Source organism: Delphinus delphis, chromosome X (genome assembly GCF_949987515.2).
Source record: "Delphinus delphis chromosome X, mDelDel1.2, whole genome shotgun sequence".
Taxonomy (NCBI): domain Eukaryota; kingdom Metazoa; phylum Chordata; class Mammalia; order Artiodactyla; family Delphinidae; genus Delphinus; species Delphinus delphis.
The window spans coordinates 39617221-39689309 of record NC_082704.1 but is presented as its reverse complement, the minus strand read 5'-3'; the positions used below and the strand labels follow the sequence as shown (position 1 = coordinate 39689309).

General features: G+C 38.3%; 1 pseudogene; it reads left to right on the top strand.

Moving 5' to 3' along the window:
* The first annotated feature begins 46137 nt into the window (after positions 1 to 46137).
* On the top strand, positions 46138 to 49591 carry LOC132418113 (AFG1-like ATPase pseudogene; annotated as a pseudogene).
* Positions 49592 to 72089: the final 22498 nt, after the last annotated feature.

Here is a 72089-nt window from a genome sequence, read left to right as displayed (position 1 = left end):
TATCTCTCACCTGGCTTGGGAAGTGCAGAGAGTTGAGATCCTCACCCTTACCTCCTCACCTCCAGTGCACTCAGGAAGAACCCAGCCTTGCTGCAGGATCACTATCTTCCAGTCCATACCCACCCTGATACTCCCTCACTTATGCCAGGGTCCAAGGAACATTCTCTGCTGACAATTCTGAGTAACCTTATATTAGGCATGCAAACAAGGAAGTCTGTGGAACACCTTAAATGTTATTCAAAATTATCTGTATGGGGGGGTGATTATATATTCACATTTTTGTGGGAAGAAAGGCTATAATTTTTAGAAGATTCTCAAAAGAGGCTGTGGTTCTTTGCCCCTAAAAAAGGTTAAAAGTGTCTATATATGCTGTCTCACTAACTCTAGTCATTTATTCTCACCTTAGACCTGCTTCTTTTCCCTTTGTTTTCTGCCTTAGTATCCACCCATTGGCCAACTCAGAACCAGGCCATCATCCTTGAATCCTTCTTCATTGTCTCTCATATTCAATTAATAACCAAATTGGGCTAAGACTCTATTTATGTCTTTTAATAACAGCATCATGGAGCTATAATCCACATATCATACAATATCCATTTAAAGTGTACACTTCAATGATGTTTACTTTATTCACAGATATGTACAACCATCACCACAGTCAATTTTAGAACATTTTCATCACCTCAAAAAAAAATTCAGAAAGTACTCTTTAACTATCACTCTCCTATCCTCCCATCCTCTCCAGGTCAAAGCAACCATACAAAGCAAACGTACTTTCTATCTCTGTAGATTTCCCCATTCTGAACATTTCATATAAATGAAACCATATATAATATGTGTTCTTTTGGGGCTCACTTCTTGATTTAGCATAATGTTTTCATACTTCATAACAATAATATAATTAATCATTTGAGGAACTGCCAAAATGTTTTCCACAGTGTTGACCCTTTTACATACCTACCAACACTGTATGAGAGTTCTGAATTTGCCACATCCTCACCATTTGTTATCATATGAAATTTTGATTCTACTCATATTAGTGGGCATGAATTGTTGACTGAAAAACAGTTCACAACATGATAACTGTCAGTTCAGTTTGATTTGGGGACTTACTGAGGACTGTAGCCTGGGAGACAGCCTCTCAGATAGCTCTGAGGAACTGCTCCAAAGAGGTCAGGGGAGAGGTCAGTGTATATATACATAGTTTTGGTGAAGGGAGTATGTGCAATCAAGCACACATCTCAGTAGAAGGTTGCTGCTAGTCATGGGAAGGTTTCTGCTACTCACGAGGACCAGATGTCTCTGTTAATGATTTTAAGTGCTTTTCTAGGTATGAGAAGATGCAAAAAATTGGGTTCATAAAATTTTCTTCTGAAAATATTTGATTATCTGATGGATTTGAAGGCCTGTTCTGCCAGTTTTCCCAGAGCACAGAGTGCCTCATTCGTGATCTCTGCCCTGATCTCCTTTCAGGGTGTGTTAAAGGTCTGTAACTTCAGTGGCTAAGTTACTTCATTCTTATAGAACCAGGTGGCAATTGCCATATTTTTGTAGTCAGGGCCCCCCCAATGCTCCCTCCCCCGCTCCATGGTCATAAAATTGACCATGTTTTGGGAGGCATTTCATGACCATTTTGTCCCACAGTACTGGGAATGTTCATTCCTAGGTCAGGCTAAGATTTCATTGATAGACCATTCAATGTGGTATTACTGGACTAGGCCCCGTTAACAGTAGCCAAAAGTCTTTGGATCATCTGACTTACTAGTCTGCTATGGTCCAAGAAATGATTCCCTCTTATTGCTTCCTCCCATATCTAGAGTTACACTATTACAATCAATTGATCTTATAGAACTATGTATTTGGTCAACCGTTTCAAGTCACCTAGTCATCATTTTATCAGAGGCACAGTCATACATTTGGTAATATAAGAAGCAACAATCTTGTAAAATGGGCAGAATACAAGTAATATAGATAGTAGCATTAGTAAGGTCATAAGCAAGAATTTAAGCCAAGAACTTCCATTAGGTGCATCCCAGTATATCCCCAGGTCATCTGATTTAGTCTGTTCTGTACCAATCCTTGTCTTTAAGGGAAATGATATATTGGCATTGTTCATAAGGCACCCAGCCCAATTTCCTAGTGTTATGAGACTGATTATCCTTAGTATGGTTTAATTGTTCCCAACACAAGGGAGATCTTTAAACTTAAACGACTGTGGTCTGGTGTTAACCATATAAATCAATCCCATAACAGGGAGCTTATATTCTTTGACTGAAATTTAGCTCTTTGCTCTGATTGAGCTTAAGTGACTTTAAAAGAAAATTCATATTTATTATTATGGTCAGAGCAAGTAGATTGATTGTCCAAGTGAGGGACTCCCATCTAGTAATATCAATAGTAGCCTGAACAAAACTGTAACTTCTTTCTTCTAGAATACATTTCCTAAGGGCCATCCAATTAGAGCCTTGGAAAGGAGAAATCCACCAAGGTAACCCAGAAGTACTGAATGTAGGTAATTGAACATAAACCCAACAATTGGATTGGTTTCTTTTTCTTTTTTTTTGAAACTTACATATGATTGAACCCAAGAAAGAAATACATTTGGTTCATAAGCAAAAGTGTGAGCAGTTATCAAAGTAATTGGTATACAGACCTGGTCTGGCATCTTGGGTCAGCTGGCTACTTCAGATGTCATCTTCTTCTCACTTTGGTCTCTTAGTTTCTCCTCTGTTTGAGTGTTGTTTTAAGGTGAGTTTGAGGTCAACAGCCTTCCCTATAGACCAGTCCAGTGCAAGGACCTTTTCTAAGTGGAAAATATGAATCCAAGAGTTAATTCCCTTCAGTTTTGCTGTACATGAGCTAGTTAAGAGCACATAAAGTTCTTTCAATCTAGGTTGGAGTTAGTCCTTTAAATGATGTCTTTTCCAGTATGCATAACCTGCTGGTTGCAGGTCATGGAGCAGCTGATCTCCATCTCCATCTTGCTTCAGAAACAAGCTTAGACTATTTGCAGTAACCAAAATATGGAAGCAACCTAAATGTCTAGGCAGATGAATGGATAAAGAAGATGTGGGGTGTGTGTGTGTGTGTGTGTGTGTGTGTGTGTGTGTGTGTGTATACACACACACAATGGAATAGACTCAGCCATAAAAAAGAATGAAATAATGCCATTTGCAGCAACATGGATGGACTTGGATATAATCATACTAAGTGAAGTAAGTCAGACAGAGAAAGACAAATATCATATGATATCACTTATATGTGAAATCTAAAAACATGATACAAATGAACTTACTTATAAAACAGAAATCGACTCACAGACATAGAAAACAAACTTACGGTTACCAATGGGGCAGGGGGGCAGGGATAAATTAGGAATTTGGGATTAATAGATACACACTACTATATATAAAATAGATAAACAACAAGGACCTACTGTATAGCATAGGGAACTATAGTCAATATTTTGTAATAACCTACAATGGAAAAGAATCTGAAAAATAATATATATATATATAATGTATATATTATATATATATAAAAAACTGAATCACTTTGCTGTACACCTGAAACATTGTAAATCAACTGTACTTCAATTAAAAATGTATAAATAGAAAAAAGAAACAAGCTTAGAATGTCCTTTTAATAATTCAATTAAATTTTACAATAATGTAACATAGTAATGAGGAATAATGAGTGAGTAATAAGGAAGTGAGTCTTAGACAAACAACATTAGAATTTAATATCCACAAAGGTATACTGCTGAAACAAATTTTTTCTTTCTAAATTTACCCGCATTTCCACCAAATATAGCCAAATTAAGACGAATTTGTTTGCAAATAATTCTGGTTTCAATACACTTGGCCTGACTACTTACATAAGTGTAGTTGATCATACAGGCTCTTTTAAAACTGGCTTTCCATCAGATTCTGCCTGCAATATCTATAGATTTGGGCGAATTCCTCTCTTCCTGAGATTCCCAAAATATCTTGAGATTCTGCTTTACTTACCTGATAAGGCAGCTGGGAACCTAAGAGTTTCCTATCTATGGAGGGATCAGGTAGAGAGAAAAGATAAATTTTTAAATTCTGCTTACAAAAGAATAATTTACCAAACTGCTCTAAGTCATAATTAGCTTGAGGGGAAGTGTTTCTTAATATCTGGAAAACACAGATTAAAAGCCATTAACATTTTAGACAGAAACCATAAAAATTATAACAATATTCATAATTCAGTGTTATGTAACTAATCCTTGATCTCTTGTTAACAGTTTTATAAAGCCATCAGGGTTTCCATTCCTTAATGTTTTATCCAGTTCAGCGGTATGATCTGAAAGTTATCAGAAACCTGTACTTGTCAAAAAGTCCTTTCTATGAATCTTCCTGAAGATGAAGTATTTTTGCAAAGACATCAAAGTAAACCTAAAACTGTCTATGAATGAAAAAAGACTTAAGAAGGCATGGTTAAAGAACTGATTACAATGCAATTGACAAAGAAACTCAGTTACTGTTGTGACATACAACATTTTAAAATAATAACTAGATTATGACCAATAACATTTTATCAGGCCGTATTTAATTTTTAGAAATTCCATATAATTTCTAGAATATTTAAAATAACGTTTACCCATACCATACAACATCGAAAGGTTTCTTACTCAGTGCTTGACAGTGCTTCCCATGTAATTCAACATATCAAATGAACCTAATTAGTTTAATATCTCTCTTTGGGATGTTTCATGGGCCCTTTGAAGCCCTTCCAAAGTTAGTAAGAGGTCCAAGGAACTTCACTGGAATTTGAGTTGGAAGTTTGTCAAAAAATATCAAAAGGCCTTCAAACACGTGGTCAAATAGGATCATATGTCACTGTGAAACAATACTTACTCACTTAACCAAAGTGACAGTAAAATATTTCAAAGGCAAATACAGAAAGTTGTAGCAGGTTACCAGTTAAAGGTAAAGAAACTTTACAATCTGTTATCAAAAGCAGATCAATAGTTAAAGAAAACTGTGCCCTGTTAACAGAGACAGAAACCAAATTCAGGTTTGAACCACTTTTCCTTTACTATTAGAACTCAATTAAATTTATTCTAATCTTAGTCAGTTCTGACCACACATAGAATACCATTATAAATATTTTTTTTCTTTCCCAGGAACCTTCTACAAATTTCTATGTCCATATTAATTTGACCCTTATTTTCTTTCTTATTTAGAAATAACCAGCATTGAGACAAAATTGCTTTCTTTCCCTTAACAAAATGCAATTTCAGGGGTTTCCCTGATGGCGCAGTGGTTGAGAGTCCACCTGCCGATGCAGGGCACACGGGTTCGTGCCCCGGTCCGGGAGGATCTCACATGCCGCGGAGCAGCTGGACCTGTGAGCCATGGCTGCTGAGCCTGCGCATCCGGAGCCTGTGCTCCACAACGGGAGAGGCCACAACAGTGAGAGGCCCACGTACCGCAAAAAAAAAAAAAAAATGCAATTTCATTCCTCATACCTTCTTTTTTTTAGATTTATTTTATTTATTTATTTGTTTGTTTATTTATTTATTTTTGGCTATGTTGGGTCTTTATTGCTGCATGCGAGCTTTCTCTAGTTGTGGCGAGCAGGGGCTACCCTTCATTTTGGTATGCGGGCTTCTCATTGTGATGGCTTCTCTTGTTGCAGAGCATGGTCTCTAGGCATGTGGGCTTCAGTAGTTGTGGCATGTGGGCTTCAGCAGTTGTGGCTCGCAGGTTCTAGAGTGTAGGCTCCGTAGTTGTGGCGCGTGGGCTTAGTTACTCTGCAGCATGTGAGATCTTCCCAGACCAGGGCTCGATCCTGTGTCCCCTGCATTTACAGGTGGATTCTTAACCACTGCACCACCAGGGAAGCCCCTCATACTTTCTTATACTGAAAACACACATCGTACTTTCCTTGTATACTGAAATGTTTCCCTTATTATTTCTAGTAGCTTTAATTACAGATTTAAATTAGAATTCTCAATTCTTAAAAACCCTAATTTCTAGTAAAAAGTAAGAAGTAAGCAGTTGTGAACTGTCTTTTACATTAGCATTCTGTAGATTGGCAAACTTATAAATACCAATAATAATTTCTAAAATTATGTGCTTTCTTATAGAAAATGTCCTAGCATGACAACAAACATATTTATTAATAGTCTTAAATATCTTCAGTTTCTGTGTAAAAGGAAGCCAATATTCAGTAATTAATGTTTCAGTATATTACTTTATTTGGGAATGGCTTTTAGTTATTCAATAAAATTTCACCATTTAACTTAATTTAGCAAAACTCTAAAGTTTCAAGTTACCAAAGTATGGAGAGATTATTTTAAAGTAGATATTCTTAAAATATAATTATTCCTGGGGCAGAGGGGAAGATGGCAGAACAGTAAAACGCGATCACCTTCCTCCCCACAGATACACCAGAAATACATCTATACGTGGAGCAACTCCTACAGAACACCTACCGAATGCTGGCAGAAGACCTCAGACCTCCCAAAAGGCAAGAAACTCCCCATGTACCTGGATAGGGCAAAAGAAAAAAAGAAAAAACAGAGACAAAAGAATAGGGACAGCACCTGCACCAGTGGGAGGGAGCTGTGAAGAAGGAAAGGTTTCCACACACTAGGAAGCCCCTTCGCGGGCAGAGACTGCGGGAGGCAGAGGGGGGAGCTTCCGAGCCGTGGAGGAGAGCACAGCAACAGGGGTGCGGAAGGCAAAGCAGGGAGATTCCTGCACAGAGGATCGGTGCCGACCAGCACTCACCAGCTTGAGAGGCTTGTCTGCTCACCCGCCGGGGCGCACGGGGCTGCGAGCTGAGGCTCAGGCTTTGGTCGGAGCGCAGGGAGAGGACTGGGGTTGGCTGCGTGCACACAGCCTGAAGGGGTTAGTGCACCACGACTAGCCGGGAGGGAGTCCGGGAAAAGGTCTGGAGCTGCCAAAGAGGCAAGAGACTTTTTCTTCCCTCTTTGTTTCCTGGTACGCGAGGAGAGGGGATTGAGAGCGCTGCTTAAAGGAACTCCAGAGACGGGCGCGAGCCGCGGCTAAAAGCGTGGACCCCAGAGACGGACGGGAGATGCTAAGGCTGCTGCTGCCGCCACCAAGGGGCCTGTGTGCGAGCACAGGTCACTATCCACACCCCTCTTCCAGGGAGCCTGTGCAGCCCGCCACTGCCAGGTTCCCGGGATCCAGGGACAACTTCCCCGGGAGAACGCACGGTGGGCCTCAGGCAGGTGCAACATCACGCCGGCCTCTGCCACCACAGGCTCGCCCCGCACTCTGCACCACTCCCTCCCCCGCGGCCTGAGTGAGCCAGAGCCCCCGAATCAGCGGATCCTTTAACCCTGTCCTGTCTGAGCAAAAAACAGACGCCTTCCAGCGACCTACATGCAGAGGCGGGGCCAAATCCAAAGCTGAGCCCCTGGGAGCTATGAGAACAAAGAAGAGAAAGGGAACTCTCTCCCAGCAGCCTCAGAAGCAGCGGATTAAAGCTCCACAATCAACTTGATGTACCCTGCATCTGTGGAATATGTGAATAGACAATGAATCATCCAAAACTGAGGAGGTGGTCTCTGAGAGCAAGATTTATGAATTTTTCCCCTTTTCCTCTTTTTGTGAGTGTGTATGTGTATGCTTCTGTGTGAGATTTTGTCTGTATAGCTTTGCTTCCACCATTTGTCCTAGGGTTCTATCCATCTGTTTTTTTTGTTTTGTTTTGTTTTTAATTTTTTTAATAATTAATTTTAAAAACTTTATTATACTTTACCTTCTTTCTTTCTTTCTTTCTTCCTTCCTTCCTTCCTTCCTTCCTTCCTTCCTTTCTTTCTTTCTTTCTTTCTTCTTTCTTTCTTTCTTTCTTTCTTTCTTTCTTTCCTTCCTTCCCTCCTTTAGATAACGAATCATCCCAAATTCAGGAGGTGGAATTTGAGAGCAAGATTTATGATTTTTTCCCCTTTACCTCTTTTTGTGAGGGTGTATGTGTATGCTTCTGTGTAAGATTTTGTCTGTATATTTTGACTTCCACCATTTGTCCTAAGGTTCTATCCATCCCTTTTTTTTTCTAAATAATTATTCTTTAATTTAATAGCTTTATTATACTTTATTTTAATTTACTGTATCTTCTTTCTTTCTTTCTTTTTCCTTCCATCCCTCCTTCCTTCCTTCCTTCCTCCCTCCCTCCCTCCCTGCCTCCTTTCTTTCCTTCTTTCCCTTTTTTCTTCTTTCTTTCTTCCTTCCTTCCTTCCCTGCTTTCTTTCTTTCTTTCCTTCTTTCTTTCTTTCTTTCTTTCTTTCTTTCTTTCTTTCTACTTTTTCTCCCTTTTATTCTGAGCCGTGTGGATGAAAGGTTCTTGGTGCTGCAGCCAGGCATCAGTGCTGTGCCTCTGAGGTGGGAGAGCCTAATTCAGAACACTGGTCAACAACAGACCTCCCAGCTACACATAATATCAAACGGTGAAAATCTCCCAGATATCTCCATCTCAACACCAGCACCCAGCTTCACTCAAAGACCAGCAAGCCACAGTGCTGGACACCCTATGCCAAACAACTAGCAAAACAGGAGCACAACCCCACCCATTAGCAGAGAGGCTGCCTAAAATCATAATAAGGCCACAGACACCCCAAAACACACCACCAGATGTGGACCTGCCCACTAGAGAGACAAGATCCAGCCTCATCCACCAGAACACAGGCACTAGTCCCCTCCACCAGGAAGCCTACACAACCCACTGAACCAACCTTAGCCACTGGGGAGAGACAGCAAAAACAATGGGAACTACAAACCTGCAGCCTGAAAAAAGGAGACCCCAAACACAGGAAGATAAGTAAAATGAGAAGACAGAAAAACACACAGCAGGTGAAGGAGCAAGATAAAAACCCACCACACCTAGCAAATGAAGAGGAAATAGGCAGTCTACCTGAAAAAGAATTCAGAAAAATGATAGTAAAGATGATACAAAATCTTGGAAATAGGACAGACAAAATGCAAGAAACCATTAACAAGGACCTAGAAGAACTAAAGATGAAACAAACAATGATGAACAACACAATAAATGAAATGAAAAATACTCTAGATGGGATCAATAGCAGAATAACTGAGGCAGAAGAACGGATAAGTGACCTGGAAGATAAAATAGTGGAAATAACTACTGCAGAGCAGAGTAAAGAAAAAACAATGAAAAATCTGAGGACAGTCTCAGAGACCTCTGGGACAACATTAAACGCCCCAATATTCGAATTCTAGGGTTTCCAGAAGAAGAAGAGAAAAAGAAAGGGACTGAGAAAATATTTGAAGAGATTATAGTTGAAAACTTCCCTAATATGGGAAAGGAAATAGTTAATCAAGTCCAGGAAGCACAGAGAGTCCCATACAGGATAAATACAAGGAGAAATACGCCAAGACACATATTAATCAAACTGTCAAAAATTAAATACAAAGAAAGCATATTAAAAGCAGCAAGGGAAAAACAACAAATAACACATAAGGGAATCCCCATAAGGCTAACAGCTGATCTTTCAGCAGAAACTCTGCAATCCAGAAGGGAGTGGCAGGACATACTGAAAGTGATGAAGGAGAAAAACCTGCAACCAAGACTACTCTACCCAGCAAGGATCTCATTCAGATTCGATGGAGAAATTAAAACCGTTACAGACAAGCAAAAGCTGAGAGAGTTCAGCACCACAAAACCAGCTTTACAACAAATGCTAAAGGAACTTCTCTAGGCAAGAAACACAAGAGAAGGAAAAGACCTATAATAACGAACCCAAAACAATTTAGAAAATGGGAATAGGAATATACATATCGATAATTACCTTAAATGTAAATGGACTAAATGCTCCCACCAAAAGACACAGATTGGCTGAATGGATACAAAAACAAGACCCATATATATGCTGTCTACAAGAGACCCACTTCAGACCTAGAGACACATACAGACTGAAAGTAAGGGAATGGAAAAAGATATTCCATGCAAATGGAAACCAAAAGAAAGCTGGAGTAGCAATTCTCATATCAGGCAAAATAGACTTTAAAATAAAGACTATTACAAGAGACAAAGAAGGACACTACATAATGATCAAGGGATCGATCCAAGAAGAAGATATAGCAATTGTAAATATTTATGCACCCAACATAGGAGCACCTCAGTACATAAGGCAAATACTAACAGCCATAAAAGGGGAAATCAACAGTAACACATTCATACTAGGGGACTTTAACAACCCACTTTCACCAATGGACAGATCATCCAAAATGAAAATAAATAAGGAAACACAAGCTTTAAATGATACATTAAACAAGATGGACTTAATTGATATTTATAGGACACTCCATCCAAAAACAACAGAATACACATTTTTCTCAAGTGCTCATGGAACATTCTCCAGGATAGATCATATCTTGGGTCACAAAACAAGCCTTGGTAAATTTAAGAAAATTGAAATTGTATCAAGTAACTTTTCTGACCACAACACCATGAGACTAGATATCAATTACAGGAAAAGATCTGTAAAAAATACAAACACATGGAGGCTAAACAATACACTACTTAATAATGAAGTGATCACTGAAGAAATCAAAGAGGAAATCAAAAAATACCTAGAAACAAATGACAATGGAGACACGACGACCCAAAACCTATGGGATGCAGCAAAAGCAGTTTTAAGAGGGAAGTTTATAGCAATACAAGCCCACCTTAAGAAACAGGAAACATCTTGAATAAACAACCTAAACTTGCACATAAAGCATTTAGAGGAAGAAGAACAAAAAACCCCCAAAGTTAGCAGAAGGAAAGAAATCATAAAGATCAAACCAGAAATAAATGAAAAAGAAATGAAGGAAACAATAGCAAAGATCAATAAAACTAAAAGCTGGTTCTTTGAGAAGATAAACAAAATAGATAAACCATTAGCCAGACTCATCAAGAAAAAAAGGGAGGAGACTCAAATCAATAGAATTAGAAATGAAAAAGGAGAAGTAACAAATGACACTGCAGAAGTAAAAAAGATCATGAGAGATTACTACAAGCAACGCTATGCCAATAAAATGGACAACCTGGAAGAAATGGACAAATTTTTAGAAATGCACAACCTGCCCAGACTGAGTCAGGAAGAAATAGAAAATATGAACAGACCAATCACAAGCACTGATTTTGAAACTGATTAAAAATCTTCCAACAAACAAAAGCCAGGACCAGATGGCTTCACAGGCGAATTCTATCAAACATTTAGAGAAAGAGCTAACACCTATGCTTCTCAAACTCTTCCAAAATATAGCAGAGGGAGGAACACTCCCAAATTCCTTCTACGCAGCCACCATGGTCTTGATACCAAAACCATACAAGGATGTCACAAAGAAAGAAAACTACAGGCCAATATCACTGATGAACAAACATGCAAAAATCCTCAACAAAATACTAGCAAACAGAATCCAACAACACATTAAAAGGATCATACACCATGATCAAGTGGCGTGTATTCAAGGAACACAAGGTTTCTTCAGTATACGCAAATCTATCAATGTGATAAACCATATTAACAAATTGAAGGAGAAAAACCATATGATCATCTCAATAGATACAGAGAAAGCTTTTGACAAAATTCAACACCCATTTATGGTAAAAACCCTGCAGAAAGTAGGCATAGAGGGAACTTTCCTCAACATAATAAAGGTCATATATGACAAGCCCACAGCCAACATCATCCTCAATGGTGAAAAACTGAAAGCATTTGCACTAAGATCAGGAACAAGACAAGGTTGCCCACTCTCACCACTCTTGTTCAACATAGTTTTGGAAGTTTTAGCCAGAGCAATCAGAGAAGAAAAGGAAATAAGAGGAATCCAAATTGGAAAAGAAGAAGCAAAGCTGTCACTGTTTGCAGATGACATGATACTGTACGTAGAGAATCCTAAAGATGCTACCAGAAAACTACTAGAGCTAATCAATGAATTTGGTAAAGTGGCAGGATACATATTTAATGCACAGAAATCTCTGGCATTCCTATACAGTAATGATGAAAAATCTGAAAGTGAAATCAAGAAAACACTCCCATTTACCATTGCAACAAAAAGAATAAAATATCTAGGAATAAACCTACCTAAGGAGACAAAAGACCTGTATGCAGAAAATTATAAGACACTGATGAAAGAAATTAAAGATGATACAAATAGATGGAGAGATATACCATGTTCTTGGATTGGAAGAATCAACATTCTGAAAATGACTCTACTACCTAAAGCAATCTATAGAATCAATGCAATCCCTATCAAACTACCACTGGCATTTTTCACAGAACTAGAACAAAAAATTTCACAATTTGTATGGAAACACAAAAGACCCCGAATAGCCAAAGCAGTCTTGAGAACGAAAAGTGGAGCTGGAGGAATCAGGCTTCCTGACTTCAGACTATACTACAAAGCTACAGTAATCAAGACAGTATGGTACTGGCACAAAAACAGAAAGATAGATCAATGGAACAGGATAGAAAGCCCAGAGATAAGCCCACGCACATATGGTCACCTTATCTTTGATAAAGGAGACAGGAATGTACAGTGCAGAAAGGACAGCCTCTTCAGTAAGTGGTGCTGGGAAAACTGGACAGGTACATGTAAAAGTAGGAGATTAGATCACTCCCTTACACCATACACAAAAATAAGTTCAAAATGGATTAAAGACCTAAATGTAAGGGCAGACACTATAAAACTCTTAGAGGAAAACATAGGCAGAACACTCTATGACATAAATCACAGCAAGATCCTTTTTGACCCACTTCCTAGAGAAATGGAAATAAAAACAAATAAACAAATGGGACCTAATGAAACTTCAAAGCTTTTGCACAGCAAAGGAAACCATAAACAAGACCAAAAGACAACCCTCAGAATGGGAGAAAATATTGGCAAATGAAGCAACTGACAAAGGATTAATTTCCAAAATTTACAAGCAGCTCATGCAGCTCAATAACAAAAAAAGAAACAACCCAATCCAAAAATGGGCAGAAAACCTAAATAGACATTTCTCCAAAGAAGATATACAGACTGCCAACAAGCACATGAAAGAATGCTCAACATCATTAATCATTAGATAAATGCAAATCAAAACTACAATGAGATATCATCTCACACCAGTCAGAATGGCCATTATCAAAAAATCTAGAAACAATAAATGCTGGAGAGGGTGTGGAGAAAAGGGAACACTCTGGCACTGCTGGTGGGAATGTGAATTGGTTCAGCCACTATGGAGAACAGTATGGAGGTTCCTTAAAAAACTACAAATAGAACTACTATATGACCCAGCAATCCCACTACTGGGCATATACCCTGAGAAAACCAAAATTGAAAAAGAATCATGTACCAAAATGTTCATGCAGCTCTATTTACAATAGCTGGAGATGGAAACAACCTAAGTGTCCATCATTGGATGAATGGATAAAGAAGATGTGGCACATATATACAATGGAATATTACTCAGCCATAAAAAGAAATGAAATTGAGCTATTTGTAATGAGGTGGATAGACCTAGAGTCTGTCATACAGAGTGAAGTAAGTCAGAAAGAAAAAGACAAATACCGTATGCTAACACATATATATGGAATTTAAGGAAAAAAATGTCATGAAGATCCTAGGGGTAAGACAGGAATAAAGACACAGACCTACTGGAGAACGGACTTGAGGATATGGAGAGGGGGAAGGGTGAGCTGTGACAAAGTGAGAGAGAGGCATGGACATATATACACTACGAAACGTAAGGTAGATAGCTAGTGGGAAACAGCCGCATACCACAGGGATATCAGCTCAGCCGCATACCACAGGGATATCAGCTCGGTGCTTTGTGACGGCCTGGAGGGGTGGGATAGGGAGGATGGGAGGGAGGGAGACGAAAGAGGGAAGAGATATGGGCACATATGTATAACTGATTCACTTTGTTATAAAGCAGAAACTAACACACCATTGTAAAGCAATTATACCCCAATAAAGATGTTAAAAACCCCCCCACAAAATAAAGACTTATAAGACTGTAAGTAAATAAATAAAGACTTTATTTACTAGTAAGTAAATAAAGACTAGCCAACCCTGAATTCTGACCCTCAGTTCATCATGGGTAGATTTGGGTAACTCTACGTACCTCATAGGGTTATTGTGAAGATTAAATAAAATTATGTGAACAGAAAAAACAAAAAACAAAAACAAAAAACATAATTATTCCTAAAACGTTTACCTAAAAGTGCTTTCATTTACATTTAATTTATTTATAAAAATTTTGTCATACCAAGTTATTTTTCTTGCTGACAAATTTGCAACAGATATAATAAGATCTTATTTGATGTCTAGTAAACCGAGGTACAATTAAAGTATTATACTTAACGTTGATGACTCTAAAGGCAAATCTGTATTAATTAAACCAACTAACTTAAACTAGCTTTAATATCAAATATTAACTTAATACTGAGTTTTTCCTCGTTCACGTGAACCTGAAATTTATTTGGGTTGGTTTCTTTTATATTTCTGAGAGTTTATATAAGCACTTAATTTTCTCTAAGCCAATTAAATAGAGCTCATTTACAAATTAATTTTGATAATACCATCCATAAGTAAAGATATACTTATGCACACATAGACATATAGACAGGCAAAACCAGAGATCTCAGCTTCATTTTAAAACTTAGTCATGAATCAAGTATTACAATATAAAACTCACTAGTTTACAGTAGGAATAAATTTTTAAATTAAATCCTAAAATTCTTCCCCCCCCCCCACCGCTTTTCTTCCCTCAGGCTCAGGAATTAGAGATGGTCTAGATAAGATAGTGCTCCTGAGAGCCCTGATAGAACATTTACATCTCAAGGCACAGGGAGAGAAAAGCAAGTTCTCCTAGAAGGATTTGTTCCATTAGGGTCAGAATTCTATAAAGGTGTTTGTTTTATCAAGCTGGCTTTCTCAAACTTAACTGTGTATGCGATAAATGACCCCCATGTTGGCCATTTTCAGGGCATGATTTCCTTTAATTCCAAATTAAGTAAGTACTTGTAATTAAGTTTTGTACTTACATAAACCTGGTTGGGGTGTTAGTTGGAAGCTGGCTTTCTGATGCCCCTCATTTCTCTGCTTGAGAGACTCTGTTTCCCATTTTAAAGTTGAATTTGTTGAGAATAAAATTTACTAATGAAATTGTTTAGTGGTCCCATGTGCTGCTTGTGAGCTTAACTCCTCTGAGTGTCACCCTAGAGTCATTTCAGCTCTGTTACATGTCTCCGTTTCTCCCTCCAGCAGTCTAAAACCACCATGGGTGCTTGGATCACTAAATGGCCAGTTCTTATATCTGATCACTGGACGAGCAAGTCTTTTAATTAATGAGAGGATTTCCCTATGGGACCACTGCATGGTATGAGGACTCTGCCTCCACCACTCCCATAAATTTCTCAGTTGCCTGAGAAAGCTGTAACTGACCAGGAGGAGTCTTGTCCCTCTTCTTCGGAACAAAGCTCTCATGTAATATCTTCATTTTAATCCTGACAAATTCTGTTAAGGTAGCTGAATTGAGGAAAGATGTCAGGTCATCCTCCTATCTAAACACTCATCTCAGACTGCTCAGTGTCTTTCAACTGAGCAAATCCCAGTATCTTGCAACTGGGGTGCCAAGTACATGTTGTACACCACCAAATAAAACTCAGGATCATCAACCAGCAATTGGGAGATCCAAGAACCAGAAGACACCCAAATTAGTCTGGACTCTGAGCAGGTAAATGGACACAAAAGGCCTTACTGGTACCAAGGCTCCAGATCCTCGTAGAATTCATGTGAAGGAGAGAAGTCTGCTCTGGGTCCCTTTGTTGGTCACCAAAACTGTCCACTGAAAAAAATGCACAATGTGAGAGCTGTGAGTTCAGTTTTATTTGGGGATTTAGGATTATAGCCTGGGAGACAGCCTCTCAGATAACTCTGAGGAACTGCTCCAAAGAGAGGTCAGTGTGTGTGTGTGTGTGTGTGTGTGTGTGCGTGTGCGTGTGTGTGTGTGGGGGGGGGTGTGTATTTATTTATTTATTTATATTTATATATAATTTCAGTGAAGGGAGTATGTGCAATCAAACACACATTTCAGTAGAAAGTATCTGCTGCTCATGAGGAGGTTGCTGCTATTCACAAGGAGCAGATGCTTCTAATAATGATTTTAGTGATTTTCTAGGTATGAGAAGATGCAAGAAATTGGATTCATAAAATTTTCTCTTGAAAATAGCTATCTGAAAGCTTGTTCTACCAGTTTGCCCAGAGCACAGAGTGCCTCGTTCCTTATCTCCACCTTGAACACCTTTCAGGATATGTTAAAGGTCAGTGACTGCAGTGGCTTAGTGACTTCATTCTTATAAAACCAGTTGGTGACTGACATGTTTTTGTTATTGAAAGTGATATCTCATGATGGTTCTGATTTGCATTTCTCAGATAACAAATGATGTTGAGCATCTTTTCATGTTATAATTCTGCTCTTATTCCAATCTCTGGGTCTTTCCCCATATATCCAAGCAATTCTTCAATACCAGTTGGGTGTCCTACAGTTCAACTCAATTCTGACACTATCTATGTAGAGATAGTATCAGATTCCACAGGTTAAGGATTCAGTCCCACTAGGCTGACCTCCTCTTCAGATGCCAACCTCAATTCTAGGTTGTTACCTGTGCTTCTGACCGACTCTCTATAACTGAGAGGTTCCCAGAACCCTTTCCTTAGGTTCAATTAATTTGATAGAAGGCTCACAGAACTCAGGAAACCAGTTTACTCATTAGATTACCAGTTTATTACAAATGATATTAAGGGATACAAATTAACAGTCAAATGGAGACATACATAAGTCCATGTCCCCAAAAAGATCTTCTGTCTCTGTGGAGTTTGCAACCTGGCATGGTGACACATACAAAACCAGTATGATAATAATTTGGGGTCAAAAATTCAGTTTTTTATTCTTCTACAGAATTTAAAAGACAAAAGCATAAAAACTAATAATAAATCTATGTTAATGGGTACACAATAAAAAAGAAGTAATTCGTGACATCAGTAATGTAAATTGGGGGAGACAGAGTTGGAAAGTTGTAGAATTTTGTATGCAATTGAAGTTAAGTTGGTATTGGTTTAAAATAGATTGTTAAACTTTGGATGTTTTATGTAATCTTAATGATAACCACAGAGCATATCTACAGAATATACAAAAAAAAGGAAATTAGAAGGGAATCAAAATGTGTCACTACAAAAATAATCAACTAAACATAAAGGAAGGCAATCATGGAGAAAATGAGGGACCAAAAAACTATGAGACACACAGAAAACAATTAACAAAATGGCAACAGAAGTTCTTCCCTATCAATAATTGTTTTAAATGTAAATAGATCAATCTCCACAATCAAATGACATATATGGGTAGAATGGATTTAAAAAACATGATCCAAAAATATGCTGTCTACAAGAGATTCACTTTAAATATAAAGAAGTATATAGGTTGTCTTTCTGACTGAAACCATAATGAATGTATTTGTATGTAAATATCTGGGTGTACCTGATTGTCTCCTTGGGATAAATTCTTTTTTAAAATTTTTATTTTATATCAGAGCATAGTTGACTAACAATGTACTGTTAGTTTCAGGGGTACAGCAAAATAATTCAGTTATACATATACATGTATCTATTCTTTTTCAAATTCTTTTCCCATTTAGGTTGTTACAGAATATTGAGCAGGGTTCCCTATGCTATAAAGTAGGTCCTTGTTAGTCAGAAAGACAAAAAACTGGAAACAACATAAATGTTCACTATGAGGGGGCTGGTTAAATGATAGTGCATCTAGACAAGGGCTGCCATACAGTTATGAAAATTATTGTTTTAGAAGAATATTTAATGACACAGGAAAATGCTTTACATTGTATGTTAAGTGAAAAAATCAGGATGCAAAGCTGAATATACATTATGAAGCCAGTTTAACAAAAAGTAAAGTCTTTCTTTTTATCTAAAACAAACACCAAAATGTTCATGGTTTTAGAGAAAAAGATGTATATAAGTTGAAAGTGAAAGGATGGTAAAAGATATTCTGTGCAAATATTAACCAAAAGAGAAGAGAAGTGGCTATACTAATATCAGATAAAATAGTTTTAATTCTAAAACTATTACAAGAGGCAAAGAATGATTTATATCATGATAAAACTGTCACCAACATAATATAAACACATATAGGCCAAACATGACTGCTCCTAAATATATGAAGCAAACATTGATAGCATTGAGCAGATAAATAAACAGTATTCCAATACTAGTAAGAGCTTTCAATGCCCCATTCTCATTAATTGATAGACTAACCAGACAGAAGATCAGTAAGGAAATTGAGGACATGAAAAACACTATAGACTAATTGGACCTATCAGACATATACAGAACACTCCATCCAACAGCAGGAGAATACCTGTTTTTTTCAAGTGCTCATGGAATATTATCCCGGATAGACTATGTTAGGTCACAAAGAAAATCTTAATAAACTTTAAAGAAATCATACAAAGTATCATTTCTGATCACAATGGAATGAAAATAGAAATCAATAGATGGAAAACTGGAAATCAAGTAACATTCTTAAATAACTAATAAGTCAAAGAAAATATTGCAAGGGAAATTGGAAAATATCTTGAGACAAATGAAAAGGAAAACTTAACATATTAAAACTTAGAGGTTACAATGAAAGCAGTGCTAAGAAGGAAATTTGTAGTTGTAAACACATTTTAAAAAGATTTTGAATCAACAAACTAAATTTATACCTTAAAGAACTTTGCACCTTAAAGAAAAAGGAAAACAAACTAAACACAAAACTATCAGAAGGAAGGAAATAATAATTAGAGAAGAGATAAATAAGAGATAGAGAGTAGAAAAACAGTAGAGAAAATTCACAAAAGCAAGAGTTGGTTCTTTGAAAATATTTTAAAAATAACAAAACTTTGGCTAGGCTGGCCCCCCCAAAGAGAGAAAACTCAAATAGCTAAAACAAGAAAAGAAAGAAAAGACATTACCATCAATTTTAAAGAAGCAAAAAGGATTATAGAAGACTACTATGAATAATTGTACCATCAAATTGGATAACCTAGATGAAATGAACAAATTGCTAGGAACACACAACCTATCAAAATGGAATCATAAACAGAAAATCTGAACTGATCTATAACTTGTAAGGAGACTGAATTACTAAAAACCTACCAACAAGAGAAAGCCTAGGTATAGATGACTTCACTGGTGGATCCAACCAAAAATTTAAAGAAAAATTAATACAAATTCTTCTCAAATTTTTCCAAAATTTGGAGAGAAGGAAACACTTCCCGACTTATTCTATAAGACTAGCATTACCCTGATTTCAAAGCCAGAGAAAGATATTAAAAGAAAACTACAGAACAATATCTCTTATGAACATTGATGCAAAAATCCTCAACAAAATACTAGCAAAGCAAATTCAATAGGATATCAAAATAATTTTATACCACGATCAAGTGGGATTTGTTCCTGGAATGAAAGAGTTGTTCAAAATAAAAAAGTCAAGCAATGTAATGTACCACATTAACAGAATGAAAGGAGAAAGAAAAAGATCATCTCAATTGATTTAGAAAAATTATTTGACAAAACTCAACATCCTTTCATGATAAAAACACTCAGTAAACTAGGAATAGAAGAAAACTATCTCAACATAACAAAGGCCCTAAAAACATACAAAAAGAGCTAACATTATACTCAAGAGGGAAACACTGAAAATTCTTCCTCTAAGATCAGGAACAAGACAAGGATGCCCACTTTCACCACTTGTTTTCAATGAAGTACTGGATGTTCTAGCTGAAGCAATTAGGCAAGAAAAATAAATAAAAGGCATCCATATTGGAAAAGAAGTAAAATTACCTCTGTTTTTAGATGAGATAATCTTTTAGGTAGAAAATCCTAAAGATTCTACAAAAAACCTTTTAGAATTAGTAAATTCAGCAAAACTTATGGATAAAAAAATCAACAAACAAAATCATGTGCATTTCTATACACTAATAATAAACAATCTAAAAGGATATTTAAAAGACAGTTCCATTTATAGCAGTATCAAAAAGAATAAAATAATTAAGAATAAACGTTACCAAGGAGTTGAAAGATTGGACATTGAAAACTACAAAATCTTCCTGAAAAAAATTTAAGGGTACACAAATAATTGAAAAGACATTCTGTGTTCATGGATTGGAAGACTCAATACTGCTAAAATGTCAGTAATACCCAACAAGATCTATGGATTCAATACAATCGCTATCAAAATCAAAATCCCAATGATCTTGGTTTTTTTGCAGAAATAGAAAAACCCATTCTATTTTTCATATGGAATCTCAAGAGACCCTGATTAGTCAAAACAGTCTTGAGAAGAACAAAGTTGGAGGTCTCTCACTTCCTCATTTCAAACTTAAGAAAAATTTACAGTGATAAAAACAGTGTGATACTGGCAGAAGACAGGCATATAGAAGAATGTAATAGAACAGGAAATCCAGAAACAAACTCTGGCATAAATGGACAAATGTTTTTCAACAACTGTGTCAAGACCATTCAATGGGAAAAGTACCGTCTTTTCAACAAATATGAGGAAAATAGATATCCACATGGGAAATAATGAATTAATAATCTTACATTAAACCATGTGCAAAAATTAACTCAAAATGGATGAAAGACCTAAACATGAGAGCTAAAAGTATAAAACTCTTAAAAGAAAACATAAGAGACAAGCTTCATGACATTGGATCTGGCAATGATTTCTTAAGCATGACACCAAAGCACAGGCAACAATGGAAAATAATAGATTAGACTACATCAAAATTAAAAATTTGGTACATCAGAAGTCACTATCAAGAGTAAAAAGGGAAAATATTTGCAAATAAGATACCAAATAGGGGATTAATATCCAGAATATATAAAGAACTACAATCCAACAACAACAACAAAAATCCCAATTCAAAAATGGATAAAGGACTTATAAAGACATTTCTCCAAAGAAGATATACAAATAGTAATAATCATATAAAAAGAAAAGATACTAGACATTATTAATCACTTGGGAAATGCAAATCAAAACCACAATGAAATACCACCTCACACCCATTAGAATTACCACTATAAAAAACAAAACAAAATAAAACAAAACAATCAAAAACCCAGAAAATAACAAATGGTGACAAGGATGTGGAGAAATTGAAGCCCTACTATGTGGCTAATGGGAATGTAAAATGGTGTATCTGTGGAACACAGTATGGCAACTCCTCAAAAAATTAAGTGTAGAGTTACCATATGATACACCAATTCCACTTCTGGCTATATACACAAAAGAATCTGTCAGATATTTGTACACCTATGTTCATAGCATTATTAGTCACAATAGCTTAAAAGTGAAAATAGCCAAGATGTCCATTTGATAGATTAATGTATAAATATAATGTGGTGTATATATATATATATATATATATATATATATATATATATATATATATATATACACATGCACACACAATGGAACATTATTCATCCTTAAAATAGAAAGATATTGTGATACAAGCTACAATATGGATGACCTTTGAAGAAATTTTTCTGAGTGAAATAAGATAGTCACAAAGGACAAATATCATATGATTCAATTTATATAAGGTACCTAGATTGGTCAGATAAGTAGAGACAGAAAGTGGAATGGTGGTTGCCAGAATCTGGGTGAGAGGAGAAGGGAGAGTTATTATTTAATGTGTACAGAGTTTCAGTTTGGAAAGATAAAATTGTTCTAGAGCTGGAAAGCAGTGATGTCTGCACAACAATGTGAATATTCTTAATGTCACTGAACTGTATTCTTAAAATGGTTAAAATGGTAAGATCTTGTATTGTGTATATTTCACCACAATTTTTAAAACCTGAAGTACTTACATGTAAATTTTACAAAACATGTGCAAGGCTTATATGCTGCAAATTACAAAATAATTATAAAGGAAATAAAAATGATCTAAATAAATGGAGAGACATACTGTGTTAATAGACCAGAAGACACAACATAATAAAGATACAAAGTGGTGGGAAGAAAATTCTCTGAATAGGACAGAAACTTCTAACACCAGATGTGGATGGGTGTAGCTCATAACATGTGATGTGAATTGAGTTTGCTGGCCGACATTTGAGGTCTGTGGGTTTTTTCCTTACCAAGTATTCATACGTGGTTTAATTCCATTGACTACAGTTTGTTTCACCTAGTGTTCCTCACATTGCATTTTGAAAGCAAGCTTGTTAAAAAACACACTTTGAGAATAACACACTCATTGATAAAAACTGTAAGCTAATTTCTAACCTAGAAATTTCAGTTTCTATCATAGAGGATAACATTAAACAAGAGAACACCCCAAAAATGATCAAGACAGGCAGTAGGTATCTCTTTTTTTTTTTACATCTTTATTGGAGTATAATTTATTTACAATTGTGTGTTAGTTTTGTTTTATAACAATGTGAATCAGTTATACATATACATATATCCCCATATCTCCTCCCTCCTGCATCTCCCTCACACCCTCCCTATCCCACACCTCTATGTGGTCACAAAGCACCGAGCTGATCACCCCGTGCTATGTGGCTGCTTCCCACTAACTATCTATTTTACATTTGGTAGTATATATATGTACATGCTACTCTCTCACTTCGTCCCAGCTTACCATTCCCCTTCCCTGTGTCCTCGAGCCCATTCTTTATGTCTGTGTCTTTATTCCTGCCCTGCCCTTAGGTTCTTCAGAACCTTTTTTTTTCTTTTTAGATTCCATATATATGTGTTAGCATACGGTATTTGTTTTCCTTTTTCTGACTTACTTCACTCTGTATGACAGACTCTAGGTCCATCCAACTCACTACAAATAACTCAGTTTCATTTCTTTTTATGTCTGAGTAATATTCCATTGTATATATGTGCCACATCATTATCCATTCATTTGTCGATGAACACTTAGGTTGCTTCCATGTCCTGGCTATTGTAAATAGATCTGCAATGAACATTGTGGTCCATGACTCTTTTAGAATTATGGTTTTGTCAGGGTATATGCCCAGGAGTGGGATTGCTGGGTCATATGGTAGTTCTATTTTTAGGTTTTTAAGGAAACTCCATACTGTTCTTGATAGTGGCTGTAACAATTTACATTCCCACCAACAGTGCAAGAGGGTTCCCTTTTCTCCACACCCTCTCCAGCATTTATTGTTTATTCATTTTTTGATGATGGCCATTCTGACTGCTGTGAGGTGATACCTCATTGTAGTTTTGATTTGCATTTCTCTAATGATTACTGATGTTGAGCATCCTTTCATGTGTTTGCTGGTAATCTATATATCTTCTTTGGAGAAAAGTCTATTTAGGTCTTCTGCCCATTTTTGGATTGGGTTTTTTGGGTTTTGATATCTAACTGCATGAGCTGCTTGTAAATTTTGGAGATTAATCCTTTGTCAGTTGCTTCATTTGCAAATATTTTCTCCCATGATGAGAGTTGTCTTTTCGTCTTTTTCCGTTTCCCTTTGCTGTGCAAAACCTTTTAAGTTTCATTAGGTCCTATTTGTTTATTTTTGTTTTTATTTCCATTACTCTAGGAGGTTGGTCAAAAAGGATCTTGCTGTGATGTATGTCATAGAGTATTCTGCCTTTGTTTTCCTCTAAGAGTTTTATAGTGTCTGCCCTTAAATTTAGGTCTTTCATACATTTTGAGTTTATTTTTGTGTATGGTGTTAGGGAGTGTTCTAATTTCATTCTTTTACATGTAGCTATCCAGTTTTCCCAGCACCACTTATTGCAGAGGCTGTCTTTTCTCCATTGTATATTCTTGCCTCCTTTATCAAAGATAAGGTGACCATATGTGCGTGGGTTTATCTCTGGGCTTTCTATCCTGTTCAATTGATCTATATTTCTGTTTTTGTGACAGTACCATACTGTCTTGATTACTGTAATTTTGTAGTATAGTCTGAAGTCCTGGAGCCTGATTCCTCCAGCTCCATATTTCTTTCTCAAGATTGCTTAGGCTATTCAGGATATTTTGTGTTTCCATACAAACTGTGAAACTTTTTGTTCTAGTTCTGTGAAAAATACCATTGGTAGACTGATAGGGATTGCACTGAATCTGTAGATTGCTTTGGATAATATAGTTATTTTCACAATGTTGATTCTTCCAATCCAAGAACATGGTATATGTCTCCATCTGTTTGTATCATCTTTAATCATCTTTAATTCCTTTCATCAGTGTCTTATAATTTTCTGCATACAGGTCTTTTGTCTCCTTAGGTAGGTTTATTCCTATTTATTTCATTCTTTTTGTTGCAATGGTAAATGGGAGTGTTTTCTTGATTTCACTTTCAGATTTTTCATCATTAGTGTATAGGAATGCCAGACATTTCTGTGCATTAATTTTGTATCCTGCTACTTTACCAAATTCATTGATTAGCTATAATAGTTTTCTGATGGCATCTTTAGGATTTTCTATGTATAGTAGCATGTCATCTGCAAACAGTGACAGTTTTACTTCTTCTTTTCCAATTTGTATTCCTTTTATTTCTTTATCTTCTCTGATTGCTGTGGCTAAAACTTCCAAAACTATGTTGAAAAATAGTGGTGAGAGTCAGCACACTTGTCTTCTTCCTCATCTTAGTGGAAATAGTTTCAGTTTTTCACCATTAAGAATGAATTTGACTGGGGTTTATTGTATATGGCTTTTATTATATTGAGGTAGGTTCCCTCTATGCCCACTTTCTGGAGAGTTTTTATCATAAATGGGTGTTGAATTTTTTCAAAAGATTCTTCTGTATCTATTGAGATGGCCATATGTTTTTTATCCTTCAGTTTCTTAGTATGGTGTATCACATTGATTGATTTGCATATATTGAAGAATTCTTGCATTCCTGGGATAAACCCCACTTGATCATGGTGTATGATCCTTTTAATGTGCTTTCAGATTCTGTTTGCTAGTATTTTGTTGAGGATTTTTGCACCAGTGTTCATCAGTGATATTGGCCTGTAGTTTTCTTTTTTTGTGATATCTTTGTCTGGTTTTGGTATCCGGGTGATGGTGGCCTCATAGAATGAATTTGGATGTGTCCCTCCCTCTGCTATCTTTTGGAGTTTGAGAAGGATAGGTGTTAGCTCTTCTCTAAATGTTTGATAGAATTCACCTGTTAATCCATCTGGCCCTGGGCTTTTGTTTGTTGGAAGATTTTTACTCACGGTTTCAATTTCAGTACTTGTGATTGGTCTGTTCATATTTTCTATTTCTTCCTGGTCCAGTCTTGGAGCATTGTGCTTTTCTAAGAATTTGTCTATTTCTTCCAGGTTGTCCATTTTATTGGCATATAGTTGCTTGTAGTAGTCCCTCATGATCCTTTTATTTCTGCTGTGTCAGTTGTTACTTCTCCTTCTTCATTTCTAATTCTGTTGATTTGAGTCTTCTCCCTTTTTTCCTGATAAGTCTGGCTAATGGTTTATCAGTTTCCTTTATCTTCTCAAAGAACCAGCCTTTAGTTTTATTGATCTTTACTATTGTTTTCTTCATCTGTTTTTCATTTATTTCTGATCTGATCTTTATGATTTCTTTCCTTCTGCTAAATTTGGAGGTTTTTTGTTCTTCTTTCTCTAATTGCTTTAGGTGTAAGGTTAGGTTGTTTATTTGAGGTGTTTCTTCTTTCTTGAGGTAGGATTATATTTCTATAAACTTCTGTCTTAGACTGCTTTTGCTGCATCCCATAGGTTTTGGGTCATCATGTTTTCATTTTCATTTGTTTCTAGGTATTTTTTGACTTCCTCTTTGATTTCTTAAGTGACCTCTTAGTTATTTAGTAGCTTATTGTTTACCTTCCATGTGTTTTTATTTTTTACAGTTTTTGTCCTGTAATTGATATTTAGTCTCATAGTGTTGTGGTTGGAAAAGATGCTTGATATGATTTCAATTTTCTAAAATTACCAAGGCTTGATTTGTGACTCAAGGTGTGATCTATCCTGGAGAATGTTCCGTTTGCACTTGAGAAGAAAGTGTATTCTGTTGATTTTGGATGGAATGTACTGTAAATATTGATTAAGTCCATTTGGTCTAATTGTCATTTAAAGCTTGTATTTCCTATTTATTTTCTGTTTGGATGATCTTTCCATTAGTGTATGTGGGGTATTAAAGTCCCCTACTATTATTGTGTTACTGTTGATTTCCCCTTTTATGGTTGTTAGCATTTGCCTTATGTATTGAGGTACTCCTATGTTGGGTACATAGATATTTACAATTGCTATATCTTCTTCTTGGATTGATCCCTTGATCATTATATAGTGTTCTTCCTTGCCTCTTGTAATAGCCTTTATTTTAAAGTCTATTTTGTCTGATATGAGTATTCCTCCTCCAGCTTTCTTTTGATTTCCATTTGTGTGGAATATCTTTTTCCATCCCCTCACTTTCAGTCTGTATGAGTCCCTAGATCTGAAGTGGGTCTCTTGTAGACAGCATATAGGGATCTTGTTTTTGTATCCAGTCAGCCAGTCTGTGTCTTTTGGTTGGAACATTTAATGGATTGATATTTAAGGTAATTATTGATACGTATGTTCCTATTACCATTTTACTAATTGTTTTGGGTTTTTTAATTTATGTACTTTATTTATTTTTGGCTGCGTTGGGTCTTTTGTTGCTGCACATGGGCTTTCTCTAGTTGTGGCGGGGGGGTTTCCCCCTTCGTTGTGGCGCTCAGCCTTCTCATTGCAGTGGCTTCTCTTCTTGTGAAGCATGGGCTCTAGGCACACTTGGGTTTCAGTAGGTGTGTCGCATGGGCTCAGTAGTTGTGTCTCGCCGGCTCTAGAGTGCAGGCTCAGTAGTTGTGGTGCATGGGCTTAGTTGCTCCACAGCATGTGGGATCTTCCCAAACCAGGGCTCAAACCCATGTCCCCTGCATTGGCAGGCGGATTCTTAACCACTGCACCACCAGGGAAGCCCCTTGGGTTTGTTTTTATAGGTCTTTTCTTTCTCTTGTGTTTCCTGCCTAGAGAAGTTCCTTTAGCTTTTGTTGTAAAGATGTTTTCTGTGGTGCTGAATTCTCTGAACTTTTGCTTGTCTCTAAAGCTTTTGATTTCTCCATCGAATCTGAATGAGATCCTTGCTGGGTAGAGTAATCTTGGTTGTAGGTTTTTCCCTTTCATCACTTTAAATATGTCCTGCCACTCCCTTCTGGCCTGCAAAGTTTCTGCTGAAAGATCAGCTGTTAGTCACATGTGAATTCCCATGTATGTTATTTGTTGCTTTTCCCTTCGTGTTTAATTTTTGTTAGTTTGATTAATATGTGTCTCGGCATGTTTATCCTTGGGTTTATGATGTATGGGACTCTGTGCGCTTCCTGGACTTGATTGAGTATTTCCTTTCCCATGTTGGGGAAGTTTTTGACTATATTCTCTTCAAATATTTTCTCAGACCCTTTCTTTTTTCTTCTTCTCCTGGGATGCCTATAATGCTAATGTTGGTGCCTTTAATGTTGTCCCAGAGGTCTCTAGACTGTCGTCCATTCTTTTCATTCTTTTTTCTTTATTCTGCTCTGTGACAGTTATTTCCACCATTCTATCTTCTAGCTCACTTATCCATTCTTCTGCCTCAGTTATTCTGATATTGATTCCTTCTAGAGTATTTTTTTTTTCATTTTTTGTGTTGTTCATTACTGTTTGTTTGCTCTTTAGTTCTTCTAGTTCCTTGTTAAATGTTTCTTGTATTTTCTCTATTCTATTTCCGAGATTTTGGATCATCTTTACTATCACTACTTTGAATTTTTTTTCAGATACATTGCCTATTTCCTCTTCATTTATTTGGTTTTGTGGGGTTTTATCTTGCTCCTTTGTCTGCAAGATATTTCTCTGTCTTCTCTTTTTGCCTAATTTACAGTATTTGAGGTCTCCTTTCCCTAGGCTGCAGAGGTGTAGTTCCTCTTGCTTCTGTTCTCTGCCCCCAGTGGTGGGGTTGACCCAGTGTGTTGTGTAGGCTTCCTGATGGGAGGGCCTGGTGCCTGTGTTCTGGTGGGTGGTGCTAAGAATTTTCCCTCTGATGAGCAGGGCCCGTATCAGGTGGTGAGTTTTGGGGTGTCTGTGAGCTTAGTATGACTTCAGGTAGTCTGTGTACTGATGGGTGGGTTTGTGTTCCTGCCTCTCTTGCTGTTTGGTGTGAGGTGTCCAGCGCTGGGAGCTGCAGGCAGTTGGGTGGAGCTGGGTCTTGGATTCAGTGAGAGGCCTCTGTGAGAGCTCTCGGTGATTAATCTTCCCTTGGATCAGAAATTCTCTAGTATTCCAGCGTCCAGGACTTCATGTTCCCACCCCAGAGCCTCAGGGCCAACTTCCGGTCGAGGAACCAGGACCCTGCAAGTCACTCGTCATGGCAGTAAAGGGGATATAAGAAAAAAAGTAATCAAAACCCCAGATAAATCATAAAACGTAGAATCAAACAAACAAAACAGAAACAAGGAAATACACACACACACACACACACACACACACACACACACACACACACGCAAGAAACAGAACCAAATAAAACAGAAAGGAAGGGAACAAAAGCAAAAGAACTGAAGAACGAAATCACACAATTTAAAAGAAAAGTAAAAAAAAACAAAAATGAAACCAAAGCAGAGTACCAACTGATATGTGAAGCTAAGAAAAAACAAACTGACAAAAATGATTTTAAAAAATTAAAAAAAGAGAAAGGGGAAACAAGACAGAACAATAGAAAAGCAATGTAGAAATAGAAACATAAAAAATTAAAATATGTATATTAAAGAATGAAAAAAAAGACAAAAAAATACCCCCAGAGAAATGGTAAAAACAAAATCAAACAAACAAAAAGAGAAACAAGGAAACACACACATGCAAAAGAAACAAAAACAGAACCAAATAAGACAAAAAGCAAGAGAACCACCAGACAAACAGAACCCCCAAATGAAATCAAACAATTTGAGTCAGAACTCAGAAAAAAAAAAACCTAAAAACAAAATGATAGCAGTGTGCCAATTGAAGAATAAAGCAAGGAAACAGAACAATCTGATAAAACTGATTTTAAGAAAATAAAATAAAATGAAAACGGAAAAAACACAGAACAACAGAAGAGGAAAGTAGAAATGGAAATATAAAAAAAAATAAAATATGCTATAAAACACGAAGATCTCAAAAGACTGAATAGGACTCCCCTGATGGCGCAGTGGTTGAGAGTCCACCTGCTGATGCAGGGGACACAGGTTCGTGCCACGGTCTGGGAAGATCCCACATGCTGTGGAGCAGCTGGGCCCATGAGCCATGGCTGCTGAGCCTGCGCGTCTGGAGCCTGTGCTCCACAACGAGAGAGGCCACAACAGTGAGAGGCCCGCGTACCACAAAAAAAGGAAAAAAAAAAAAGACTGAATAAAAAAAAATTTTTTTAATATGAAAACAGGGACTTCCCTGGTGGCGCAGTGGTTATGAATCTGCCTGCCAATGCAGGCGACATGGGTTAGAGCCCATGACCAGGAAGATCCCACACGCCACGGAGCAACTAAACCCATGTGCCACAACTAATGAGCCTGCGCTCTATAGCCCGCGAGCTACAACTACTGAGCCCATGTGCCACAACTACTAAAGCTCGCACACCTAGAGTATGTGCTTCGTAACAAAAGAAGCCACTGCAATGAGAAACCCACGCACCGCAATGAAGAGTAGCCCCCACTCGCTGTAACTAGAGAAAGCCCGCCTGCAGCAATGAAGACCCAATGCAGCCAAAAGTAAATAAATAAGTAAGTAAACAAATACTAAAACGACAACAAAAAACAAACAAAAAAAGTGCTTATATAAATTAAGTACACTTTTTTCAGAAGTATAGAAACTGAAATATTTTTCAAATTCAAGTGATCTAGGTTAATCTTTAGTAAATAAAAAGCTAAATTTGTTGGTTTAATTAAAATAAACACATCAGAGTAATCATTATTAAATATAATGCAGATATACAACTTTCATTTTATCTGGGTATAGTAGTCATAAGTTCAAGTTATCTGTTACAGAATTTGTTGGCAAGAAAAATAAATTAAGATTCTTTAAAACGTGGCAACAGGTCCAAAATGGAGTCACTTATGGTAAGCCCCACCAAACCAAGACTTCATTACTGTTTTGGCTTTCCCAGAAATGGAACCTTATACCAGTCAATCAGGAATTGCCTGATCAGCACTTGTTTGGTAATCTGCCTAATAGATCTCTTCTGTCCTCTGAAGAAAAGTAATCTGGCAATAACCAATCTACTTTGTTGCCTATATAACCTCCTTATTCCTACTCTCTTCCATGTATAAGTCATTTTCTACAGCTCTTCAGAGCTACTTTCTATCTGCTAGATTGGATACTGCCCAATTCATAAGTCACTGAATAAAGCCAATAAGATCTTTAAAATATATTCAGTTGAATTTTGTTTTTTAACAAGATGATGGTTAGCTGTTTAATGCCTCATGAAATTTTCATGAGTAATCTAACATAATTGTTAAGAATAAGTAAATTAAATCGAGGTAAGTAAAAGTTTACAAATGAACATTTCAATAATAACTATGCTTTATGGTATATCTACCTAAAAATAGTCTCCAAAATCTTTTTGGTAACTTGAAACCTTAAAGTAACTAAATTAAGTTAAATGATGAATATTCATTGAATATCTAGATAATTTCCATATAAGATAATATACTGAAACATTGGTTACTGAACATAGGCTTACCTACTTTTTATTACAGAGGAACCAAAGATATTTGGGTCAATTAGTCAATATATTTTATGGCAAATTAAAAAAATTTACTATGAAGAGGAATATACTTCTAGAAATTATGAAATGTATCTATAAATTTGCTAATCCACAGAATGGTAATGTAACAGGCAGTCCACAATTACTTCTTGGTTTTAACTAGAAATTAAGAATTCTAAGGGTTAAGAATTCTTATCAGTGTATGTAATTAAAACTTTCAAAGTAATAAGGGCAAAAGAAAACAACTGTTTATGAAAAGTGGGTAAGGATATTAGAATGTGTTTTTTGAATAAGGAAAGGTATGAAGGACATGTTTTTTTCCTGAGGGAAAAGGAAAGTAATTTTGTCCTAAAGTAGACTGGCTGGTTGTTCCAGAATGAAAGAGAAGAGAAAATACAGTACAAAACCTGAATGTATAGAAGGTTTGTGGAAAAGGACTCTTGAGAAAATAATTGTATGTGTGGTCAAGCTTGTTAAATTGGAATGAATTTATTTTTGTTTTTAAAGAGTGAGTCTTAATATCAAAATTACATTGGTGTAAAATCAGAATTTGGTTTTCTCTCTGTTAAAAAAAAACATTTTCTTGGACTATTGGTCTTATCTTGATAAGCTGTTGGGAAAGGTTTTTCTTTACCTTTTCGTAGTCTGCCTGGTCAACAAAGATTTTATGTCATGCCAAAATGATTTCCTCTGCTTCTTGTTGTCTTTATCAGGTCTTTGGTTACTTGGGAAAACTGAGTCTTCTCGATATTAAAAGTGTGAAGTTTTCTTCACAACTATGTCACCTTCTTTATTTGCCTTTAAAATCTTCTATTGTCACTTTGGTTAAATAAATAATTAGTTATTTCATAATGATCTATGATCCTATTTAATCAAATGCTCAAACCTTTTGACATTTTTGACAACTTCCCAAAACCAAATTATGAATGGAATCTTTTTAACCTTAAATTAACTTTGAGATTTCCCAGAGGGCTTCCGGAAAATCTCAAAGGTTTTGTCTCTCACCTGGTAAGATGTTAAAATTATTAGGTTTATTGGATATGGTGAAATACATGGGAAGCATTGTCAAATAAGTGATATTAAACCTTCTTAGGTTATATCTGTATGGATATATGTTTTTAATATGTGTTCCAGAAATTGTATGAAAGTCCTAGAAATCTAGTATGTCCTCGTATAATGTTATCAGTCATAATTCTGGTTATTATCTTGATATGTGTTATGTCACATAAATAACCAAATTTCATAGTCAATTTCATTATAATAAACTCTCATCAGGTATTTAATCATGGGCATTTAAAATGTTTTTTGTCATTTACAGACAGTTGTTGTTTTACTCTGATGCTTTTGCAAAAGTGATTCATCTTCAGAGAGATTCATGGAGAAAACTCTGAAAAGTACTATAGAATACAGGTTTCTGAAAAGTTTAAGGACATACTACTGACTGGGTAAGAATTTCCAGAGCTCTAATGGAAAAACTAGATTCAAGTAGAACAAGAATTAATAACATGGGTTGAATGAACTGATGGGGATGATTATAATTTTTATGACTTTTTATGTGAAACACTGCTGGTTCTTTAATGTTTTTATTTACAAGTTTAAAGAAACCTTTTTCTTTTAAGCTGTCTATGATGTATAGCAATTTGATAAAGTATACCTTTGTAAACAGAATTGAAACATTTCATTTTTCTCCGTATCTGATCCCTCCAGAATTAGGAAATTTGTTGAGTGTTCTTATTTTCATGGCTATTTAGTTATTTGTATAAATTCAGTAAGAATCTGTTTTTAGAATACAATTTGAAACATTGTTTATATTATGGCTTTGACAGAATATCATAATTCAGAATATGCATAGAATATAGACCACACAACTTTAAGGAACTGAGGCTGACTTTATGGAGCCAGTAAAGCCTCTTGGAAAACCAGCCTGTTACCTTGCTTGCTGCGTTCCCAGCAGCTTTCCCAGGTAAGGAAGGAAGGTCTCTTCCTGCAGGCCCGGAAACCTCAAGAAATTGAGGAGACTTCAAGAAGAAAGGAATTAACCCAGATCTATAGGTATTGTAGGCAAAGTTTGATGGCAAGTCTCAGGCTTGGCTTCTTAGCCTCAAGAGGCTTTTAAATGTCCAACTGAGATTCCTTATAAAAAGTTCCAGCAAAGAAAAATTTAAAATAGCCTCTGTGGCCAGTCACTACTCTTGCTACAGTTATGTAAACATCAGGCCAAGTTTAATGACACTAGACCTGTTTTGCAAACAAATTGGTCTTACTGTGATTATCTTTAATAGAAGTGAGAGAGTGGTTGTAGAGAGAAGAAGATGTTTAGTAAAAAAGTGTAAGACATCCTTGTGGATATCAGGTTCTATTCATGTTCATTATCTTTGAGGTTTTGTTATCTACCTGTAAATTGGACTGGATCCTGAATTCTTCCAGTTTCCTCAGATACTGGCTACAACTCTCCAAACTAACACTTCCAATTTTCTCCCACCCTTCTGACCTGAAATCAATAAGAACAAAGACTTCCTTTCAACCTCCTTGAAAGGGATCATACCATGTCCCCCTCACTATCCAGATAGCAGCCAAACTGCAGGCACTCGAATCTTGACCCAAGATTCAAGAGTCAAGTTTCAGGAATCACTTCCAGACTCTTGAAACTGCATAAGGGCTGGAGATCTAAACTTAAAATTGACTAGGGAGGTTCCTCAGCATCTTGAGGCATCTAGAGGTGGACAGCTCTCCCAAGATCACAGATCAAGATCCTCATCTCCAATATGAAACTCTTATTCCTCTTGCCTTTTTGGTACTTGCTTTTTCTCTCTGTTAATGCATGGGAAGACAATGCCTCTTAACTCTGGCAACTATTGCTGAATACAAGAAAAAGGCCATAGTTATACAACAGAGTCCCTAGACTTTTCTTGCTAAGATGGCTTTAGATAAGAGATTTCCTTTAGATTACTTATTGGCTGAACAAGGAGCAGTCTGTGCCATAACAAATACCTATTGTGGTACCTGGATAAACACCTCTGGTATTGTAGCCAATACAAGGAATTAGCAAACAAGACACTTAGCTAAAACAAGTTGATGCCTTTCCAGGTACATTCTTTGATTTATTTGATGCCAACTGGTTTGGTTCATGGGGGCCCTAGCTAAAGAGTATACATTACTCTCTTGGTATTATCCTCCTGATAGTCATCATTGTAGTCTCCCTGGTGCTCTGTGTTCTCTCAAAGGTCTTAAATGCATGTTCACAGCCATCAGATGGTCTCACTGTGCTTGAAGAAACAGGAACAAGATGAACAATGAGATAAATAGCAAAAGTAATTCTTCTGTGGACCTGATATCATAATCTACAAGTTTTCATGGTGAGACAGGAACAATTTTGGTGGTGACTGAGAGTGCCACTCATACCAAAAGGTGGAATTGTTAAAGTAATTAAACAAGGGGGCCATTAGAGGTGGCCCTAATGCCATGGTGGCCCATGTAAGCAAACCAAAATCTAAGCCTGTAAATGCCTCAAGGTTACAAAATCAAAAACCAAGGACAACCAACCACAAACAGCCAAGTGAGCTTTAAGCTGTTGCCAGCCAAATAATTTCTTTTCCTTGTTTCCGTACCTTTCCTAAGTAACCCATTCTCCTGGCTCCTGTCAGTGGAGCACTCCTATTCACTTCCCATTTGGTGCTCAATTAGAATCAATCTTTGTTCAATTAAATTTGTAAAAATTTTAATATGCCTCAGTTTATCTTTTAACAGAACTCAAGAAAAGAAGAATAGTCTATTATCTTTTCCCAGATATTTACCATCCTGTTCCTTTTCCTCTGCAAGTATAGTCATACTTCTGTCTAAAAATAAAATTTCATCTTTCTTATAGTGTTATACCCTGCCTTTCTTCACTAGCAACACAAATTGAATGTCATTCAATGTCAATAAACATCCATTTGCATCATAATTTCAGTGCTTACAAGAATACTAATGGCCCATAAAAACATGAAAGTATTAAAATTAGCCAACATTTGTTTTGGGTCAAGTAACATTTATTCTCAGAATTGCAGTGTGACATTTTTCATCCTTATTTTACAGATGAAGATAGTAAAGAACTGGGAGGTTAAGTACTTTGCCTAAGCTAGCATACTTAGAAAGTGACACATCATGGATTTGGACCCAAATAGCATGGCTCCAGAGCCCATGAATATTTAGGGTGATAGAACTTGAGGCACAGAAGCACACAGATTAACTATCAAGTTTCAGCCACATAAACCCAAACTGAGACACACTTACACATACAAATGCATTATCAAAAATTGTACTCAGCTTCTTTCCTCCATAAATGGGTATTCCTTGAATATATTTCCAAAACACTAAAATCTCAAGTAACCTATTTATCTATAAAAAGTATTTTCTATTTTCAAATTTTTCTCTTAATAAATTTTCCTGTTTACAATTCTTCAAACAATACAGAAATGTATATTTATAATATGAAATTACCCTGACTCTCCCTTCTGCTTGATACCTGTCCTTTGACCCAAAGTTGCCCACTCTCAATAGATTGGTGCATTTTCTCCAGATGTGTTTGTCTGTAGGTGAAATATTATCGTAATCAGAGATACACAAAAATATTTATTCATACATGTTTTCTTTTTCAGTATAGAATCCCATTATTCATATTCTGCAACTTGCCTTTTTTTCATTGAAAATAACAGCTCTTTATGTTTTCATGTATTTTGTTAGCTAATGTGTCTTCAAATGGTACTTGGTATATATATTGTTCTTTACATGAATACTCCATTTATATTTGTACTATCCATTGCTGTGAAGGGTAGCAGAACATGCCACCCAAAATATGCTTCTGTGGTGTAAGGAGTATTTTGAGCTGATTATTTTAAGAAACAGCAGACACAAGAAAATCTCTAAAAACAGAGTAGAAGTTACCCTTTTGTAAGGAACATTTACATTTATAACGGAAATCTCCACTAGTAAGTGTCTCCCTCTCTGTTCTTCCCTCTGAAGGAGGACTTGAAATCACATGAAACACTTGTCAATGGAGAAGGAACCAACTTTAATCGGCATAACAAACCTTACCCTTGTTAACCTTGCTTTTCTTGGTAACCTCGAATAACTGGCCTCTCCTCCCACCCCCAACATCTTTCTTTGCCTTTGGCTGAAGACTGTTTTTAAGGTGGTGGCATGGGCCATCTCAAGGAGTTATTCAGTTTCCCTGGGAATCTCCCACGTGTACATGAAGTATACATATTAACAAACTTATTTGTTTTTCTCTTGTTAATGTCTTTTATTACAGGGGGTCTCAGCCAAGAGCTCGAACGGTAAAGGGAAAATTATTTTTCCTCTCCTACCATTTTGGCAACCATGAAGGGCTCCACTGGGGCACCTCACTTGCTCTGGAGTCTACAGATGGGATCCTGAAAAACTGGCAGAAGCTGGCTAAGGGTAAGAATTCTTACCAAAGTCAGCTCTCCTGGATCTCTGTCTGTAGTGTCCAGTCAAGAGGGGAAGGTTAAAATCTTACAGTGTCTCTTCATTTCCAAATTCCAATTGGCAGAAGAAAGACATTTGTAAGATTTAATTCTTTGAATTGTGACTGGTGAATTTGGTTTTAGGTACCCGTTGGCTATTGATCCTTTTCCTCCCAGGGACAGCTATCACTTTCCTGTTTGTCTTGTATGTTCTGAGAACTTGGCTTGGCTTTCTGCCTGCCCAGGGCACATAGGTTGTCATTTCTTGTGTGTGCGGGTGTCTCGAACGTCAGGATGTAGGCCCCGAGAATATAGTCAGAAAGAAATGTGGGTTGCACCCCATTTGCAGCTAGTGTCCTACTGACTGTTGCCTACTCTTAGGGGGCATATCGATAATTACCTTGAATGTAAATGGATTAAATGCTCCAACCAAAAGAAACAGACTGGCTGAATGGATACAGATACGAGACTCATATATATGTTGTTTACAAGAGACCCACTTCAGACCTAGGGACACATACAGACTGAAAGTGAGGGGATGGAAAAAATATATACCATGCAAATGGAGATCAAAAGAACGCTGGAGTAGCAATACTCATATCAGATAAAATAGACTTTAAAATAAAGACTGTTACAAGAGATAAGGAAGGACACTACGTAATCAAGGGATCGATCCAAGAAGAAGACATAACAATTGTAAATATTTATGCACCCAACATAGGAGCACCTTGATACATAAGGCAAATGCTAACAGCCATAAAAGAAGAAATCGACCATAACACAATAATAGTGGGGGACTTTAACACCCCACTTACACCAACGGACAGATCATCCAGACAGAAAATAAATAAGGAAACACAAGCTTTAAATGACACAGTAGACCAGATAGATTTAATTGATATTTATAGGACATTCCACCCACAAGCAGCAGAATACATTTTCTTCTCAAGTGCACACGGAACATTCTCCAGGATAGATCACATCTTGGGTCACAGATCAAGCCTCGGAAAATTTAAGAAAATTGAAATCATGTCAAGCATCTTTTCTGACCACAATGCTATGAGAGTAGAAATCAATTACAGGAAAAAATATATATAAAAAACACAAACACATGGAGGCTAAACAATATGCTACTAAATAAGAGATCACTGAAGAAATCAAAGAGGAAATTAAAAACATACATAGAAACAAATGACAAAGAAAAAGAAGGAACATTTAAACAATAATTATCCTAGGCCTTTGATAATAGGCAAATATGCACCAAAACTCATTCTTAGAGAAAATTTACATCTTTTCTCAGTGCCTTTGACATGTTGACTTTCAACTCTGTCTTCTCTAGGACCTGAGAGCATCTCTTTTAAATGCAAAGTTCAGGGAGGTGATTCTTGTCAGAAATTAAAGAAATAAAAAAGGAGCTATTTGGAAACTAGACAAATGAAAAAATCTTAAAAGTCTTCTCTACAAATAGTGGTAAAAAGCTTTAGCCATCTGAGCAGATAACCTTAACTTTTCCATCTGCCAGAAACACAGTTTGAATCCAAGTGTTCTATTATAAATTAGTGAGTTTTAAACTATTGTACCTATATCATTGCTAAATTTTAAAATGAAAGCTATATCTTTATTTGTCTGTATGTCTATGTGTATGTTAGAGATGTGTGATACTGCTCTACCTCCAAATGGTAAAAGATTTGTAAAAGATCTCTATTTGATTGGCTTAAAGTAAAATAAGTACTTATATAAATTAAGTATCGCTAAACTCTCAGAAATAAAATAGAAACTAACACAAATGTTTTTCAAGTTCACATGATCTGAGATAATCTAAAGTAAATAAAAACTAGTTTGTTTGTTGGATTAATTAAGACAGACATGTCTTCAGAGGTATCAACATTAAATATAATGCACATACAACTTTTGTTCTACCTAGATGTACGAGTCATAAGTTCATGTTATGTCTTACAATATTTGCCAGCAAGAAAAATAACAAGATTATGGCTAGCTGCTTAATATCTTGTTAAAATTTCATGAGTGATCTCAACATAATTGTTAAGAGCAAGTGAATTAAGTAAATGTACATAAGATAAAAGTGTATAAAAGAACTTTCAAACAGTAATTATTTTTTTAAAAAATATTTATTTAATTTATTTTTGGCTGTGTCAGGTCTTAGTTGTGGCACGTGGGATCTTTCATTGTGGCACGCAGGCTCTTCATTGCAGCACGCGAGCTTCTCTCTAGTTGTGGTGTGTTGACTCCAGAGCACGTGGGCTCAGTAGTTGGGGTGCGCAGACTCTCTAGTTGTGGTGCATGGGCTCCAGAGTGTGTGGGCTCTGTACTTGTGGAGTAATTATGTTTTATAATGTCTCCTTAAAAATAGTTTCCCAAATTAGTAACTTTTAGTAACTTACAACCTTAGAATTTTGCTGAGTTAAATTATGGATATTCTTGTAATATCTAGATCATTTCAAAATAATACACTGAAACATTAATGGCTAAACATACGTCTAGGTTTACCTACTTTTGTCCCCTTATTAAAAAGGAACAAAAGATATTTGGTCTTGTTAGCAAAAATGTCTTGTGCCACATTGAAAGTTTGTACTATGAGGAAGCACATGCTTTTAAAAATTATCAAATGTATTCATAAATTTGCCAATCTACAAACTGTTGGTATGGAACAGACAGTTCACAATTGCTTACTTCCTAGTTTTCACTAGAGCTTACGGTTTGTAAGCATTAAGAATTCTAATTAATACATATAATTAAAACTGCTAAAATTACTATGGGAAATTATTTCATCTCTGTATGTAAGAAAAGTAGGATGTTTGGGGATAAGAAAAGGTGTGAGGTATGGAGATGCATTTTTGGTAAAGGAAAAGGTAATTTTGTCCTACAGTAGAATGACTTGTTGTTTCAGAATGAGAAAGAGGAGAATACAGGACACACTAAATGGATATAGAAAGTAGAGGAGAGAGAAAGAGAAATTTACTTTGTATGGTCGAGCTGGCTAAAATTGAATGAATTTATTATAAAGGTTTAATTTTTTATTTTATTTTTTTGGATATTTTTTTAACTTTTTATTTTATATTGGTGTATAGCTCATTAACAATGTTGTGATAGTTTCAGGTGCACAGCAAAGCGACTTGGCCATACATATACATGTATCCATTCTCCCCGAAACTCCCCTCCCATTCAGGCTGCCACATAACATTGAGCAGTTCCCTGTGCTATACAGTACACCCTTGTTGGTGATCCATTTTAAATATAGCAGTGTGTACATGTCAATCCCAAACTCCCTAACTATCCCTTCCCTCCATCCTTCCCTCCTGGTAACCATAAGTCTGTTCTGTAAGTCTGTGATCTGTTTCTGTTTTGGAAATAAGTTCGTTTGTATCATTTCTTTTTAGATTCCCCATATAAGCGATATCATGCAATATTTCTCTTTCCTGTCTGACTTACTTCACTCAGTATGACAGTCTCTAGGTCCATCCATGTTGCTGCAAATGGCATTATTTCATTCCTTTTTACGGCTGGGTAATATTCCATTGTATATCTGTACCACAACTTCTCTATCCATTCCTGTGTCGATGGACATTTAGGTTGCTTCCATGTCTTGGCTATTGTAAACAGTGCTACAATGAACATTGTGGTGTGTGCATCCTTTTGGACCATGTTTTTCTCTGGATGAATACCGAGGGGTAGGATTGCAAGATCATATGGTAGCTCTATTTTTAGTTCTTTAAGGAACCTCCATACTGTTCTCCATAGTGGCTGTACCAATTTACATTCCCACCAACAGTGTAGGAGGGTTCCCTTCTCTCCACACCCTCTCCAGCATTTATTGTTTGTAGACTTTTTGGTGATGGCCATTCTGACTGGTGTGAGGTGATATCTCATCGTAGTTTTGATTTGCATTTCTCTAATAATTAGCGACGTTGAACATCTTTTCCTGTGTTTGTTGGCAATCTGTATGTCTTCTTTGAAGAAATGTCTATTTAGGTGCTCTGCCCATTTTTGATTGGGTTGTTTGTTTGGACGATATTAAGCCACATGAGCTATTTGTATATTTTGGAGACTAATCCCTTGTCAATCAGATTATTTGCAAACATTTTCTCCCAATCTGTGGGTTGTCTTTTCGTTTTATTTATGGTTTCCTTTGCTGTGCAAAAGCTTTTGAGTTTAATTAGGTCCCATTTGTTTATTTTTCTTTTTATTTCCATTACTCTGGGAGACGGATTGAAAAAGATATTGCTGCAATTTATGTCAGTGTGTTCTGCCTATGTTTTCCTCTAGGAGTTGTCCCGTCTCATATTTAAGTCTTTAATCCATTTTGACCTTATTTTTGTGTATGGTGTTAAAGAATGATATAATTTTATTTTTCTTACATGTAGCTGTTCAGTTTTTCCAGCAACATTTGTTGAAGGGACTGTCTTTCCACTATCGTATAGTCTTGCCTCCACTGTCATAGATTAATTGATCATAGGTGCATGGGTTTATTTCTGGGCTTTCTATCCTGTTCCATTGATCTATATTTCTATTTTCATGCCAGTACCATACTGTTTTGATGACTGTAACTTTGTAGTATAGTCTGAAGTCAGGGAGCCTGATTCCTCCAGCTCCATTTTTCTTTCTCAAGATTGCTTTGGCTATTCAGGGTCTTTTGTGTCTCCATACAAATTTTAAGATATTTTGTTCTGGTTCTGTGAAAAAATGCCATTGGTAATTTGATAAGAATTGCATTGAATCTGTAGATTGCCTTGGGTAGTGTAGTCATTTTGACAATATTGATTCTTCAAATCCAGGAACATCGTATATCCTTCCATCTGTTTGTCTCTTCTTCGATTTTTCCATCAGCATCTTATAGTTTTTGGAGTACAGGTCTTTTGTCTCCTTAGGTAGGTTTATTCCTAGGTATTTTATTCTTTTTGATGTGATGGTAAATGGGATTGTTTCTTGAATTTCACATTCTGATCTTTCATTGTTAGTGTATAGAAATGCCACAGTTTTCTGTGTATTAATTTTGTAGCCTGCAACTTTACCAGATTCACTGATGAGCTCTAGTAGTTTTCTGGTAGCATCTTTAGGATTTTCTATACATAGTATCATCTGCAAACTGTGACAGTTTTACTTCTTTTCCAACTTGGATTCCATTTATTTCTTTTTCTTCTCTGATTGCCATAGCTAGGACTTCCAAAAACTATGTTGAATAAAAGTTGTGAGAGTGGACATCCTTGTCTTGTTCCTGATTGAAGTGGAAATGCTTTCAGCTATTCACTATTGAGTATGATGTTAGCTGTAGGTTTGTCATATGAGGCCTTTATTGTGTTGAGCTATGTTCCCTCTGTGCCAACTTTCTGGAGAGTTTTTATCATAAATGGGTGCTGAATTTTGTCCAAAGCTTTTTCTGCATCTATTGAAATGATCATGTGGTTTTTACTTTTCAATTTGTTGATGTGGTGTATCACACTGATTGATTTGTTGATATTGAAAAATCGATGCATCCCTGGGATAAATCCCACTTGATCATGTTGTATGAACCATTTAATGTATTGTTGGATTCGAATTGCTAGTATTGTGTTGAGGATTTTTGCATCTATGTTCATCAGTGATATTGGCCAGTAATTTTCTTTTTTTGTGGTATCTCTGTCTGGTTTTGGTATCAGGGTTATGGTGGCCTCACTTGAATGAGTTTGGGAGTGTTCCTTCCTCTGCAATTTTTGGGAACAGCTTGAGAAGGATAGGTGTTAGCTCTTCTCTAAATGTTTGATAGAATTCACCTGTGAAGCCATGTGGTCCTGGGCTTTTGTTTGTTGGAAGATTTTTAATCACAGTCTCAATTTCAGTGCTTGTGATTGGTCTGTTCATATTTTCTATTTGTTCCTGGTTCAGTCTTGGGAGACTGGACCTTAGTAAGAATTTGTGCATTTCTTCCTGGTTGTCCATTTTATTGGCATAGAGTTGCTTGTAGTAATGTCTCATGATCCTTCATATTTCTGTCGTGTCAGTTGTAACTTCTCCTTTTTCATTTCTAATATTATTGATTTGAGTCCTCTCCCTTTTTTTCTCGATTAGTCTGTCTAAAGGTTTATCAATTCTGTTTATCTTTTTAAGGAACCAGCCTTTAGTTTCATTGATCTTTGCTGTTGTCTTCTTTGTCTCTATTTCATTTATTTCTGACCTGATCTTTATGATTTCTTTCCTTCTACTAACTTTAGGTTTTCTTTGTTCTTTCTCTAGTTGCTTTTGGTGTAAGGTTAGGTTGTTTATCTGAGATTTTTCTTGTTTCCTGAGGTAAGATTGTATTGCTATAAACTTTCCTCTGAGAACGGCCTTTGCTGAATCCCATAGGTTTTGGATCATTGTGTTTTCATTTTCATTTGTCTCTAGGTATTTTTTTTATTTTCCCTTTGATTTCTTCAGTGAACCATTGCTTGTTTAGTGGCATATTGTTTAGCCTTCGTGTGTTTGTGTTTTCTATAGTTTTTTTCTTGTAGTTTATTCCTAATCTCATAGCATTGTGGCTGGAAAAGATGCTTGATATATTTTCAATTTTCTTAAATATACCAAAGCTTGCTTTGTGACCCAGCATGTCATCAGTCCTGGAGAATATTCCACGTGCACTTGAGAAGAATGTGTATTCTGCTGCTTTTGGATGAAATGCTCTATGAATATCAATTAAGTCCATGTGGTCTAATGTGTCATTTAAGAACTGTATTTCCTTATTGATTTTCTGTCCGGATGATCTGTCCATTGATGAAAGTGGGGTATTAAAGTCCCCCACTCTTACTGTGTTACTGTCAATTTCTCCCTTTATTGCTGTTAATATTCCCCTTAAATATTGAGGTGCTCCTATGTTGGATGCATATATATTTACAATTGTTATATTTTCTTCTTGAATTGATCTCTTGATCATTATGTAGTGTCCTTCTTTGTCTCTTATAACAGTCTTTATTTTAAAGTCTACTTTTTTCTGATACGAGTATTGCGACTCCAGCTTTCTTTTGATTTCCATTTGCATGGCATACCTTCTTCCATCCCGTCACTTTCAGTCTGTATGTGTCCCTAGGTCTGAGGTGGGTCTCTTGTAGACAGCATATATACGGGTCTTGTTTTTGTATCCATTAAGCCAGTCTGGGTGTTTTGGTTGGTGCATTTAGTCCATCTACATTTAAGGTAATTATCGATATGTGTGTTCTATTGCCATTTTCTTAATTGTTTCGGGTTTGTTTTTGTAGGTCTTTTTTCTTCCCTTCCTCTTTGGTCTCTTCCCTTGTGATTTGCTGACCATCTTTAGTGTTGTGTTTGGGTTACTTTTTCTTTTTTGTGTGTGTATCTATTGTAGTTTTTGGGTTTGCTGTTCGCATGAAGTTTTTTTTTTTTTTTTTAACATCTTTATTGGGGTATAATTGCTTTACAATGGTGTGTTAGTTTCTGCTTTATAACAAAGTGAATCAGTTATACATATACATATGTTCCCATATCTCTTCCCTCTTGCGTCTCCCTCCCTCCCACCCTCCCTATCCCACCCCTCCAGGCTGTCACAAAGCACCAAGCCAATATCCCTGTGCCATGCGGCTGCTTCCCACTAGCTATCTACCTTACTACGTTTGTTAGTGTGTATATGTCCATGACTCTCTCTCGCCCTGTCACAGCTCACCCTTCCCTCTCCCCATAACCTCAAGTCCGTTCTCTAGGAGGTCTGCGTCTTTATTCCTACCTTACCCCTAGGTTCTTCATGACATTTTTTTTTCTTAAATTCCATATATATGTGTTAGCATACGGTATTTGTCTTTTTCTTTCTGACTTACTTCACTCTGTATGACAGACTCTAGGTCTATCCACCTCATTACAAATAGCTCAATTTCGTTTCTTTTTATGGCTGAGTAATATTCCATTGTATATATGTGCCACATCTTCTTTATCCATTCATCCAATGATGGGCACTTAGGTTGTTTCCATCTCCGGGCTATTGTAAATAGAGCTGCGATGAACATTTTGGTACATGACTCTTTTTGAATTTTGGTTTTCTCAGGGTATATGCCCAGTAGTGGGATTGCTGGGTTATATGGTAGTTCTATTTGTAGTTTTTTAAGGAACCTCCATACTGTTCTCCATAGTGGCTGAACCAATTCACATTCCCACCAGCAGTGCAAGAGTGTTCCCTTTTCTCCACACCCTCTCCAGCATTTATTGTTTCTAGATTTTTTGATGATGGCCATTCTGACTGGTGTGAGATGATATCTCATTGTAGTTTTGATTTGCATTTCTCTAATGATTAATGATGTTGATGTTTCATGTGTTTGTTGGCAGTCTGTATATCTTCTCACATGAAGTTTTGATATAGCTGTCTATATATGTACAGGGTTGTTTTAAGTTGCTAGACTCTTTCCCACCTAGAGGAGTTCCTTTAGCATTTTTTGCAAAGCTGGTCTGGTGGTGCTGAATTCTCTTTGCTTTCGCTTGTCTGTAAAGCTTGTGGTTTCTCCATTAAATCTGAATTAGAGCCTTGCTGCGTAGAGTATCTTGGCTATAGGTTCTTCCCTTTCATCACTTTAAACATATTGTGCCATTCCCTTCTGGCTTTCAGAGTTTCTGCTGAGAGATCAGCTGATAACCTTATGGGAGTTCCCTTGTATGTTATTTGTCATTTTTCCCTTGTTGCTTTTAGTATTGTTTCTTTGTCTTTAATTTTTGTCAGTTTGATCACTATGTGTCTCGGCGTGTTCCTCCTTGGGTTTTTCCTGCCTGGAACTCTATGCTTCCATGACTTGGTTGACTGTTTCCTTTCACATGTTAGGGAATTTTTCAGCTATTATCTCTTCAAATATTTTATTGGGTCCTTTCTCTCTCCTCCTTCTGTGACCCCTGTAACGCCCATGTTGATGTGTTTAATGTTGTCCCAGAGGTCTCTTAGGCTGTCTTCATTTCTTTTTTCTTTATTCTGTTCCACGGCTGTGATTTCCACCATTCTGTCTTCCAGGTTACTTATCCGTTCTTCTGCCTCAGTTATTCTGTTATTAATTCCTTCTAGTGTATTTTTAATTTCAGTTATTGTATTGTTCATCTCTGTTTGTTCTTTAGTTCTTCTAGGTCTTTTTCAAACATTTCTTGCATCTTCTCCATCCTTGCCTCCATTGTTTTTCCAAGATCCTGGATCACCTTCACTTTCACCATTCTGAATTCTTTTTCTTGAAGGTTTCCTATCTCCACTTCATTTAGTTCTTTTTCTGGGGTTTTATCTTGTTCCTTCATCTAGGACATAATCATTTTGTCTAACTTTCTGTGGTTGTGGTTTTCATTCTGCAGGCTGCAGGATTGTAATACTTCTTGCTTCTTCTGTCTGCCCTCTGGTGGATGAGGCTATCTAAGAGGCTTGTGCAAGCTTCCTGATGAGTGGAACTGGTGGTGGGTAGGCAGGGCATGCTCAGTAAAACTTTAATCCACTTGTCTGCTGATGGGAGGGGTGTGTTCCCTCCATGTTGGTGTTTGGCCTGAGGCAACCCCCGCACTGGAGCCTGCAAGCTGTTTGGTGGGGCTAATGGGGGCCTCCGGGAGGGTTCACACCAAAGAGTACTTCCCAGAACTGGTGCTGCCAGTGTCCTTGCCCCCATGATGAGCCAAAGCCGCCCCCCACCTCTGCAGGAGACCCTCCAACACTAGCAGGTAGGTTTGGTTCAGTCTCCTGTGGGGTCACTGCTCCTTTCCCCTGGGTCCTGGTGTGCATGAGACTTTGTGTGTGCCCTCCAAGAGTGGAGTCTCTTGTTTCCCCCAGCCCTGTGGAAGTCCTGCAATCACATCCTGCTGGCCTTCAAAGTCCGGTTCTCTGGGGATTCCTTCTCCTGTTGCCGAGACCCCAGGTTGGGAAGCCTGACACGTGGCTCACAACCTTCACTCCAGTGGGAGAACTTCTGTAGTATAATGGTTCTCCAGTTTGTGAGTCGCCCACCCAGCAATTATGGGATTTGATTTTTTCATGATTGTGCCTCTCCTACCATCTCATTGTGGCTTCTCCTTTGTCTTTGGATGTGGGGTATCTTTATTTGTGGGTTCCAGCGTCTTCCTCTCAATGGTTATTCAGAAGATAGTTGTGATTCCAGTACTCTGGCAAGAAGGGGTGAGCACACATCCTTCTACTCCCCCATCTTGAGCCAATCTTCCATAAATGTTTAAATAATAAGCTTTAATATCAATAGTATATTTTTGTTAAAATAAAACTTAATTTTCTTTCATCTGCTATGAAGACAGGGTTTCTTTGACTGTAGGTCTGCTCTTGATAAGAGATTGGGAAAGGTTTTTCTGTACCTTTTAAATAATCTGCCTAGAAAGGTGATAGTTTTTCTCTTTCCAAAATAATTTCCTGTGCTTCATGTTGTGTTTATCATGTCTTTAATTACATAAGAAAACAGTCTTCTCAGTATTAAAATAGCTACGTTTTGCTCACAACTATGTAACCTGCTGTATTTGCTTTTAAATTCTTTTATTGTCACTTTGGTTAAATAGATAATTAAGTATTGTTCCATAATGATCTGTGATCCCATTTAGTCAAATGTCCCTTTCTCTTAAACTATCTATAACCCCATGTTACTTTGGGGATCTCAAGAAGAGATAAAAAGAGCAAAAATCATTAGAAAACCTTGGTGTCTACTATTCATGGATAAGTACTCTTAAGAGGTGAGTGTATATTTGTTTTCAGAAATTTTGTTATGCAAATATAACCTGCATTTTTAAGATGAGCAATGAGATGATACCCTACATACGGTTTTGTAAACTGCTTTTTTTCTACAAACATCATATTATGGAGGTCAATTCAAGCCAATCAGTATAAGCCCACATAATAATAAAATGGCCTTAAGCACTAATGGTCAATTTAGGTATGATAATAATAAGAATGGTTAATATTATTACTGACTTCCTCTGGCCCTACAGTGTTGTAAGTGCTAAACCTATACTTGGTCATTTAATTCCCACCACGTCCTGTGAGGAGAAGCTACTGTTTCTGAACTGTAACCATCAGGGAACTGAGGCACAGTGATGGCAGTGCTAGCCAGTCACAAGATTAAGATATGAACCAGTTCTGCGTGGCAGCTGAGCCCCACACCTAACTAGTGCACACTAGTGCTTCTCATCTGATAAGACCCTCAACATTACTGTTCATCAGGGCACAGCGAAATAAAACTAACGTCCCATGGTTTTTTCTCAGTTAGCTGGGCAAAAGTTTAAACAACAGATCTTAATCAGTGTGGTTTGGAATTTGGAGACCTGTGTCCTGTTATATTGTGGAAGGGGCTCCTCCAACATTCTGTCTCCCTTCCTGTGCCTCAGGGATGTTCCCCTACTAAAGTGGATAACTTCCCTGTGCTTGGAGCAGAAAATGTTTATTTTTCTCCAGCCTTTTTAATATTTTGTATAATTTCAAGGGCAATGGGAATTTATTACAGTTAAAAATAGATAACATACAAAGGGAAATAAGATAATAATACCTCAAAGCCCACCATCTGAAGAAAAGCCCTTCTAGGCGCTTAGCGCCGAGCCGGCTGAGAGGAAGATGTGTTGGGTGCAGGGCTTGGGCTGCTGCTCTCGCCCCTTCGGTCACCGCCCCTGGAAACCCCTTTTGTAAAGCCTATACAGTTCAGACCCCCGAGAGTATGTCTCCAACTGCTGCTACAGAGGTTTATTCAAAAGCTTTAGCTGTTTGTCATGGACCACTGGACCTCTGTGACTTTCTGATCAAAGCTCGTGAGCTAAAGGACGATGAACATCACAGAAGAGTCATACAGTGTTTGCGGGAATTACATGAGGACCTTAAAGGATACAGTATAGAGGCAGAAGGCCTTTTCTTTCTAAGGTGCAGGGAAAACAATGATGATGGATGTGTTTTATGCTTATGTGGAAATGAAGAGGAAAAAACGGGTTCATTTTCATGGTTTCATGCTAGATGCTCACAAAAGAATATACCGCCTTAAACAGAGTTTGCCATAAAGGAAACCAGGACTCATGGCTAAATCATACGATCCAATAGCTCCTATAGCTGAAGAAATCAGTGAAGAAGCATGTCTCTTATGCTTTGATGAATTTCAGGTCACTGACATTGCTGATGCCATGATTCTGAAACAGCTTTTTGAAAATCTGTTCAAAAATGGAGGTCGTCGGGCTTCCCTGGTGGCGCAGTGGTTGAGAGTCCGCCTGCCAATGCAGGGGACACGGGTTCGTGCCCCAGTCCAGGAAGATCCCACATGCCGCGGAGTGGCTGGGCCTGTGAGCCATGGCCGCTGAGCCTGCGCATCCGGAGCCTGTGCTCCGCAACGGGCGAGGCCACAACAGTGAGAGGCCCGTGTACCGAAAAAAAAAAAAAATGGGGTCGTTGTTGTGGCAACATCCAACAGGCCACCAAATGTTCTCTATTAAAATGGACCCCAAAGAGCTAACTTTGTACCATTCATAGCTGTCCTGAAGGTCTCTGAGGCAATGAGAGAGAGGAATGCATGTATGTGGGCAATGCTGTATTTCTTTCTGGAATACTGTAATATGGTCCAGCTAGATTCTGGGATAGATTATCGGAAAAGGGAACTTCCTGCTGCAGGAGAACTCTACTATCTCACAAGTGAAGCTAATGTGGAGGCTGTCATGGATAAGTTGTTTGATGAGCTGGCTCAGAAACAAAGTGATTTAACTAGACCAAGGATTCTAAAAGTGCAAGGCAGAGAGCTGCGGCTGAATAAGGCCTGTGGAACCGTTGCCGACTGCACATTTGAAGAGCTATGTGAGAGAGATCCCATCCAGGATACCACATTACCTTTAGTCATCATGCCTCCTTAGATTCCTCTTAGTTGTGACACTTTCTCAGACTTTCCTTCTTTTTGATGACCCTGACAGTTTTGGGGAATACTCGTCAGTTATTTTGTAGACTGTCCCTCGAATGGGATTTGTCTGATGTTTTTCTCATGATTTGACTGGAATTGTGGGCTTTGGGAAGAAGACCACAGAGGTCAAGTGCTCTTTTCATCAGATCATATCAAGGGCACATATGATCAATGTGACTTAACACTGTTGATGTTAACCTTGATCACACTTGTCTGAGGTAGTGTTTGTCTCCACTATAAAGTTACTCTTTTCCCCCTCTTTCCATAGTGAACTCTTTGGAAGGAAGTTCTTGCTGAGTTTTCATGTAGCAGCAAAGAAGAAAATCCACAACTATTTAACAAGGCTGTTAAAATACTTTCCCCTTTTCCAGCTACATATTTGTGTGAGGCTAGATTTTCTTATATGACTCAACCAAAGCAACATATAACAATAGTCTGACTGTAGAAGCAGGTATGAGAATTCCACTATCTCCTATTATGCCAGACATTAAAGAGATTTGCCCAAAGTATAAAACAATGCTACTCTTCTTACTATTTTCATTTTAGAAGTATAATTATTTTCATAAAAATGTTATTTCTGTTAATTTTATAGGTTGAATATAATGGTTTTATCATTGTTATTTTAAATAAATTAATAAATATTTTATTTAAAAAAAGCCCTTCTAATGTTTTCATCTGCATTATATTCCTCCAGAATTATACTTATGCAGGTGTTATATATTTATACATGTATGCATACATTTATATATTTACATACAAATCATAAGATCTCATCTTACACTTAATTTTATAACTTATCTCACTGTAGTGGGTTGAATTGGGTGCCCCCCAATATTTCCAAATCATAACACCCCCATACCTTAGTTGGAAATAGGGTCTTTGCAGATATAATTAAGTTAAGATCTCAAGAGATGATTGGATTTAGGATGGTCCCTAAACCCAATGACTAATGTCCTTATAAAAGAAAGGAGGGAGATTTCACACACCGAGGGAGGAAGGCCATGTGAAGACAGAGGCAGAGACTGGAGTTATGCTGGCACAAACCAAGGGAAGTCAGGAGCCACCAGAAGCTGGAAGAGGAAAGGAAGAATTCTCCTCTGGGGCTTCCTTGGAGGCGCAGTGGTTGAGAGTCCGCCTGCCGATGCAGGGGACGCGGGTTCGTGCCCCGGTCCGGGAAGATCCCACATGCCACGGAGCTGCTGGGCCCGTGAGCCATGGCCGCTGCCTGCCGACACCTTGATTTCAGATTTCCGGTCTCTAAAACTATGGGATAATGCATTTCTGTTGTTCTAAGCCACGAAGTTCCTGTTAATTAGTAACAGCAGCCCTAGGAAACAAACACACACACTAACCGTATACCCCAAATGTCATTGATTGTGAATAAACACCACTCTGTATCCTATGTTTTTGTGTGTGTCTGTGGGGATAGTAATGATAATAAAGATATATGCAAAAAATAAATATGGCGGGCTTCCCTGGTGGCGCAGTGATTGAGAGTCCGCCTGCCGATGCAGGGGACACGGGTTCGTGACCCGGTCCGGGAAGATCCCACATGCCGCGGAGTGGCTGGGCCCGTGAGCCATGGCCACTGAGCCTGCGCATCCGGAGCCTGTGCTCCGCAACGGGAGAGGCCACAGCAGTGAGAGGCCCACATACCGCAAAATAAATAAATAAATAAATAAAATAAAATAAATATGGCTAAATTTTTAAACTCCTAATGATTTTTACTGTATTGATTCATTTAATGCTCCAGGCACCCCTAAGAGGTAGATACAGTTGTTCAACCCCATTTTCTAGATGAAAAACTGAGGGACGGGGAGAACTTGGCCTAGGACTACACAGTTAGAGAACAGGACAGCTTGGGTTTGTACCTCATGCTCCAGAGCCTGGGAAACTGTCAAAGATTTGTTGTTAAGTAACAGAAGCAGTCTGCATAGCATGTATAATTTAGGAGGTCATTAAGGCAATTTTCATGTATTAACATATTTATACAAATAGCTGGACCTAGTGACCTTGGTGAGAGCAGGTTCATTGCAAGATTCAATAGTGCAGTGAGATAAGAGGTTAGTGGGAAGTGAAGAATGTTAACCGGGAATGCAGAAAATGCTTTCTGGAACTTTGATTTTGAAGGACGGGGGAGAAAGGGAGAGAGAAACAGAGGCAGACAGAGAGAGAGAGAGAGAGAGAGAGAGAGAGAGAAACAGAGACAGAGACAGACACAGAGAGAAGGCCTGTGACTGAATGGGGAAAAGGGGTCCAAAGAGGGATTTTCTTTTACATCTTCAGTTCCTTGAAAGTATAAAAGTTAATATTGCAGGAGTCATGTCATCTCAGATTTAACCTTTGAAAGAAATTTCCCATATTTCCCTCTTATTTCCACTTTAGAGTTAATGGGATGCCTCCAACGAACAGTATGGGTTTTTGAGCTCAATATATATTGAGCTATGAGTGATAGGAAGAATGGATAATTGTGTGTCAAAGAAATGGTAGTAATTTGTGGATCTTTGCCTCTCAGGGAGGCAGCAGGTGGCTGAAATCCTGGTGTGACATGATCTGAGGGCCCCTGCACTGTTGAATGGGAAACAAGTATAGAATTGTCCTATAAACGTATTAACATACAGAGCAGTCCAGGAGCAGCAGTTAGGCAAACACTATGGCTTGCTGCCCTGGTGCCATCTCTCACTGAGCTCACCAGGTGAGTCAAAGGCAAGCCTGTCTTCCCAGCATGGGGAACTGGGTTAGGGTCTGTCGGAGGCACGATGTTGGGCAGCTCTTAGGAGCTTCTGAGTCTCCCAAGAAGCTAGAGATCATTCTGTCGTTAAAACTTTGAACTCAAGGCATACCAGAGAGAGATTTGCTTCCTTCATAAACATATCTACATTCTCATTAGGAGAAAGACTGAAAAATACCTTTCTACAGTGCCTGCCTTAGCCCTAAGGCTCAGCCAGCCCCTGCTACTGAGTCTTGACTTTTAAAGAGCCCTTGAAGTCCCACAATGTACCATATACTTTGAACAGGTTTTCTCATTTTCTCCTTGGGATGGCTGTGTGACAAAAGGATCCCGAGTCCCATTTCATAGACAACAAAGCTCAGGCTCATAGAACCGACAGCACCTCTCCAGATAACTGGCAGGATTCAAATGAAGTTACATCCCTTGCCCTAAGGAGAGAGAGGACACCGGGCAGCCTCCCTTTGAGAAAATGGGCTTCCAAGGCTTGAGAAGTGAGCATCTTACACTCCCCTGATATTGTGGCCCCATGGGTACTCACCCAAAAATCCCTCTTGACGATGAAGATGATAGTGCACATATGTGTGCACATACATTCTTCACGTCATAAACATTCATTACATTCAATTTTATAGAAGAACAAAGTAGCTTTTAAAATTGAATTGACGGTGTGTGTATGTGTGTGTTTCTATATGTCCTATGGCTTGTACACTCCACTTCACAATCTTTATCTTCATATCAGACCAGAGCTTGATTCCTATCTCAGATTTAGATATGCCAGAAAAATGGTAGATACAGAGAAATTGCCACCAGCAAGTGAAAAATTCCGGAAAACACTGGCTAACACCATTAACCCAGAGCCCAAACTTCGTCCTCACTCTCCTCGGCCAAGCTCCCTGGTCGGAGCCTCAGAGCTGCAATCTTGGATCTGGCCAGCAGGTGGCTTCCACCTCCATTTTTCTTCCACAAAGAAAATGAGCACATGAGGCCAAGGATAAGATCTTGGAATGTTTTGTTTACTAAGACACTAATTATGTTTGTGAAACTTAGATGTACTACTAGAGCAGTCCCATCTGCTGTTGACCCGAAAAGAACATCGAGTTTATTGAGGTATCTCCTAAGTGTAGGTTGAAGTGTCCACACTGCAGACGGGGGGGGGGGGGGGGGGGCGTGCCCCTCCCAGAGAGTAGGGTGTTCACCCTCCACCCCCACCCACCCCGTAGAGTCTGTCCAGAACTTTTCCCACTCCCTGTCTGTCATACCCTGTCCATGACACTGGACACAGCCGCCAAGACCCCGCTCTGGAGCCCCATTCTCTCTTCCACCTCCCACCAGTCCTGTAAAGCCCTTCAACAGCCGACCGTTGCCAACACGCTACTGCCACCTGCTATTTCGTCTTCGTATTCAAGACCCGGAGTATATGTTTTTACACTCTTCTTTTACACCTAACAGGTTTTTCAGGCAAAATTAGAATCATTCTATACATAGGTTCATGGGCTGGGTTTTGAGGAAGAGGATGGTATTTTTTTGCTCTTTGAATGAACGTCTTTGTAGAGAAGTTTGACAATGGAGGTACGATGGTGCCACCTCGTGACAGTGGACCGAACTGCAGCATGAACATCGCTGAGCCAGAAGGTGGGAGCGAAAGGCCTAAATCCAGAGAGCTTTCTGGAAGTCTGGGTGGAAAAGGGACACACTCCAGGTACAGGGATACTGAGGTATCTAGACAGAAAGTGCAGCCTCTTTCTATGCTGAGTGGAAAGCTCTATGTGATTTCAACAGAAAGACCATTTTTATTTTTATGTTTTAACAGAAAGGTTTTTTTTTATTATTTTTAAAGACCTCTGGATAAAGAGGTATACACCTATATAAGCAAAACTGGATCCCTGTCATTTATGATCATTGTAACCCACCTTGGCATTTATTGTGACCATATTTCCATGTAGATGAGTTTCTGTGATAACATTTTAAGTTACTTGACAATAAAATTTCACTTATTTTTTTATATTGCCCTGTTGTTGCATTATATGAATGCTCCAGAATTCACTTTTCCAGTACTAGTGATGTAAATATAGTTCCTTTACCACGTTTTCTATTACAAACTATAGTGTGCTTAACATTCTTGTTCATATACATGCAGATATCTTAGTAAGCATTTTTATAAGTTCTGGAAGTGTTCTTTCAAAACAATAAAAAAACTATTTTATTTGAACAAACTCTTACTATTTTATATTTCTAACAATACTATAGGAAAATTCCTGTTTCTGCACACTTTAGAAATAATGTGAATCGCTGCTAATCTGATAGGCAACAAATCCTCTCTCCTTGTCGTCACTATAACTCGTTTTTGCTGCCTGACTAGAATTCCATCCTATGGATGAGACATAATGGAGTCTCACAACCTCGTGTCATTTGGAATTCAGCGTTCCTTATATTCCCCATTGTCAAGGCTGTGTGGATGGCATTTAACTGCGCTGAAGGGCACAGTTCAGGATTCATGTGGCTATTTGCACATGAGCGGAATGTGTCCTCTTTGAGCACACATTGCGCTCTCTTGTGAGAGTCCTAGGATTCAAAACGCAGCCTGGTCGATGTATGAATATATATGGTGTGAGTGTGTCAGTGTATGGGTGCATGTGTGTGTGTGCGCACTGACAACCACATTTCCTTCTGTTTCTTTCAACCCCTTCATGGTCTTGCTTCTCATTCGCTCTCCCTTCCTAAATCCAGGCCCAGGAATGAAGGTAGGGAATTATCAGGATGGCAATCCTTATAACCAACTCCTATCACCATCCTTAACTACGTCCGTCCTGAATGTAACTTGCTTGTTATGGTGGTACAAAAGAAGACCAGGCCAACATCATATTTTATTTTTAATTTTTTAATTTTAAACAGCTTTCTTTGGGTAAAGTTTACAGGCAATAACGTTCACACGCTTTAAGGGTACAGTGTGATGATTTGTAGTAAATGCATGCAACCGTTACCATAACTGAATTTTAGGCATTTCTGTAGTTCCCAACATTTCCATAATGTTTGAAAACACTGAAGCCCCGTACCCATACTTAGTACCAGGCAAGCACTGATTTGCTGTCTGTCTCTATGGATTTGCCTATTTTGAACATTCCCTATAAATTGAGTCACATAGTATTTGGTCTTTTATGTTTGACTTTGTTCACTAGCATAATGGTATCAAGGATCGTATATGTTGTACATGTATCAGTGCTTCATTCATTTCATGGCTGAATAATAGTTTGTTGTATGACTATGCCAAATTTTACTTGTGCACTTATCAATTGATAGGCATGTGAGTTGTTTCCACTTTTTGGGTGTTATGAGTAATGTTACTATGAATATTTTTCTCCGAGTTTTTATGTAGACGTGTTTTTATTTCTCTTGAGTGTGTAACTAGAACTGGAACTGCTGGGCCATACGGCCCCTCAACACGTGAGACAACATTACAATTTCAGATGATTTCATTCCATAATTGGAAATACCGTGAGAAAAAAAAAAAGAGACAGGTGAGACAGAGTCTAGTGAGGAGACCCTAATAAACATTGTTATCCTGCTGTAGACCTATTTGTAAAATCCCTTTCAATGATGCAAAAGTATGAGACATGTGGGGGACATTTTCAACTTCATTTGAAAGCCTACTGTCTATAGCACACACTTCCCCATTACCTGACTTGGTCTCCATGCAAGGTGTTTTACAATTCTAGATTTCAGGTAACTGACAGTATCAGTTTGCAATGTAATCCTTGTCTGTAGACAAGCAACTTAATTGTATCCTGGCTAGGGAAACCTCTGTCTCCATTTGGCCATGCATTTCAACACTCATGATGTATAAATGTGACAAAAAGGTGGTTGTTGACTTTGGCAAGATAAATTTCAGTGGAGGAGTGGAGGGACGTCCCCATTAGATGAGAGATGAAGACTGAGTTGGAGGGGAGGTCGGGGGATGTGAACTGAGTATCAAGAATTCATTGTAGATCTTTAGTTGCAGAGTGCAGAATATATATGTAAAGAGGTCAGTAACCAGAGATGTGGACAGAGGCCCACAGCATTAAATGATGTTCTATAATCACCATTTATAAGATACTTGAGCAGCTTGAAATCTTAATGAGAAGGATCTATCTCTTCATAGATTTAACATCTGAATTGACCACACCAGCCTTCCCACACTTTATTTCCTTGTTTCCATTCTGGAGAAACCTAAAACTTACTGAAGGGATAGTGTAGAGTTTCTTCTTAATGTCTGTTAAATGTATGAACGGATGAATAGGTGAATGCACGACGTGTCAAAGATGTGCTAAGAATTTAAGGATTTTTATCCCTGAGTGCAGAGCTCCTCATGCAGATGACTGAGCCCATGGTGGTGGGTGGCTGAGAGGATGCAGCTTCTCAGGACTCTGCAACTGACAGCTGCAAGATGGGAGCCCTCAACTTCAGTGTTCAGAGGCACATTTAGGCAGACTGCCACACCTTATGTCCTGGAGGGATCCATCCCTGACCTGAGCAGGTGAGTTCACAGACAGGCTTGCCTTCCATCTGGGGGAACGAGACTACTGTCTGCTCAGAAGCTTGCTGTGGTCCAACTCTTGTGCCATTTCGAAAGACTCAAGAACGAGCAGATCCAGCTCCTCTCTAAACTTGAACTCAACATATATCACAAAGAGATATTCTCAATCTCTTTCTAGGGATATACATTGTCCTTAGGAGGCCCCAGAGGACACACACACACACATACACACACACCCTGGAGCCTTCATGCAGGCAGTAGCCCTAGGAGAACTTGCTGGCTTATAAGGCCGTCACTCATGGTTTGTTAGGTTGCCGATGTCACTGGACCTTTTTGCGTTAATAACTAATGCAAATGATGATTAGCAGAAGAGTCTGCATACTAGGGATACTTTTAAATAACCTTACTATCCAATTAAATCTGATGACAATAAGAGAATTTCTATGTTCATGTTTTTCAAGTGTAACAATAAACTACTGAGAATCTCCAGTGTGGGGGTGCATATGGGGAATCCTACAAAGTCTGATATTGCTGGTGGGGATTTCACTTAGTACAACTTTTTCACAGGCTGATTTATCAATATGCATTAATGAATCCAGGAACTTTTGACCTTCATGCATTTGGAGCCTGTTCCTTCAATTATTCATCCTCAGCGTAACACCTGTCCCTCTATTATACTGTGCATATTCCTTATGTTGTCTGGGAATTCACTTTCAAACACTAATGACCTAACCACATTCCCTTGTCTCTACAGAACAGGAAATTGAAGTACAGTGATGTTCACCGACTTGAATAAATACAAGCAGGACTATCAGCCTGGCATCGGAAGTGAAGATAGATTTCAGAAGTGACCCAGGTCAGCAGGAAAGCAAGACTTATTTGAATACGGTGTCATGTGCAGCTGAGCATCATGCAGTCTGCACTTGGACATACAGGGTGTCAGTCTCTGCTTTTCCTCTTAAGAGAAGGATGACCCCCAGCCAAGTTGCTTAACCTCTGTACATTACTGTTTCTCCAGCTACAACATGATGTAAAGATATGTTATTCTCTACCTTCCAGGAATGTTGTGGAAAATGCATGAGATAGAAAAAATGCATGCATTCACAATAGATAAGTCCCTATGATTTTCTGGGCCAGAGGTCCTGCCCTAATATATAACTTTTCCCTTCCAACCACCCTAAGACTATTCACAAATGGCCATTCAAGTACAAAGTAATGCAAGGACTTATGCCTACTGAATTCATTCAACACAGAGTATGATAATATCTGAAGTGTAGATTGGAAAGTAATTACGTAGAAATAATAGCTTCTTCCATCCCATCTAAGGTCTCAAAAGTGCTTTCCCAGATGGTATCTCATTAGCCTCTACATCTGAGAGGTTTTATCCAAAAAAATGGCCAGCATAGGGGAAACGATTTACCCAAGAACCTATGATGTGCCTGGCCCCCAGTGATTTACTGTAGTGTTCTTCTGCAAAGCCCATTCTTGCTGGGTTACAGTACGTTATTCTTTTTTTATTATTATTATTGAAGTATAGTTGATTTACAATGTTGTGTCAATTTCTGCTGTACAGCAAAGTGATTCAGTTACACATATATATTCCTTTTGACGTTCTTTTCCATTATGGTTTATTACAGGATATTGAATATAGTTTCCTGTGCTATAGAGTAGGACCTTGTCGTTTATCCATTCTATGTATAAATAGTTTGCATCGGATAATTCCAAACTCCCAATTCGTCCCTCCCCCACCCCCTCTCCCCCTTGGCAACCACAAGTGTGTTCCCTGTCTGTGAGTCTGTTTCTGTTTGAAAGATAAGTTCGTTTGAGTACACGTTATTCTTAAGAAATTAACATAATTATTAAAAGTGGAATGGGAAAAGATATGAAATAATGTGAAATGGACCAATGGTTTTCTTTCACACACCCAATGGAAATGCTGGAGTCAGTTTTCCTTTCTCCTAAATTATCTGAGAAATGACTCCAGCACAGAGAAATGACACTGAAGTGAATACGTAATGAAAACTTATACGTTTCCCTTCCATTTAATATTTCCACATTATTGTCTTATAATCATGCTGTTTAGATTGTATCAAGGGAATCTCCTTTAAAGGAAGGTCAGGTATGAGATAAGACTATTCATCCCTATTCAGCACTATATGTATCATCTGCCCGATTGACCTTTTGCTCCTCACAGTAATTGTCTAATATGGATAGAATTGTTCCCATTTTACAAGTGAGGAAAGGCAAATTCAGAGATACTGTGACACAGCTTTTATAAAATTTCCCATCTGCTTTTCACATCCCTTTTTTGCAGCCTCTAATGATCATTGCCTAGAGCTACATTTCATAAAAGGTTGCAAAAGCATGACGTACAAATTCTTTAATTGCTTCTGCATGTATTGGCGGAAATTCTTTTATAAAAGAATTCTTCCCTCAACAACTATGCGTAGGTATAACAAGCACAGGAAAGGCAAGGTGTATATACAGTTCACTGGCAATATTTGCACTTTCAAAAATCAGGTGTTTCCCTAGGATTCTCAAAGGTGAGCAGTGAGTTGGTTTTGTTGGCTTTTTTTTTAGAGTGTCATAGATGTTTCTATATTTGACGTGTTTTAGTGCATGATAGTCATTAATGTTTTTGATGTTCAAATTGTTCTATCTTTGGCCAATGGGAGGCCCTGAGGTTATGAGTCTTTTTGATATAATTTCTGGTATGAGAGTTCCGTCCAGACTCACCTGGTACAATCCTTACCTAGACCAAAAATCAGGCATTTCTCCAAGGAAGCCTGGTTCCTTTTAGTGGGAAATTCAGTCTAGGAACTACAGTTGCTGATTACTACTGTGTTGGTCATTGTTTCTTGCCCTTTCAGTGCATAGGTTTCATATTTAAGAGAATCTACGTCATTGGCTTGCATCCTGGGCTGCTCTTCTGTCCCCTTATAGGTACGCATTTTTATCATCTTTTGTATTAACTGTACAGTTCTTAAAATATAAGGAAATATAACATACATTTGTTTTCTCCCCGTTTCATACGTAAAAGTTGTCATATTCTACACCAGTGCTCTCCAACAGAAACTTCTGTGGAGATGGGAATGTTCTGTAACTGTGCTGTTCAACACAGCAGTCATTAAGTACCTGAGTCTTATTCAGGAATTGAACATTTAGCACCTAAAACGTGGCAACTCTGAGTAACTGATTTTTTAATTTCATGTAATTTGAATTTAATTTACTGTAAATAGCTACTTGAGGCTAGTGGCCGTCATATTGGACAGCAGCAGCTCCACACACTTTTCTGCACCTGGCTTTTATCACTGAACAATATATCCTGGAGATGACTCCACAACAGTACAGAGGAGGAGTCTTCATTGCTTTTTACAGCTGCACAGTCCTCTCAGATGTAGATGGACCACAGTTTATTCAACCAGCCCCTTATTGGTGGATATGTCTTGTTTCTGGCCTTCTGCTGTTATGAATTGTTCTGGCAGGAATGGCTTTGTGTTTATGTCTTTTTACATTGTTAGTTTGGGATAGATTCTTAGGAGAGACATTGCTGGTTCCAAGGGTAAGTACCCTGGTAATTTCATAACACCGTATCAAATCCCCTGGCTAGGAGTTATACCATGTTACATTGCCACCAGCAATGTACGTGATTGCCTATTTCTTCACTGACTATGTAAATGATGAGAAGAGGCATCTCGGCTTTTTGGTTTGTTTGTTTTTTTCTTTGCATCTTTTAATCCAGAGTTAGGTTTCACACTTTTTAACATGTTTAAGGAACATTTTTCGGGGAAATTCTTTTTGTATCTAGTGCCCTTTCTCCTTCAGAATGTTCTAATTTGCCCTTGCTTTTTCATAATCTTTCTACTACAAGGTAGATAACCTTTGTCATTGATGTAAGTTGTATGTTTCCCAATTTGTAATTTTTCAGTTTAATTTGCTGATGGGATGCTTTCTGCCTTACAATTTTTAATGAAATCAGGTGTACTATGGTTTTCCCTTATTGCTTCTGGATTTGAAGCCATATTTAGAAAACTTTTCTTCACCACTAGCTTTTAGAGGAATTTATTGTGGGTATATGTTTGTGGACAGGAGAGAGAGAAAGGGATCATATTTGAGCGTCAGGTGTAAGAGGAACCCAGAAAAGAAGTGACCGTCATGTGAGAAATATGTGAAAACCATTTCACTAAGTCAAGAGAATTAGGCATTTGGACCAGAGTCTTGGTCCTGTGTTTGTCTTGATAGCTCGGTCTCTACTCTTTTCTGTCTCTTGTGGGTATGGATCCAGGCTCCCCCTGACTGGCAGAGAAGGTCTTCATGAAGCAGGAACTCCATGTCACCTCAAATGGACCTGTCAGATGACTAAATGGATAGAACCACCCTCTTAGGGATAAAACATACAAAACCAGTTCCGAAATGTACCACTCTGACAGAGCAAAGGTCTAAGAGAAAGTAAAACCTCCAGTTGGAGCCTGTGAGGAGAAGCAAAACCGAAAGCAACACTGTTCACCTCATCCTTGACTCTCTGAGTGGTGTCCCATCAGGGAAGGTAATAGCCTACTCGTCCTATGCAAAAGGACGGGGGTTTGAGTTAGAAGGTGCCACAGTTTCCCAAGTTATAGCCTCTCCCACTAAGCTACATCATTTCCTGTTTCCATGCTGGTTTCCAGGACCCAGGGTCAAGCTTGGACTAATTGTGCTTAGAATGGAGCCTGAGGTCATGGGGCTCCATGCGGTGGGCACTAACATCCATCTGGTTTCCTGGGGGCTTTTCCAGTTATGCAGGTCTGGAGATGAAGAGAACGAGGTTGGGATGCAGATAAGGAATTGAACCGACAGTTCCTGCCACATGGTAAACACACAGTACACATTAATAAATGAATGAGAAGCAGGGTAGAAACTACACATACGCCCTTTTAGTCTTTCTATACACATCTGAATGTTTCAAAGTAAGTTAAGATCACACTGTACTTGTTTTTTTCCAATAGACTTTGAGGAAACTTTTCACTTGTTTTTAAAATATATATTTTCCATTGAGGGGAAAAAGACAAATGTGTAGAAAATGGAGAGCGATGCCACCTGGTGACCAAAGTCAGAACTGCAGGTGTAAAAGTCTGAACTGGGGGCTTGGCAAAGGATGGGGGATGGAAAGGACTGTGGTGGTGGTGGGGAGGCGAATGAATTTCATCCTAAAGGCAAGATTTCTAGACTTCACACTGGCAGCGATCCTTCTGTATTCATGCCTATGCTGGGATCTTCAAGCCCTGGGACTGGAAATCTGGCCCCTAAGTGAACTGAGTCGAAAGCTGCATGAGTTAGTGTATGAATAATTGGTGTAAAGAAATTTGAGACAAAGGGACATATACAAATACACACACATACAAAGAACTGTCAAATCAATTCTTCTGATCTGCTTCCGAAGCCATGAATATATGAATAGCGTATTGGTAATCAGTTTGCAATCTTTTGTATTTTTAACATTTTACTGGAAACAATGGAAACAATGTTTCCATTCTGGAAACAGCATAGAAATGCAGTTATAAAATAAAAACATCTTCTAGCTTCAACAATCCACACTCAGTGATTTATTACCAAAGAAATCTGTTTAGTGTCTAAGTCAATAAATGTATTTCTGCACTATTATTTTGTGACTTGGCTGCTGATATACCTGTTTAACAAAACTTTATCTCAGTACTTTGTTAGGGCACCAATGAATACTTCTCTTTGTTTAACACGTATGGAAAAATATAGACATGCGTTTTTAGAAACCAAAATTACATTGCCACACCCATCTGTCCCTACCTTTTGCCCACCATAATACAAAGAGAGTTTCTCTTCACTTATAGGTGCCTACTTTCCAGATTTTTCTCTGTATGTAATGCACTAACATATTTAATCACCCTCATACACCCATGTTCATATATATTCTTTTGCAGAAAAAGGGTCATCATATTTTACTTTGTACATCATGACAACCCTGTTCGCTTAATATGATTTATTTCCTATTAATTTATTTAGTTTGGTTTGTTTCCAAGTGGTTTTTCTCTGCATCCGCTCTTCATATCATTTACCTAACTCTACTGTTTAAGAATATTTTGTACATTGAAGAGATAAACCTACGTCTGAATACAATATCCCCCAGATTTTCACACACCTTTTGTGACTTTTGAAATGCAGAGGATATCTAATCCTTTTTAATGAGCTTTAGCGTTTTTATTTCACTTCACGTTGTTTGAGAGAGAACAAGTGAATAATAATGCCTTCTGAGATGTCGAATGTCAGTTCATAGGATAAAATGTAACTCCAGGTTACTTTGTGTAACTCCAGATTATGAATCCTGGAGCAGCAATTGGTAAGGTTGTTTCTAGGTCACCTTACTTAACTTTTTTTTTTTTTTTTAACATCTTTATTGGGGTATAATTACTTTACAATGGTGTGTTAGATTCTGCTTTATAACAAAGTGAATCAGTTATACATATACATATGTTCCCATATCTCTTCCCTCTTGCGTCTCCCTCCCTCCCACCCTCCCGATCCCACCCCTCCAGGCTGTCACAGAGCACCGAGCCAATATCCCTGTGCCATGCGGCTGCTTCCCACTAGCTATCTACCTTACTACGTTTGTTAGTGTGTATATGTCCATGACTCTCTCTCGCCCCGTCACAGCTCACCCTTCCCCCTCCCCATAACCTCAAGTCCGTTCTCTAGGAGGTCTGCGTCTTTATTCCTGCCTTACCCCTAGGTTCTTCATGACATTTTTTTTTTCTTAAATTCCATATATATGTGTTAGCATACTGTATTTGTCTTTTTCTTTCTGACTTACTTCACTGTGTATGACAGACTCTAGGTCTATCCACCTCATTACAAATAGCTCAATTTCGTTTCTTTTTATGGCTGAGTAATATTCCATTGTATATATGTGCCACATCTTCTTTATCCATTCATCCGATGATGGGCACTTAGGTTGTTTCCATCTCCGGGCTATTGTAAATAGAGCTGCGATGAACATTTTGGTACATGACTCTTTTTGAATTTTGGTTTTCTCAGGGTATATGCCCAGTAGTGGGATTGCTGGGTCATATGGTAGTTCTATTTGTAGTTTTTTAAGGAACCTCCATACTGTTCTCCATAGTGGCTGAACCAATTCACATTCCCACCAGCAGTGCAAGAGGGTTCCCTTTTCTCCACACCCTCTCCAGCATTTATTGTTTCTAGATTTATTGATGATGGCCATTCTGACTGGTGTGAGATGATATCTCATTGTAGTTTTGATTTGCATTTCTCTAATGATTAATGATGTTGAGCATTCTTTCATGTGTTTGTTGGCAGTCTGTATATCTTCTTTGGAGAAATGTCTATTTAGGTCTTCTGCCCATTTTTGGATTGGGTTGTTTGTTTTTTTGTTGTTGAGCTGCATGAGCTGCTTGTAAATTTTGGAGATTAATCCTTTGTCAGTTGCTTCATTTGCCAATATTGTCTCCCATTCTGAGGGTTGTCTTTTGGTCTTGTTTATGGTTTCCTTTGCTGTGCAAAAGCTTTGAAGTTTCATTAGGTCCCATTTGTTTATTTTTGTTTTTATTTCCATTACTCTAGGGGGTGGGTCAGAAAGAATCTTGCTGTGATTTATGTCATAGAGTGTTCTGCCTATGTTTTCCTCTAATAGTTTGATAGTTTCTGGCCTTATATTTAGGTCTTTAATCCATTTTGAGCTTATTTTTGTGTATGGTGTTAGGGAGTGTTCTAATTTCATTCTTTTACATGTACCTGTCCAGTTTTCCCAGCACCATTTATTGAAGAGGCTGTCCTTTTTCCACTGTACATTCCTGCCACCTTTATCAAAGATAAGGTGTCCATATGTGCATGGGTTTATCTCTGGGCTTTCTATCCTGTTCCATTGATCTATCTTTCTGTTTTTGTGCCAGTACCATACTGTCTTGATAACTGTAGCTTTGTAGTATAGTCTGAAGTCAGGGAGCCTGATTCCTCCAGTTCCTTTTTTTGTTCTCAAGATTGCTTTGGCTATTCGGGGTCTTTTGTGTTTCCATACAAATTGCGAAATTTTTTGTTCTAGTTCTGTGAAAAATGCCAGTGGTAGTTTGATAGGGATTGCATTGAATCTATAGATTGCTTTGGGTAGTAGAGTCATTTTCACAATGTTGATTCTTCCAATCCAAGAACATGGTATATGTCTCCATCTATTTGTATCATCTTTAATTTCTTTCATCAGTGTCTTATAGTTTTCTGCATACAGGTCTTTTGTCTCCTTAGGTAGGTTTATTCCTAGATATTTTATTCTTTTTGTTGCAATGGTAAATGGGAGTGTTTTCTTGATTTCACTTTCAGATTTTTCATCATTAGTATATAGGAATGCCAGAGATTTCTGTGCATTAATTTTGTATCCTGCTACTTTACCAAATTCATTGATTAGCTCTAGTAGTTTTCTGGTAGCATCTTTAGGATTCTCTATGTATAGGATCATGTCATCTGCAAACAGTGACAGCTTTACTTCTTCTTTTCCGATTTGGATTCCTTTTATTTCCTTCTCTTCTCTGATTGCTGTGGCTAAAACTTCCAAAACTATGTTGAATAAGAGTGGTGAGAGTGGGCACCCTTGTCTTGTTCCTGATCTTAGTGGAAATGCTTTCAGTTTTTCACCATTGAGGATGATGTTTGCTGTGGGCTTGTCGTATATGGCCTTTATTATGTTGAGGAAAGTTCCCTCTATGCCTACTTTCTGCAGGGTTTTTATCATAAATGGGTGTTGAATTTTGTCAAAAGCTTTCTCTGCATCTATTGAGATGATCATATGGTTTTTCTCCTTCAGTTTGTTAATATGGTGTATCACATTGATAGATTTGCGTATATTGAAGAATCCTTGCATTCCTGGAACAAACCCCACCTGATCATGGTGTATGATCCTTTTAATGTGCTGTTGGATTCTGTTTGCTAGTATTTTGTTGAGGATTTTTGCATCTATGTTCATCAGTGATATTGGTCTGTAGTTTTCTTTCTTTGTGACATCCTTGCCTGGTTTTGGTATCAAGGTGATGGTGGCCTCGTAGAATGAGTTTGGGAGTGTTCCTCCCTCTGCTATATTTTGGAAGAGTTTGAGAAGCATAGGTGTTAGCTCTTCTCTAAATGTTTGATAGAATTCGCCTGTGAAGCCATCTGGTCCTGGGCTTTTCTTTGTTGGAAGATTTTTAATCACAGTTTCAATTTCAGTGCTTGTGATTGGTCTGTTCATATTTTCTATTTCTTCCTGATTCAGTCTTGGCAGGTTGTGCATTTCTAAGAATTTGTCCATTTCTTCCAGATTGTCCATTTTATTGGCATAGCGTTGCTTGTAGTAATCTCTCATGATCTCTTTTATTTCTGCAGTGTCAGTTGTTACCTCTCCTTTTTCATTTCTAATTCTATTGATTTGAGTCTTCTCCCTTTTTTTCTTGATAAGTCTGGCTAGTGGTTTATCTATTTTGTTTATCTTCTCAAAGAACCAGCTTTTAGTTTCGTTGATCTTTGCTATTGTTTCCTTCATTTCTTTTTCATTTATTTCTGATCTGATTTTTATGATTTCTTTCCTTCTGCTAGCTTTGGGGGTTTTTTGTTCTTCTTTCTCTAATTGCTTGAGGTGCAAGGTTAGGTTGTTTATTCTAGATGTTTCCTGCTTCTTAAGGTGGGCTTGTATTGCTATAAACTTCCCCCTTAGAACTGCTTTTGCTGCATCCCACAGGTTTTGGGTCGTTGTGTCTCCATTGTCATTTGTTTCTAGGTATTTTTTGATTTCCTCTTTGATTTCTTCAGTGATCACTTCATTATTAAGTAGTGTATTGTTTAGCCTCCATGTGTTTGTATTTTTTCCAGATCTTTTCCTGTAATTGATATCTAGTCTCATGGCGTTGTGGTCAGAAAAGATACTTGATACAATTTCAATTTTCTTAAATTTGCCAAGGCTTGATTTGTGACCCAAGATATGATCTATCCTGGAGAATGTTCCGTGAGCACTTGAGAAAAATGTGTATTCTGTTGTTTTTGGATGGAGTGTCCTATAAATATCAATTAAGTCCATCTTGTTTAATGTATCATTTAAAGCTTGTGTTTCCTTATTTATTTTCATTTTGGATGATCTGTCCATGGGTGAAAGTGGGGTGTTTAAGTCCCCTACTATGAATGTGTTACTGTCAATTTCCCCTTTTATGGCTGTTAGTGTTTGCCTTATGTATTGAGGTGCTCCTATGTTGGGTGCATAAATATTTACAATTGTTGTATCTTCTTCTTGGATCGATCCCTTGATCATTATGTAGTGTCCTTCTTTGTCTCTTTTAATAGTCCTTATTTTAAAGTCTATTTTGTCTGATATGAGAATTGCTACTCCAGCTTTCTTTTGGTTTCCATTTGCATGGAATATCTTTTTCCATCCCCTTACTTTTAGTCTGTATGTGTCTCTAGGTCTGAAGTGGGTCTCTTGTAGACAGCATATGTAAGGGTCTTGTTTTTGTATCCATTCAGCTAATCTGTGTCTTTTGGTGGGAGCATTTAGTCCATTTACATTTAAGGTAATTATCGATATGTATGTTCCTATTCCCATTTTCTATATTGTTTTGGGTTCGTTATTATAGGTCTTTTCCTTCTCTTGTGTTTCTTGCCTAGAGAAGATCCTTTAGCATTTGTTGTAAAGCTGGTTTGGTGGTGCTGAACTCTCTCAGCTTTTGCTTGTCTGTAAAGGTTTTAATTTCTCCATCAAATCTGAATGAGATCCTTGCTGGGTAGAGTAGTCTTGGTTGCAGGTTTTTCTCCTTCATCACTTTCAGTATGTCCTGCCACTCCCTTCTGGCTTGTAGGGTTTCTGCTGAAAGATCAGCTGTTAACCTTATGGGGATTCCCTTATGTGTTATTTGTTGTTTTTCCCTTGCTGCTTTTAATATGCTTTCTTTGTATTTAATTTTTGACAGTTTGATTAATATGTGTCTTGGCGTATTTCTCCTTGTATTTATCCTGTATGGGACTCTCTGTGCTTCCTGGACTTGATTAACTATTTCCTTTCCCATATTAGGGAAGTTTTCAACTATAATCTCTTCAAATATTTTCTCAGTCCCTTTCTTTTTCTCTTCTTCTTCTGGAACCCCTATAATTCGAATGTTGGTGCGTTTAATGTTGTCCCAGAGGTCTCTGAGACTGTCCTCAGTTCTTTTCATTCTTTTTTCTTTATTCTGCTCTGCAGTAGTTATTTCCACTATTTTATCTTCCAGGTCACTTATCCGTTCTTCTGCCTCAGTTATTCTGCTATTGATCCCATCTAGAGTATTTTTAATTTCACTTATTGTGTTGTTCATCGTTGCTTGTTTCATCTTTAGTTCTTCTAGGTCCTTGTTAACTGATTCTTGCATTTTGTCCATTCTATTGTCCATTCTATCTCCAAGATTTCGGATCAACCTTACTATCATTATTCTGAATTCTTTTTCAGGTAGACTGCCTATTTCCTCTTCATTTGTTAGGTCTGGTGCATTTTTATCTTGCTCCTTTATCTGCTGTGTGTTTTTCTGTTTTCTCATTTTACTTATCTTACTGTGTTTGGGGTCTCCTTTTTGCAGGCTGCAGGTTCGTAGTTCCTCCTGTTTTTGATGTCTGTCTCCAGTGGCTAAGGTTGGTTCAGTGGGTTGTGTAGGCTTCCTGGTGGAGGGGACTAGTGCCTGTGTTGTGGTGGAAGAGGCTGGATCTTGTCTCTCTAGTGGGCAGGTTCACGTCGGGTGGTGTGTTTTGGGGTGTCTGTGGCCTTTTTATGATTTTAGGCAGCCTCTCTGCTAATGGGTGGGGTTGTGTTCCTGTTTTGCTAGTTGTTTGGCACAGGTTGTCCAGCACTGTGGCTTGCTGGTCGTTGAGTGAAGCTGGGTGCTGGTGTTAAGATGGAGGTCTCTGGGAGATTTTCGCCGTTTGATATTATCTGGAGCTGGGAGGTCTCTTGTGAACCAGTGTCTTGAAGTTGGCTCTCCTACCTCAGAGGCAGAGCCCTGCCTCCTGGCTGGAGCACCAAGAGCCTTTCATCCACACGGCTCAGAATAAAAGGGAGAAAAAGTAGAGGGAATTAGTAGACGTATGAGGAAAGAAAGAAGGAAAGGAGGGAAGGAAGGAGGGAAGGAAGGAAGGAAGGAAGGAAGAAAGAAAGAAAGAAGCAAAGAAGGAAAGAAGGCAAGAAGGAACGAAAGGAGGGAGGGAGGGAGGGAGGAAGGAAGGAGGGAAAGAAGGAAAAACAAAAAGAAAGAAGATACAGTAAAAATAAAATAAAGTATAATAAAGTTATTGAATTAAAAAATTCTTAATTAGAAAAAAAAAAAAAAGGACGGATAGAACCTTAGGACAAATGTTGGAAGCAAAGCTGTACAGACAAAGTCTTACACAGAAGCGTACACATACACCCTCACAAAAAGAGGTAAAGGGGGAAAAATCATAAATCTTGCTGTCAGAGACCACCTCCTCAATTTGGGATGATTCGTTGTCTAAAGGAGGGAAGGAAGGAGGGAAGGAAGGAAGGAAGGAAGGAAGAAAGAAAGAAGCAAGGAAGGAAAGAAGGCAAGAAGGAACGAAAGGAGGGAGGGAGGAAGGAAGGAAGGAGGGAAAGAAGGGAAAACAGAAAGAAGATACAGTAAAAATAAAATAGAGTATAATAAAGTTATTGAATTAAAAAATTCTTAATTAGAAAAAAAAAAAAGGGACGGATAGAACCTTAGGACAAATGTTGGAAGCAAAGCTATACAGACAAAGTCTTACACAGAAGCGTACACATACACCCTCACAAAAAGAGGTAAAGGGGGAAAAATCATAAATCTTGCTGTCAGAGACCACCTCCTCAATTTGGGATGATTCGTTGTCTAAAGGAGGGAAGGAAGGAAGGAAAGAAAGAAAGAAAGAAGGGACGAAGGTAAAGTATAATAACGTTCTTAAAATTAAAATTGATTATTAAGAAAAAAAATTTTAAGAAAAAACCATGGACGGATAGAACCTAGGACAAATGGTGGAAGCAAGACTATACAGACAAGATCTCACACAGAAGCATACACAAACACATTCACAAAAAGAGGAATAGGGAGACAAATCATAGATCTTGCTCCCAAAGTCCACCTCCTTAATTTGGGATGATTGGCTGTCTATTCATGTATTCCACAGATGCAGGGTACATCAAGTTGATTGTGGAGCTTTAATCCGCTGCTTCTGAGGCTGCTGGGAGAGATTTCCCTTTCTCTTCTTTGTTCTCACAGCTCACAGGGGCTCAGCTTTGGATTTGGCCCTGCCTCTGCGTGTAGGTCGCTGGAGGGCGTCTGTTTTTTGCTCAGACAGGACGGGGTTAAAGGAGCCGCTGATTCGGGGGTTCTGGCGTACGGAGGCCGGCGGCGGGGAGGGAGGGGCACGGAATGCGGGGCGGGCCTGCGGCGGCAAAGTCCGGCGTGACTCTGCACCAGCCCGAGGCCCGCCGTGCGCTCTCCCGGGGAAGTCGTCCCCGGATCCCGGGAACCCGGCAGTGGCGGGCTGCACAGGCTCCGCGGAAGAGGGGAGTGGAGAGCGACCTGCGCTCGCACACAGGCCCCTTGGTGGCGGCAGCAGCAGCCCCAACGTCTCCCGCCCGCCTTGGGGTCCGCGCCTCCAGCCGCGGCTTGCGCCCGTCTCTGGAGTCAGTGCCCTCAGCCGCGGCTCGCGCCCGTCTCTGGGGTCCGCGCCCTCAGCCGCGGCCCGCGCCCGTCTCTGGGGTCCGCGCTTTCAGCCGCGGCTCGCGCCCGTCTCTGGGGTCCGCGCTTTCAGCCGCGGCTCGCGCCCGTCTCTGGGGTCCGCGCTTTCAGCCGCGGCTCGCGCCCGTCTCTGGGGTTCGCGCTTTTAGCCGCGGCTCGCGCCCGTCTCTGGAGTTCCTTTAAGCAGCGTTCTTAAACCCCTCTCCTCACGCACCAGGAAACAAAGAGGGAAGAAAAAGTCTCTTGCCTCTTCGGCAGGTGCAGGCTTTTCCCCGGACTCCCTCCCGGCTAGCTGTGGTGCACTAACCCCTTCAGGCTATGTTCAAGCCGCCAACCCCAGTCCTCTCCCTGCGCTCCGTCCGAAACCGAAACCCTAGCCTCAGAGCCTCAGCTCGCAGCCCCGCCCGTCCCGGCGGGTGAGCAGACAAGCCTCTCGGGCTGGTGAGTGCCGGTCGGCACCGATCCTCTGTGCGGGAATCTCCCCGCTTTGCCCTCCGCACCCGTTGCTGTGCACTCCTCCGCGGCTTCGAAGCTCCCCCCTCCGCCTCCCGCAGTCTCCGCCCGCGAAGGGGCTTCCTAGTGTGTGGAAACTTTTCCTCCTTCACAGCTCCCTCCCACTGGTGCAGGTGCCGTCCCTATTCTTTTGTCTCTGTTTATTCTTTTTTCCTTTTGCCCTACCCAGGTACGTGGGGAGTTTCTTGCCTTTTGGGAGGTCTGAGGTCTTCTGTCAGCCTTCAGTAGGTGTTCTGCACGAGTTGTTCCACGTGTAGATGTATTTCTGGTGTATCTGTGGAGAGGAAGGTGATCTCCGCGTCTTACTCTTCCGCCATCTTCCCTTACTCCCCCCACCTTACTTAACTTTTAAGTTCTGTTCACTGAAATGAATTCAGCAAGGTAGCAGGGTACAAGATTAATATACAGAAATCTGTTGCATTTCATTACACTAATAATGAAATATCAGAAAGGAAAGTAAACAAATAATCCCATTTAAAATCCCATCAAAAAATGAAATACCTAAGAATAAACTTAACCAAGAGGTGAAAGACCTATATGATGAAAACTATAGAACATTGATAAAAGAAATGGAAGGTGATTCAAAGATATGGAAAGGTGTCCCATGCTCTTAGACTGGAAGACTTAATATTGTTAAAATGGCCATACTACCCAAAGCAATCGACAGACTTAATGTAATCCCTATCAAAATACCTGTTACATTTTTCACAGAACTAGAAATAATAATCCAAAAATTTATATGACACCACAAAAGACCCAGAATTGCCAAAGAAATCCTGAGGAAAAGAACAGAGCTGGAGGCATAACCTTCCCAGACTTCAGGTTATACTACAAAACTACAGTAATCAAAACAGCATGGTACTGGTACAAAAACAGACATATAGATCAATGGATAGAATAGATAGCCTAGGAATAAACCCACCCACCTACGGTCAAGTAATCTTCAATAAAGGAGGCAAGAATATACAATGGAGAAAAGACTGTCTCTCCAACAAGCGATGCTGGGAAAGCCGGACAGCTCCATGTAAATCAATGAAATCAGAACACTCCCTCACACCATATACAAAAATAAACTTGAAATGATTTAAAGACCTAAATATAAGATGTGACACCATAAAACTCCTAGAAGAGAACACAGGTGAACCAATCTCTGACATAAATCGTAGCAATATTTTCTCAGATCAGGGTCCCAAGGCAAAATAAATTAAAGCAAAAATAAACAAATGGGACCTAATTAAACTTAAAATCTTTTGCACAGCCAAGGAAGCCATCAACAAAATGAAAAGACAACTTATGGAATGGGAGAAAAATGTTTGCAGGTGATGTGACTGACAAGGGGTTAATATCCCAAAATATACAACTCCATATCAAAATATAAACAACTCAAGCAAAAAATGGGCAGAAGATCTAAATAGATATTTTTCCAAAGGAGACATAAAGACGGCCAACAGGCACATGAAAAGATGCTCAACATCACTAATTACTAGAGAAATGCAAATCAAAACCTCACATGAGTCAGAATGGTTATCATCGAAAAGTCT